Below are 72,089 nucleotides of genomic sequence, written 5' to 3' on the forward strand. Positions count from 1 at the left end.
CGAATAATCACATTCTGATCAATCATCTTTCAACTATTTTGTACTCATACTCCTGGCCAACAGGAGGGGGATTTATTTAATCCCCCAATAAAATTGGTGATTTCCTTCATGGCTGTTTTGTGAGACAGCGGTGCGTACAAACTAACTGCTGTTTTCCCCACAAAATACACTTTACACTATACCGTGAAGCACAATGAGATGTCTTGACAACGTGATAAGGCGCTATATCAAATGCAAGGATTATTATTACTATTATTATAATAGTCTCAGCCTGCTGAGGTCCCATTTATCTGACTGTTCAGGTGTGATGTAAGGAATGAATGACACTATTCGAAAAAGAGAGTAGTTTCTCCTGGTGTCCTGGTCAACAATCCCCCAAATACTTTGATCATTGCTTTATGTCTGTTTAAATGCAAATCAGCTGCCATGTTCAAAATAATCACAACACTTATCCTTTGAAGTGCTTTGAGATGTTTCAATGCAAGGATTGAATACAAGAAATACTATCCTTTAGCTCACTGCTACCTTCCTCCTGTATATTTTGTGAAGGATACTCACAGCCAAAACAATATTCCTCCCTGGCAGAATTCAATGTTAGCAGTAAACTCTCCCACTAACTGGCTCCACAACTATTTCCCACCATTCTTAATATGAATTTCCTTGTTGATGAGTGCACGTTTAACATAACAAATTGTCCATCAAACATGAAAGGTCATTCTTTATGAGTTGATTTTTTTAAACGAGTTCTGACCAGGACTAACCTCTGGCAGCTTGCAGAGGGCTTCAGGCTGAAATAATAAACAATGTTTTGGAAAAAATGCTTCTACTTTTACTGAAAAAACAGTCTTTGGGCAAATCTAACTTGAAGCCTGGTCAGTGTGGTGAGGCAGCCTTTTCCCAGGCAAAAACATCATCCAGTGTTGAGCAGCATCAACAGTTACTACAGTAAAATAAACTCGGTCTGACTTTCAGGAGTGGAGGGCTTTGTGTCAAGTATAGAGTGAAGGACTGATCTGTGGCATTGGATATGGAGTTTAATGACTGGACCATAGGATAAAGGTTGTTTCAAATCTATATTTGATAACCATGAGAACAGAATAATATTTTTAAGAGGAGGGAGTTCTCCGTCTCCTGGCCAGTACCTCCTTACTCATCCAAAATCACCCCCAGGGAAAAAGACGAAAGGACCCGTCACTGGTACTCTAAACAAGATTCAGACTTGGGGGTAGCTCAATCCAGGCTCAAGTCAGTGCAAGCCTACAGCACAAAACTGCTCAGAATTGTGCATTATAATGGCACTGAATTAGCCCTCAGTCTCTCTCGCTCTCTGGTAATGGTGGCTGTTGTGTGATGGGAAATCATTTTCAGGACACTAACACTTCACTTGTATCTCACCTATGTTGTAATCAGGGGAAAGGAAGGTGAGAAATGTTCAACTCAAGAGTGCAAGAAGTAGAACATTTCCTGTCCTCATCATCAACTCTGCACCAAATATCCAACTTAAAAAAAAATAGAAAGATAGAAAATCAAGCATTGATTCCTCAGGATATTTCCACTTACACGCATAGAGCGTCCTTCTAATAGGAGAGGTATCTGGAAGCTTTGTACAGAATTAGATCAATTTGAAATGAGGTGAACATTGATATGGAGGCAAAACACCAGCACTGATTTCTGCCAGCACTGACCCACACGACAATGATAGCCTCAAGCAAATGTTTTGCTGATGGTTTGTTTGAAATCATTTACAACAGCACACCACGGCGAGGCACATCTACATGACCAATTGCCCATAAGCAATGCCCTGAGATCTCCATGGGTCTCCCCAAGAGGGAATGAATAGTCTGCTTGGGAACAAGTTACACTGGGAGATGGTGCACAAGTCAGTGCAAGGCTATAGCATAAAATTGCTCAGGATTGTGCATTGTCATAGCACTAAAAAATTAGTGCTCGGTCTCTGGTAATGGTAATTGTTTTACAGTAAAAAGGGGTAGAGAAAAAAAGGGGAGTGTGGAGTACGGGCTCTTTCATTAAGCAAAAACAAAAGAAAATAAGTTGAAACATTGTCCTTTGCTTCACAATGAAAAAGGCTTGATGGGTTTGAATTCAAAGCATTTTTCATGTAAATTTATTTTTTTTGGAACCAAATCGAAAATGGTATATTCTAGTATTCAACTACTTTCAAGTTTCTATTGTACACACAATCTGCAAGTGATGAGTAGTGTGTTACTCGGTTAATGCAGAGATAAAAGGTACTTTCTCTCGCGCGCACGCACACACACACACGCACGCCCATTTACTAACAATGCAAACTGTATTATATAACAGAAAGTACATTTTTTTTCTATAAATGTAATGAGTTTGCAGGATGCAAAGTCTGAACAGGCTTCACACGTGCACTTATTTTTATACACAGTAAAGATACAAATGTAATTAAAATGTATGTACAAAAACATGTCAGAAAGAATCCTAAACTTACAACAATCCTTTATAGCTGCCCCATCACCTTCCAAATATACAAATTTATATTCATGTGCACATCTACACCTAACGCAAAGCACACGGTTCTCCTAAATGAAATGCGAGCACAGGACATTTTTAACAAGGGATTGATTAGTAGATGTGGTTCAGTGTGATTTTTTTTAAAAAAAGATTTTTTTTCTTAAAGTTAACAGTAATCTAGGAACTAACCATTATGTTTTCATTCACAGGTGTTAACATTAAAACATCCGAACACCCTCTCACTAAGCGCTCTGTCCATCTGTGCCCACCAAGCCCAGCTTGTAACAACTGAAAATGGTAAAATGCCATTTAAATACTTCTTGCTGTGGGTACCCCCCACCCCCCAATTCCATCTATTTCTTCCTCCATTATGAAAAATGAATTACTACATCTTACTTATTTTGTATTTTTTTTTAAAAATCAGGTTTCACATTGGAATTTTTTCAATAAATGACCCTGGAAAGGAAAACAAGTCCACATTGCTTGTCCTTATCTTTTTTTTTTAAAAAATCTTTTTAATAAATTTTAATTATTTCAAAGCACCAAAGGTTTCTTCTCAATTTAATTTCCTTTTTTCCGTTGACCAGTGGTTTGTTTTTGTCTACCCTCCCACCCCACGTCCTTCCAACCCTACAAAGACCCCGCAGGCATTAGACCCTATTGATTTTACGTCTGTAGCTGTACGCAGTTACGTGCGATTCGGAAATTCAGTGCTTAAAAGTGAATAAACGTTGAGTTTATTCAGAGATGTCCTCCTCTGCGGTGGCTCCCTGAGCGACCTTTGCCAACTCCTCGTGAACCTCCCTGACCATGAGAATGCGGGTCAGCATGGCATCCAGAATGGCGTGGTCCGTGGGCAGTGGGGAGTACCACATTGGGCTGTCAGGCACACATGATCGTTCAGGCTGAAGATAGAAAATATCACTCCTTGCCCTCACGCTCTCGGAGCTATGGGAAGGAACCAGAATGTAAAATCAGTTATAAATACAACTTGCACTTCTATCATGCCAGTCACGTAGAATGGGGTCTCAGAGCCCTGCAAAGTTTGTGTCTGCGGAGACCGAGGAAAATGGGGAGGGGAGAGGTGACCATAGGAAAGTTGAACAATGGGATTTATAGATAGAAAAGCTGGGAGGGAATGAAGGGATTGAGGAGGGGAGTTCCACAGGTTAGGGGATTTGCAGCAGGTGTATGTTAGCTGAGGGAGGGGGTGAGCAGAGGTGTGGACGACAAGCAGGTCAGAGGTAGGGAGATGCGAGGGAACACTTCACTTCTGCATTCAACAGCTTTATGGAGAACGCAGCTTCTTAGCGTTTAACAACAATTTGGAAAAATAGGTTATTTAATTTTATTTGACCTCATAAATCTGATCAGTGTCAGTGACCTGGCAACAATCCCCTAGATACACTCCATGTGTTTGTGGGACACTGCTGTGTGCAAAATGTTCAACAACAACAACACAATTGCATTTATAGAGCGCCTTTCATGTCGGGAGGACGTTCCAAGGTGCTGGATAGTCAGGGGTCAGGACCCGAGCATGGGGGAGGGGTGGGGTAGGGTTGAGGAAAAGCAGAGAGATGAGAGGGCGACTGAAGGCACGATCAAAAAGGAGGATCTTAAGACCGGCCTTAAAGGAGGTGAGGGAGGAAGCGAGGCGAAGGGACCGTGGGATGGAGTTCCAGAGTGTGGGGCAGAGAGGCTGAAGGCCCGGCCACCGATGGTAGGGCAGGTCGGGCGGGAGACATGGAGCAGACCAGAGCCCGCTGAACGGAGGGAGCGGGCAGGTTGGTAGGGAGTCAGCAGGTCAGAGAGGTAGGAGGGGGCGAGGCCATGGATGGCCTTAAAGGTGAGAACGAGGATCTTGAACTCAATCTTCTGAGGGATGCGGAGCCGGTGGAGTCGGGCGAGGGTGGGAGTGATGGAGTCACGGAGCCTGGTGCGCGAGAGTACACGAGCTGCAGAGTTTTGGATGATCTGCAGCTTGTGAAGGGAAGAGTTGGGAAGGCTGATGTTCATCTACAAGTGGAGTCCTGTAGCTCAGTGGTTAGAGCACTCGCCTCGCAAGCAAGAGACCTGGGTTCCATTCCCGGCAGGGCGAAACCTTGGGCAAGTTTCCTTACTCCATACGCCTGATAATAATCCCTCAAGAAAAAAAATTGGTCGCTTCAATCCACGACTGTGTGTGGGACACTGCTACGTGCAATTGGCTGCCATGTTTCACCCACAAATATACAGTCAATTCACTTTACGGTATATTCTGTGAAGAGCTTTGACACGTCTCAAAAACTTGATAAGGTGCTATATCAAATGCGATAATTATTATTACTATAAGTGCTCTGAGACGTCATTCCGACATGAAAGGCACTATAGCTATGTCAAACGCAAGGACCATTAATTGATTTTACTTAGTCATTTTAATAACAATGCTTGCACACCGTCTGCAGGCGTGTTCCTTTCCCTCCACTCTTAGTTTCATCTTTCAAAACAGAATGAACTTGATGCTGTGATAAACACAATGATTACAGCGTACGTACCATTTAGACAGGTAGAATTCAAAGAGACGCACTGGACATCGGACTGGGTTATCTGTGTTCTCAGACATTCCTATGTCCTCTTCCTCCTCTTCGTCACTGCGTTTCCTCTTTCCAAACTGTAATTTATCTGTGTAAGGAACAGAACAATAATAAATCCAACCGGTCGGTCCCTGAGCCCCCGAACCCGACCTACTGTTCACTGTTTGCACCCTCTATTTTTCATGAATCATAGAATATCACAGTGCAGAAGGAGGCCATTCAGCCCATCGTGCCGTTGCCTTTGAAAGAGCTACCCAATCAGCCCCATTCCCATGCTCTTTCCCCATAAATCTGTAAACAAGTTAGACGTCAACACCACATCCATTGGTTGTCACAGCAACAGGTAATAACCCTTTGCATTTGATACCCAATGCTCTTGAGACGCTACCCCATGTGAAGGGCGCTATAGAAATGCAAGCTGTTGTAATTAGTGCATCGAACTCTACAGAAAACAAAAGACAAAACACTGCAGAAGCTGGAAATCTGAAATAAAAACAGAAGTCGCTGGGAACGCTCAGCAGGTCAGGCAGCACCTTTGGTCATCGACCTGAAATATTAACTCACTTTCCTCTTTCCACAAGTGCTACCTGACTTGCTGAGTGTTTCCAACGATTTCTGTTTTCCCATGAAAACAAACCCAGGCTTACTCAGCTGAAGCTAAACCTTAGAGCCGTAGTGGCCAATCTGTAGCCCATGGGACCGTCAAGAAGGGGCCACCTCGGACATCCGCACGAGTCTAGGTTCATCCATGTTCAACCAGTAGTTTGTTTCAGGTTTTTCTTGACTGAATGCTTCTTCATTTATGGCATAGATCAAGAAATATTCAATCAGAAAAATGAATCTTTTGGGGCCCAAAAATGTGCAAATTCCATGTTTTACAGCTCTCAGCAACTGGCAGCAAAAGTTTTGCATTAAATCTTGCCCCGCCCCCAACCCCCCCCTCACACACACATCCACACGTGCCTCCAGCTAGGCTCCTGTGACTGAATGTGACTGTACGCACCTATGTCTTTATCTTTTCTACACATGGGTCGGATAAATCGAAGGTAGGTCAGCTTTGTATTATGCTTGAGAGACTTTGTACATCTCATGATGTGGGTGAAGGAGAGGTTCATGTGGTCACTGACACTTTTCAGTTGGAAGTACTTGGTGTTAAAGAACAGCAGTGTGTTGAGGAGAACAGTTGGAGAATATGCTCCGAGTTGTTTACATTCCCATAAATGTTCCTCTTCAATCCGACAAAATAACTGACCTAAAGACAAAGAAGAGAATGAATAAATTGAGTGTGTGGGGAGAGTAGCAAGGTCAATGGATGACCGACCACTCACGCACAACATCCTTACTTTGTTCTCTCAAAGACACTATCAATATTAAAACGGGTAAAAAGATCCTGAGACTCTATAAACCATCCTTACAGCTGTATTAAATCTCATTGAGAGCTCACTAAATTTACTCACTGAGACACTGACCAGGAAGGCTCAAGTTCAGCTGCCAGTCTGTGCTGAGTAATACTGCATTCTGCCAGGCTACACTGGAGATGCCAAAGTTCCCTGCAACAGACTGGGTTAGGGTAAGGAACAATTAGTCAGGGCTCTTGTCATGAAAGCTATCTGAAGTCCTTGCTTTAAGTGCACTGAACAGCGAAAAGGGACACAACATGGTAAGCGACTGGAAGGAAAACTAGATGAACTTTGGTTGCCTATAAAATTCTTATGTTCGTAACATATCAGGTCTGACTAAGGCATTCTATGGTTGAGTACTGGGCTGACGCTCACTGTCAAACTGAGAACAGCTACGAGGTATTGGAGGTTGACTGGCACCCTGAGGAACAAAGTCAAAGACTTTCAGAAGAGGAGTCTGAAGAAAATTAAGGAAAGAAGAGAAAACTTATGTACATTGTGAACTATATTTGAATAGGAATCATATTTATACCTGAGCTGCCTTCACTGCCCATGACCAAGGTTAATGAGGTTGTGAGGAGCTGTGGAATTTGGAACACAAGTACAACTCACAGCAGCAAAGGAGCATTTAAAAGAGTCCACACAGATCTTTGTGCTGCTACATCAAAGACTAAGAAGTGATATCATTGGGGGGGTGAATGATCTAGATACACTGCTAAATTCTTTTTAAATGTAGTAAAAATCTGGTAGTCAGGCCTCACGCAGTTGATGTGTGCTATACTTGCCACTAGGCAGGAGCTGTGGTTCCCACATTTTCAGAGCTTTCGTCAGCTCCGCTGTGAACTTCATGTAGTAAAGATCAGTGAAGATGTTATCAATCCGACTGTTCTCAAAGATGTACTGAAAGAAAACAGAATGTCTGAAATGAAGGGATCTGATAGTTTAATCTCAGTGGCCATCTCAGTTACGAAGGACACATCTGTTGAAAGAAACCTTGTAAACATTCTGAAGCGGCTCCACTTCTACATTAGGACAGAATTTGCCGCCTCCCTTTCCTCGCGAGCTATCCTCAATACTTACCCACGTCAATGCTTGGCATTTGATTCCTCATTCAGGTTAGTTCCCTATCTCAGTCCACAACTCAAGTCTGACATCTCGCCAAGGAGGCATTCCCTCACTCAGAATTCTTGTTGAGTAATAATAATAATCCTTGATATAGCGCCTTATCACATCTTCGAGACGTCTCAAAGCGCTTCACAGGATGTACTATAAAGTGAATTGAATGTATATTTTCTGGGCGAAGTAACTAATAGACAGATAAGCACTGCTGAACAAACAGCGATGACTTCTTCAATAGTGGTTTATATGTATACAAAATATTTGATTATTTACACTAGGTGCCACTGTATCTTTTTCAAATAATTAATAAAGAGTGTCTGGCCAACATAACCCTCAGCGTACTGTTATCAGATGGTACCTGCTGGATTCCTAGGCACAAATAGAAGATGCTGTCCAAGTGATACTTTTCCCCATTTGGTCTCCGCACGTCCTGAATAAATTGACACAGCCCAAAACTGAGCTCAGCAGCAGTGCACGAGAGAATGTCTTCCTTCAACTTCACTAGTCGAGCTGCAAGGTGCAAAACATGCGTAAGTTACTCAATACTGTGCCTCTGAAAATAATCCCTGATAAAGCCGTGGATGGCAGTGTTATGATCTCATCCTGTGGTTCTCTAAGATCAGCACGCTGCCTTGGCTGTGACATTAATGCACAGAGAACAGGTTACCAGGTGTTGACACAGTTCTAGCTTGTGTTATTCTATTTACAGAGAAGCCCAAAGGTATGGAGGAGTTACTGTAAATAAATGAACCGACAACACGAGCATAGAATGGCAACAAGTGGCATGGGGCTTTCCTATAGGAATGTAGGGTAAAATAAACAATGGAAGAGAGTGGGTCTAACACCTTCAGGCAAGGAGGGAATGCCACTAAGGGAATGCTCTTAAAGGCATTGTCAAAGCTTCCCAGCTCCAAGTTACAGTGCCCAGCTCCCAGCACAGCTCCCAGTGCCCAGCCTCCCAGTAACATTTGGCAGCAGTATATAGCTGTGCTCCTGGAAAAGGGAAAAATAATAGAAATATGTTTCTTACAGAACTTAAACCTCAGAATAAATTGGCATCAGTAGTGCAGCTAAATCCACTAGAAAGGGTCAGAAAAGAACCAGAGTTTTGTAGACACACACACACAAAATCCAGGAAGGAGGGAACTTCACTAAAACATGGATCTTAAGAAGAAAAACTGCTTGGGATTTCCCTTCTTGTTGGCTTGGGCTACATTAAGGATAACAAATAAAGGAACATTGATTTTGTTGTAAATTTAAAAGGAGTTAATTATCTCTCATCACTCCACTTACATCCAAACCTCAGCTCCTCTGAATGGTTTCCCTGTGTGTTTTTACGCTGTACCCATCGTTTCCAGGCATTCACTCCATACATGTATTTCAGAAAGAGACCCACATGACTCTTTCCAGCTACAGGCTCTGGTAAAAAATCTCGCGTTAATCCAACAATAGATTTCTTCCTTCCCTGAATAATTCAAAGAAAACAGAGCTAAAAGGTCTGTTCAATACAATTAGAAGGTCAGCTTCAATTCATTCTTCACATTTTTGAAAAATAAAAGATGTACATTACATGTACATAAGTTATTATTATACCCTGAATGAGTTGACAAATGACAAGGCAGTCTTGCTCCATGGAATAGTCAAACTGGATTACAAAAATGCTTATGCAAAATAACATTGGTTCTCAGTATCTTTAACATTCATGGGTCTACCTGTTCCGGTGGATGTTAAAGATCCTTTGGCATTCAAAAAGAGAAATTATTTTTTCTCCTTGTCCTGGTGAACACCCCCCCGCCCCACCGCCCCCAAAATGTAAATGGTCACTCGCTTCAATCTGAGACATTGCTATGTGCAAACTGGATGCTGCGTTCAGCACAAACTAGTCACTAACAATAATAAAATCCTGTGAAGTGCTTGGAAATGTCTGAACAATGCGATAAGATGTCATATCAAGTGCAAGGATTATAATAACACTGTGCCCATAATAATAATCCTTGTATTTGATGTAGAGCCTTATCATGTGTTCGAGATGCCTCAAAGCACTTCACGGAATGTAGTGTAAAGTCCAGGAATCAAACCCAGGTCTCTCGCTTTGAGGCAAGTCCTCTGGCCACTAAGCTACAGGACTCCACAATTTATTATATATAAGCAAGTTTATTTGTCCACTCTCACCCTTTTCCTTGGTTGTGGTAAGCCAGCATTATTCTTAGCACGCTGCTTTGCTCTATTCTGTCGTGCCACAGCTATTTGGTTGCGACGTGATGATTCATAGGTATCTGTTGAAAGAATTAAGCAATAGAATAAGCTTCAACACCCAACATCATCTGTAGGCATCTTCATATTGCCCGGATGAATGTTCAAAACAAACACCCTACAAACTAAACGTTGATGGCGATCAGCTAATACAGCGCAGATCAGGGCCTGAAGATGAGACTTTTGTGATCCATCTGAAGAGGCAGTTGCACATCGCAACTCTGGGTGTCAAAATCTTCAGGGAAGGAAAGCTTGGAGATTTCCTTCATCCAGAGAAGGGACGGGAGGAAGGGAAGAACCTAAGGGCGGGGAGAGGATTAGATCATTGCATGGTGTGCTCATCATTACTGACCTATTGTTATGTCTGCTTCCAGGTCTACCTCAATCTCTGCAACAGGGAGCAGCTTGATATCTGGCTCAGGTGCAGATGCGAGAGAATGCTTCAGAGTAAAATTGGTCAGTTCATCCTCCCAGCTATGTGGCGTAGACACAGCCTCTGATTCCAGGTCCCCACTGTACGTGCTGCCCTGGTCTGAAAGAAGAGCCATCAGTTGCTCAGGATAACTTAGCAGTCGGTTCAGAAGTTAACATACCTAACTAATAAGGGTAACTACAGCGTAAGGGCAAAGTGCAGAAAATTGCAACTTTATATTCTTATAAAAGAATCTCATTTTTGTTTACAGTAGTATCTAATTTTTTTTTGATGCACTGATAGCAATAGTGACTATTAATCTACAGCTAAGTGGCATTCCATTTCCTCAAAAGGACTAAAGTTGTTTTTCTACAAAACTGATCTTGGCAACAACGGACATTGAAATCTCCTGGTGCAGTTTTCCACCAGGCATGATCAAAGAATTCCAGGATATCTAAAGTATTAACATTCCCATCAGGATTAGTCATGGCTATTTTTCCGATGTACTTTCACCTCTGTCCACTTTATCAGTAGGTTGCTTGACTGATCTGCATTTTATTTACTGTTTCTCTTTTGGCACTTCTCTCCTTGTGAAGACATGAACCCTTCCTGTGATATGGATCTCAAAGCTCTACAAGTACTCTTCACCATTCTTCAAACAAGAGCCAAAGCTGGGAATGTCTGCAGGCTATCCGGCTTAATCACTACTCAGCATGTTGACTGATGGTCTTCGAGACCAATCACTCTCCACTTCAGATAAACACACACAAACCAGTGCTCTAATACCCACCAGAACACTGCGCTAGGGAAGCTTTCATACCTACAATTCCAACAACATTACATTTGCATAGCGCCTTTCACGTGGGGAGGACGTCCCAAGGCGTTGGACAGTGTACAGCATTTCAGACCCACGCTGGGGTCGGTGGGGGGGGGGGGGGGGAGAAGAAGGGAGCTGACCGATGGCATGTCGAAGAGGAGGGTCTTGAGGCGGGATGTGAAGGAGGCTAATGAGGTGGCGAGGTGGAGTGAATTGGGGATGGAATTCCAGAGGTTGGGGGCAGAATGGCTGAAGGCTCTCCCGCCAATGGTCGGGCGGGTAGGTCGGGGGACGTGGAGCAGACCAGAACCAACTGAGCGGAGGGTGAGGACAGGTTAGTAGGGGTTTAGCAGGTCGCAGAGGTAGGGTAGGGCGAGGCCATGGAGGGTTTTGTAGGTGAGGACCAGGATCTTGAAATGAATTCCACGCTCAAAGGCAGAAATTTCACCCAACTCTAGACTGACTATTTATGCAGCATAGGCAGATTCTTAATTAGTTTTTAATTTAGAAGTCTGTTTACTGCAAGTTCTTTTAACGCGAACAAAACAGTTTCAAAGATGAGACTGAATTCAACCATTTTCCAAATTCTGGACACTTTGAAGACACTAAGAAAAGGAGAGTAAATCTACCTCTCCTGGATGGAATCCCTCCTCCTGCCCCCACTTGCTTCCTGATCTCAGATGCAACGTGAGAGTTTCCTCACGGAGGGAATAATGAATGATTACCATTATTAAGTTATTATTATAATAATAATCCTTGAATTTGATATAGCGCTTTTGACGTCTTCGAGGCGTCTCAAAGCGCTTCACAAAATATGCTGTAAAGTGAATTGACTGTATATTTGTGGGCGAACGCGGCAGCCAATTGCGCACAGCAGCGTCCCCACAAACAGTCATGGATTGAAAATGACCAATTTATTATTGCTTTGTTTTGTAGGGGTTATTATTAGGCTTGTGGAGTAAGGAAACTTGCCCAAGGTTTCGCTCTGCCTCGAATTGAACCCAGGTGTCTCGCTTGCAAGGCGAGTGCTCTAACCACTGAGCTACAGGACTTATTAATAATAGGAATAATACTTGCATTTGATATAGGGCTTGATCACATCATCAAGACACATCAAAACATTTTGCAAGATATACTGTGGACAGAGCTTCCAATGAAAACCCAGTTAATAACTTTGCATTGCATAAACAGCAGTAACTTATGTGGTTGAGGGACTCCACAACCACAGGTGGGCCCTCCCTCGTCATTCAGCTGAGAATTTTCTTTACTGTTTTTGGTTCCAGTTGCATTAACCTTGAAGATAAAGCTCATCATTACTGACCTATTGTTATGTCTGCTTCCAGGTCTACCTCAACCTCTGCAACAGGGAGCAGCTTGATCTCTGGCTCAGGGCATAGCCTGGCTGCATGCTCACACCACTGACTGATCTTTATGCAGAGTCCCTCAGTCCTGTCTGTGCAACTGTCAGGAACCCATAGGAATAGCCACTTATCAGTGGTGTAAAGTAAGTAATTCATGAAAACTGGCCACTGACAAGAAAACTTGGGATATCTCCAAGTGCAGCTGGGAAGTCTTTATATAATCTTATTTAAAATAACTTATTCAACGGTTATTAACAATTTGAACAAAGTAGTTGCAACAAGCTGGCATATGGCAATTCAGTGGGTGACGTAACTCACGATTCACAACTTAATTCCTGAGCAGGTGGATTAGGCACAATGGTGAGATTTCTACTCTGTACTCACCACCGTGTGTAACTGTCTTATCTTTCTCCTCCTCTTCTGCGATCATGGCAGCCATTGTTAGCAGATCTGCTTCAAAGGGATTCAAGGGAATTTTCTCCTTTATATCCTGGATTGTTTCAATGATTCTGTCTGCGCCATCGAGCGTTGTGGGAATGAACATTGGTACTGGCAGCTGGAATGTAATGAACAATAGTCTTAGGACACGAGGGCTAGCGCATATTGGCAGCTACAAGACAGTCACAACTTAGAAACTACAAAATCCGTGTAGGATTATAAAGATTTAAGACACTGCTTAAGTATAACTTACAGGCACAGGCATCCCTAGAGGTAATGGTGTGAACTGAGAGTAAAGATGCAGAGGCACGGGGATGTAAATTGGCACAGGAATGGGCACCACTATTAGCTTTGGCTTCCATTCCTCTTCTGGAAAATAAAAACAAAACATGTCACTCCTAGTAAAAGCAACATTCAATCCATCTTCGTGCAAATAAGTACAAGACATTTGATAAGAATCAAGTCCAACCTTTCTGTAACAGGCTGACTGTATCTAGACATATATGCAGATAATTACTCTACAGATTGCAGGACAAAGTCATCCAAAAAGCATTTTCTTCTTTCTGGTTGTAAATTCTTCCCTGTTATTTGAACTATCAAGCATATTAAATGGGATATTGTCCATCTGTCCAACCACAGTTGAAAAAAAATACAATACTTGTTGCCAATCTAGTAAGTAACGGTGAGACATACATCTACATAACACACACATATCTATTACCTGTCTGACAAGACTTGGTCTGTGTATGTGGCTTACAGGACGTGGCTTTGGTCTGTGTGATCGGTTTACACAATAGAGCTTTGTTCTTGAGAACCTTGGGTGGCACAGAAGGTGGGAGTCGAGCAGTTTCCGTCTGCGTGCTGGTCTAATTATCAACAGATTGAAGAAACCTGATGTAAAGAAACCATTCACTACAAACAATTCATTGTTTGTTCTCCATTGAGAACACCAACCGAATCTCTTCCTTACCTCGACACAAACTTGAGTTCCTGAAGTGATACGAGTTCCTCCTGCTAAAATAGAAATAAATCTCAGAGCGCAGTCATGAAGGGTTTTACTTTGCTGACTGCACAGTGGTGTAAAAAGCCACTGTTCTACCTAATTACTGGTGAATAGAGAGATTATAACTGCACACTTAACATTGCAATTTATAACACATTAATAATAATAATCCTTGCATTTGGTATAGTGCTTTTTTCACGTCTTCTAGACATCTCAAAACGCTTCACAGAATAGACTGTAAAGTGAATTGACTGTATATTTGTGGGCATAATATACCTCTTAATATACTTGATATTCTCTTTCCCATTCTAACACTCCACTCTCATTTCTCATGGACGCTAGCCTCTAGATTGGAAATTAATCTCAGTGCTAACCTCATATTTCTACTGAATGGTGCAGCTCATCAGCACACTCTGCTGTGGTGTTCTTTATAACCTGCAGTTATGGCATTGCTCAAACAATCTGAAGAGGTTATGCTCAGAGGGCACGTGCTTCATAGCTGTGTGTAATATTACAGTAATGTAAAAAATGGAGACTAGGAAAGCTCCAGATTTACCCTCGTGGGCTAAGGAGTAAATAAACTGTCCTAATAGTAACTATAGCTTCAATCTTGCGAATATCAGAACACAAGATTCACAAATCACCAACCACCATCTGAACAGACAGTGCCCACTTAGGTCATGCCAATTCACAAACCTTGCCACTCATCTCACAATCACAAACAAAATTTGGTTTGCAACTATCACAATTTCAAACAATATTTCAGGTTAAGATGAGAATCCCTGTCCCTCCACTGACAACCAACACATCTGTTAAATCTCTGACAATTTGACTTTAGATGATATTAAATGTGAGCTGTGTGTCGCCTGCAGCACATTCCATACCATTTACAGCTGTGGTTGAACTAGCAGCATTCTGGACTGGTGGTGTGTTCGTCAAGGATAAAACATTTGCAATGATAGGAGCAGCTTCTTTCCGCTGGCCACTGGCAACATTTGATACAGTTACTGTCAAAAGAAGGCAGCATTTATTAAACAAAACGTTCAACAGCTAGGCAAACGTTTCCAAATCATCTAGTTCACCTGATTTATCAAATGATATTTGTCAGTCTTTTTTATTACTCCAATCAGCTCAGTTTAAGGACTGATTTATGGTTTTGTACCAAATTGAAATGCAACAAGTTATCATTTTAGCTTGCATAGGAGGATGCAATGACTTTTACAAATCTAGTTCTGTAAATGTTACCGCATAATTACAGTACAATTTACATCAGGAAGTACGCCTCAAAGCATTTCACACAGGTAACTGGACACCTCGGAGTTCTCAAAATGTGGAAAAAAACAAATTTGGGACAGGGGTATCAATGCACTGCTCTCTCCCAGTTCTTTGCTGCAGAGGCATGTGTGATTCCAAGTGATTCCAACCTTAGCATAGTGGACAAGGCCATCTCGGACCATTTCCTCATCTCCTTCTCCTCTCACATCCCTCTCTCCTCCACCAAGTCCTCAACCATTCTCTACCGCCCCTGGAAAAGGCTACCCCCTGAGACCCTCACAAAGGCCCTCACATCCTCAAATATCCTATCCCCCTGACCTTCCACTCGCAGAGATCCTGAAGAGGCCGTCCAGCTGCTCCATGATCGCTTCTCCTCCACCTTCAACTCTCTCGTCCTCCTGAAATCCAGGACCATCTCCAAACCCACCCGATCCCCCGGTACAACAGTCATCTCCACTCCCTAAAAACCCAAACCCGGCTGCTCGAGCGCAGATGGCAGAAAACTGGCCTGACAGTTCACCACCAACTGTGGCTCGAGCATCTCCACAGCGACCGCTGTTCTTTGACGCGTGCAAAAACGGCCTTCTACTCCAACATCATCTGGAGGCAAAAAAGAACCCTAAAGTCTTTTTTCCCCCACGACCCACTACCTCCTCCATGCGCCCCCTCAGGCCACCTCAATCTTCACATCAAATGCCACGTGCGAGGAGGTCATGGACTTCTTTTCATCCAAAATACATAACATCCACCAGGCAGCCTCATCCTCCTGCGTCTTGTCACCCACCACCACACCCTCTCCGTCCCCCTCACCCGCCCCATCATCAGCTCCTACCATGACCCCTATCCTACATTCCTTCCTCCCCATCTCTCCCTCCTCTCTCTCACCCACCATCACTTCAATGAAACCCACCACCTGCTGCCTCAACCTCCTCCCCACCAACTTGCTGGTCAACCAGCTCCCCCTCCTCTGTCCACAACTGGCTGATGTCATCAACCAGTCCCTCTCCTCTGGATCAGTCCCTGCCTCCCTCAAAACTTTTGTCATCACCCCCCTATTCAAAAAACCCTCCCTAGAACCCTCAAACCCCAGCCCCTACCACCCCATTTCAAACCTGCCCTTCCTTGCCAAAGTCCCAGAACGCGTTGTTGCCAATCAACTCCGCGCACACCTCTCCTCCCACTCCCTCTTCGAACCCCTCCAGTCCGGTTTCCACCCACAGTAGAGAGACTGCGCTTGTGAAAGTCACAAATGACATCCTCTCTATCTGTGACCAGGGCTCCCTCTGCCTCCTGGACCTCTCCGCTGCATTCGACACAGTCAATCACATCATCCTCCTCCGCCGCCTTTCCTCCGTCATCCACCTCAGTGGGACCGCACTCGCCTGTTTCGAATCCTACCTCACGAACCGCCAGCAGTACATCTGCACAAACGGCTTCTCCTCCCGCTCTCACCCGGTCACCTGCGGGTACCCCAAGGATCCATCCTTGGCCCCCTCCTCTTTCTGATCTACATGCTCCCTCTAGAGGATGTCATCCGCAGACATGGGGTACCCTTCCACATGTATGCAGACGACACCCAACTCTATTTTTCCACCTCACTTTGCGACCCCCAGTCCCCTGATGTTCTGTCAGCTGCCTGTCAGACCTCAGGAGCTGGATGAGCATGAATTTCCTTCAGCTAAATGTTGACATGACGGAAGCCATACTCTTTGACTCTTGTCAGCATCTAAAATCACATGGTTTTCACCTCCTCCACACACCTGACCTCCCCTTAAAACTCTCCGAACCCGTACGCAACCTAGGCGTCAGGTTCGACCCCCAATTATCCTTCCTCCCCCACATCTGGTCCCTCACTTTCACCTCCGACGCATCGCCCGTCTCCGCCAATACTTCATTCCAAAACCCGCTGAAACCCTGGTCCATGCCTTTGTCACCTCTCGGCTGGATTGTTCAAATGCCCTCCTCATCGGTCTCCCCTCCACTACCATTCACAAAATCCAGGTCATCCAAAACTCTGCCGCCTGCATTTTTACCTGCAACAAACTCCGCTACCCAATTACCCCAGTCATTGCCAACTGCACTGGCTGCCTGTTCCAGAGAGGATCGACTTCAAGATCCTCCCTCTTGTCTTCAAATCCCTCCACTCCTCTGCACCCCCCGACCTCTCTGACCTCCTCTCTACTCACAACAATGCCCATTGCCTTCGCTCCACCGGGTCTGGCCTCCTCCTTGTCCCCCGAGTCCTCCGCTCTATCATCGGTGGCTGTGCTTTCAGCCACTATGCCCTGAGGCTCTGGAACTTCCTTACTCACTACCTTCGCCTCTCCCCCTCTCTCCCTATTTTCAGGTCTCGGCTGAAGACCTTTCTTTTTGACTGTGCCTTTGATCACCTTCCCCCGCCCTCCCCCTGGCTCGGCTCCGGGATCCATTACTGTGAAGCCCTCTGAGACGCCGTCCGGTGTGGAGGGCACTATATAAATCCAAGTTGTTGGTACAATAGAAGTGATCGAATTGCGAATTGCGCAGTGGAGGGCAACATTCCTCATTGTTAAATGGGATTTTCCGTAAACAAGCTGCTGGCAGGCTGCTTTTGACAGTACATTTAAAGCATCGCAAGTAGAAACAATGGACATGTTACAGGTGCTCATTAGGACATTTAGGACTAAGTGGCGATTCACAGGAACAGAGGAGGTTATTCATTCATTCATTGAATCATCCTGTTTCACAAGTTTATTAGATCTTGTCAGATCTTTTAATCCCAGTGCTCCGCCCTTTCACCATAACACTTAATAGCATGACAGATGAACAGTCAGATAAATGCTCTTTACCTTTAATCACTCCCACTTATTTATTTTAACACAGTTTGAGCTTTCTGTGGGTTTTGTCATTCAGATTTTGTGCCAATCTAGATATATCTAGATCTAGCCAGCTTCTTTATTATTTTCTGCCAAAGTGAATTACTTTGCATTGCATCCACCTATGGACAGCTGTTGTATGGTAATCAGAAAACCATCACGAAATAATTTACTTTGTTGGGCAGTGTTTCTGTACTGAGGTGCTATACCTTTTCCATCTGGAGATGTTGATTCTGTGAGGTTCTGTTGATTGCAGAATGTTAGTACACAGTGCAGATTACAGAAATTTTTGGTTTCTCCATGCCATTTAATTGAATCACTTAGCATACCCTGGCGTTTGCAACAGTCACACTTGGCCATCTGTAAGAAAACACAGAATGTCAATTTCCAGTCACAATAAATGAAATGGATCATTGACAGGGGTCTGCATGACACAAATGACTAGATTTCTATCACGTGTCTGTAAAAAAAAAACTTACAATTCCATGTTAGAGACTGATATGAGGAACAACGAGTCTTGAACTAATCTCAAGGCACAAATTTGAGAGCAAACAATTCTTAAACTAGATAACCTGTCTTTTTCGGAGCAATGTTTTACTGAAAAATATCTTCACAAATTGCATGCTTGTATAAAACAAATATATTTGTTGATTTCATTTTCCTGTTCCTACAAAATTAACGTCCTCCTAATGTCTCACAAAAGCCAACAGTAAGTCAAAAAACAATGTTAAATTCAAAAATACTCAAAAGCTTAATATAGTGAAAAGCTTTTTAATGGCTTTTGTCAGAAGATAACATTTAGTGCAGCTTCGCCCTCCAGTGGCTGGTACACGGTAACTGTCTCTGTAGTCGATTATTTAATGAGATTTAAAGATTATACAGTAAACTCTTGATATTGTATATATTGTCACTCCAAGGGAAAAGAGCTCAGCAACTCTATATCCGGGGTGACCATGTAGGCACGAATCCTTCGGGGGCCATGAGTGTGCGCTGTAGCCGGCAGGAGCTACACCAACACACACAGAGCGAGCAGCTGTCAGTTTACTTGTTAAAACTCATTTACGTTAAATACAGTATAAGTTTGCGTGCAGGCATATGGGTCTATATATGCACTTATTTTCTATTTCCTATCGCCTATTCCTGTTACTGTATTGGAAATTGTGCACTTCTTGGGAGATGTATTAAAGCGTATTAAAGAGGATACTGTATTTCCAGGTTCTAGGTGAACACCAAACATCTTTATGTAAAACAATTTATATAAAACAAAATACACTGAACTGTATTTTCAACATGATTTTCAACATGACAACACATGGCACAGTCAGATATCACATATCCATCCTACCAATGCACAACTTTCCCTCTCCAATGGGCAAGATACTGTATTTCACAAAAGAGCTCAGGTGAGTTTAACCATCTTGCCACTCTGTCATTCTAGTAATATAATTAAGAGCAATATTGCTGAGAGCCACAAGACAACTCAAATCAGAAAGTAAAAAAAGCTCACAAGATGCTGTAAATGATCTGTTTTCTTGGGAAAAATAGTCCATGATAGTCAAAGTCAGACTATCGATATTTTCCCACAATATCAGGCTGCTCATTGCAAGTTCACTGATCGCATGACTGGCTGAGCGGCAAGGGTAAGTGATATATCTGATATTTTACTTCCTGGGATGTATAAAATGACTTTATACATTATAAGCAAGTGATGTAATTTTGCACGGGAAGCAGCCACGATATTAACAGCATGATGATCTACAAGTCATAACGATATAAGCCAGGGTCTTATTATCAGAAGTTCGCTTAATACATCTGAAACTCTTGTCCAAATCCAGCCCTCCAACAAGTCTGAAACACATAATACCTCAACTTTTGTCTGTTTCAGGAACTCTCTTTCAGTTTATGTGCATATTCAATTTAGCTTACACAAGCTTAAAATGAGATATGGACGTTAGACAACTCTTACAGCAAAAGTCCCCTGCTGAGAGGAAATGCTTTCATTTCCTTTAAGAAAAAAAAATCAGTTTGAAGAGTTTTGCTCTGCATCCAGATCTTGTACATGATCTGGGAGTGCTTGGGAAAAGTTTCATTTCAGTGTGAAAATTCCCCAAACAGTTACATTAATATTAATTGTTATATTAATACTGAGAGCCACTTGAATAGAACAGTTTTGTTACCTGATAGAACAGCACCGCGAACTTAGATAAGCATTCCTCGCTGCAGAACTCTTCCTTTTTCCCTCCAAACTGCTGAGTGAGCAATCGTCTTGAGGATTGTGAACAGGAACTACATGATTTACAGTGAGGTCCCCAACGTTTTGCCAAGTCATGCTTGTAAAGTAGCTTGCAACCTGCCGATGCAACAACGAAAGAGATGGATTAACATCCTGCTTAACGCCTGGTGTTAATGTACAGTGCTGATCTGCAGGATCAGATACCTTAATCTAATCAAATCATTTCGACCAGTTCAGTGGAACCTGTACCACCTGGTATACACACCAGGAAGAGCACAGGCTTGTTCAGATAGGTTGAGTTTGTCAATCTTAACCAGGAAAGCACGAGAGGATGACAATCTATTCCCCTGCTGATCACTACATATCACAGTCATTGAAAATGACCATTTGTGAACACTGAGTGAGAATAGATTGATTGAATACGTTATAATACTTCAATTTGAAATAGCAGCTTACCACGTCATGGAGACGTTTCAAAGGACTTCATAGGATACACTGTAAAGTGGTTTTGACTGTATTTTGTGAGCAAAACACAGCAGTGGAGTGTCAGCTTAGACTATGTGATTCCAAGTAACGATGTGGGGGCTTGAACCCACAACCTTTTGACTCAGAGGTGAGAGTGCTAACACTGCATCAAGTATTCACATTGGTTAATCAAATCGCCCATCGTTCACATACAGATAGTGGTCACTTGGCCTTGGGCACTGGAAGGATGCCAGCACCCATAGTGTCAGTGCTCTTGCCTTGGAGTCAAAAGCTTGTGGGTTCAAGTCTCATGTCAGGACTTGGAATCACATATTCTCCAATGTGGTGCTGGGTGATGCCATCCTCCGGATGAGACATTAAAATGAGATCCAGTCTACCTGTTCAGGTGGATGCTAAAGATCCCATGGCATTATTTGAAAAGAGAAGGGAGTTTCTCCCGGTGATCTGGCCAATAAATTCCACAAATAAAACTGAACACTAACATGGTTGTTAGTGGGACAATTGCTGGGCGCAACATACTGCCGCATTTCACTCACAAAATACAGTCAATTCACTTGACAGATATCCTGTGAAGTGCTTTGAAATATCTCAATGACGTGGTAAACAATCCTTCCATTTGATATAAAGCCTTATTATCTCAGGGTAGAACATTAGAGAAGATGGATAACAAATAAAACATTGATTGTGTTGCATGGACACAGTTTGAATAAAAAAAACTGTCTTATAAAATACAGTGCATAATTATCTACCAGATAATTATCTACCAGGCTTGTCTTAATAAAACATGTGTCTAAAATGACAAGCTACTGTACTCTTCTGTGTAATAAAATCAAACCACACTCCTCCACCTTTCCCTGACCGTATGCCTCCAGATTCCATCTGGGAGACCCGTGTTTAAATTCCAATGACTAATGAGTTTATTTAAGTTTCCTCCAGAGGGCAGACTAAGCTAGCCTTGGCTTGTGTGCAGAGAAGAGAAAATGAAGGAAAGCAAGTTTGGCATGGCATCAGGTCTATATCTCGCAAGTGCACTACCAAAGGAAAAGCATTGTATTCATTCAGCATTCTCCAACAGGGAGATTAAAAAGTTAGATACATTTCAAACCCTTAACTGGCTAGTACTGATGGCCACTGATACTTTTGAACAGTGTTAGCTGGTTAGAATCCAACAGTATCCTATTGAAAATTGAAAAGCAATTTCCAATCTGTTTGGCACAAACAACAATGTAGTGTAAGGGAGATTGTGCAGAAGACTGATGCAGCATTAATTTTACTGATGATACAAATTTAATTTAGGTCAGGTCACTATATTTAGGTTTGTTGCAATATTTTGCTTCTTCCTTCTTCACCTGCTTAAAAGTTGTCCATTACCTTCACTACAAAATGACCTGTCAACGCCTGAAAACTTTAGGGTCTCCTTGACAATCTTTTCGGATCTACAGTATTCGCACACCGCAACCACAGAGTTAATCCGCTTGTATTCATCACAGCAAGCCCTGCCACAGAACGGAACCATTTTACTCTGTATGGGAGGGGGGAGAGAAAATACAACAAAAGTGAATGTGGTGCCCTGGGGAAAAAAGCCAATTTAACCTTTCATTTGAGAAAATACTTTTTTTAAAGAAGTGACGAAACTAAATTCAAACAACCCGGAGAAAGAAATGGTTAATTTATGATCGATCGCATCTTTTAACAACTTTCACTACAATAAATCTGTTATATTATTCACGTTAAAAATCTATTCCCACACCAAATGTTGAAGCTTAGCAAAATTCTTCACTTGTTTGCTGAACGTACAACCAATTACATAGAGGTAAGTTATTTAAATTTGCAGCCAACATAGACTCACTGCACAGTCACCACACTTTACAGTAATCCTGTGAAGCGCTTTGAGACCTTCACAACGTGAAAGGCGCTGTGTCAAATGTATGGATTATTATTGTTAGTGTAATTTGGCCATGTAAAATTTAAGATGTTGAGTTTGGATACTGTGATTTTTTTGAATATTGGGTTTTATTGTATGAGAATGACAAAATGTTTTGTAAATCAGGCATTTACTTTAAGAGGGAAGTTTCACTGCCGGAATCAACTTTTCACGCTTTCAGCCACTAGACCCCAACACTTTGGAACACTCTCCCTCAATCCCTCTGCCTTGCCCCCTCTCTCCACTTTTTCAACCTTCCTTTACGAACGTGCTTACGGCCACCTCTCCGCCCAGCTCAGAATCAGGCTCCTCCACTTGTAAGCGCTCTGAAATGCTACCCTGTGTGGAGGGCGCTGTATAAGAGCAAGTTGTTGTTGACATCAAGAACACTAACTTGTGCCATGTCAGTGCCCCCAATGAAGTCACTAGCAGTCAACAGGACGATTCAATAGAAATAAACAGATTGAAACAAATGATTAATCTTATTTTTGATCATGCTAATTAAGTAGGCAGTGAGCCAAAAAATGGCAGCAGTAAATGGTTTCATTGTAAACCCATTCATGATGATGTTTCTACAAACTTACAAGTGAATTAAACTGTTCAACAAAGCTAATTAGTTTACACAATGGAGTGGTGGTTATACATCTTATATCATTTTTTCAGCTTTGTTGGAATACTGCACTATGCGCTTATCAAACTGGTTTTTCAATGTAGCAAGTGCTATTGCATAACCGTCCACAACTGACTCCAAACATTTACATATGCTATCATTGGAATTGGCAAGGGGAACTTTCCCACAGGAAGAAAAAAACACAAAGAATGACTTAGGAACATAGGAATTAGGAGCAGGAGTAGGCCATTCGGCCCCTCGAGCCTGCCCGGCCATTCAATAAGATCATGGCTGATCTTCTAACCTAACCCCATCTGCGGACTTATCCCCATATCCCTTAATCCCTCTACCCTTTAGAAACCTATCAATTTCAGTCTTGAATATGTATATGACTTGAATATGACTGAACATGACTTGAGACGACCCTTTGAATTCTTTACCCTCAAAAAGCTTCACTGCTCTATCATCACACAGAGGATACAGTTCAAGATCCTGGTCTTCACCTTCAAAGCCCTGCATGGTCTTGCTGCCCCCTACCTCTGAGTCTTCCTAACCCTCTACTAACCTGTCCACTTCCTCCGCTCAGCGGGCTCCGGCCTGCTTCACGTCCCCCACTTCGCTCACCCCACCATTGGCGGGCAGGTCTTCAGCCACTCTGCCCCAATCCTCTAAAACTCCACCCCGCAATCCCTCCACCTCACCCCCTCTCTTGCCTCCTTCAAGACCCGTCTCAAGGCACCTCCTCTTCAACAGTGCCTTCGATCACGCTCCTTTTCCCCACCTTCCCTCCACCCTCCCCGATCCCCAGCTCGGGTCTAAAACACTGATTGTCCTGTGCCTTGGGACGTCCTCCTGACGTGAAAGGCACTACAAATGTAATTTTTTGTTGTTGTTGCCCTGAACCACGTAGACGTGTTGAACATTACAGCACAGAAACAGGCCATGCAGCACATTAAGTCTTGGCTGCCGTTTTCCTCCGCATGAGCCATCCAGTCTAATCCCAGTGTCCTGCTCGCTCTCTCCAGACATTTAATATTGTGTTTATCGTCCATAATGTCACTGGTCATTTTATTCCAAACAAAGGCATGCAAACTTTGAATCAGATGCTCTTACCTTGTACTCGAGAAGTTCTGGCTTCAAGGATAATACTCTCTGGCAATACTGGCATTTCAACCGTATAACTGGCCGAGGCACGGTCACCTTCTGGGACTGCGCGAGCCTCTGCAGCCCCGCTGCCGCCGAAGAGGTGACAGAAGTTGTAGTTATGACAGGAGAACCGGTCACAACTGACGTGCCTGGAGGAATGTTTACCGTTACCTGTCCTGGGGACAGAGGGACCACAGTCTGCGAGCCTGGAGCTGCCTGGTTAAATAAACCCTACGGGTAACAGACAATGAAAAAGATTTTAAAAAAACAAGACTTTTAGAAACTTTACACGACACAACTTCCTTGATCCTAAAGGATGATATTCTGATGAGTATCCGGTAACTGCAGGTTACAAGAAGCCATCAATCACAAAACTCAGAAGCAAAACCAGTCAGACTGCAGAGCACACAACAAGAACATTGGCATTTTGTTTACTTGTCACTTGGACAAAATCTATTATACTGTATGTGTGAAATTTGTGCAGCTTTGCAACACTATGGTCACATGTACTGACCATTGTTACAACTATACTCAAAAATACTTTGCAGGTTTTAGAGATGTGAGCATACCATAAACACTTGGTTAACACTATTGTCACTCAGCTGAGAGGCAACTGAGACAAAAGCACAGGACCACTGGAACATTTAAAACTTTGATCTTGTACTTTACATGAAACTGGCTTTCATAAACAATTGCAACAACATTGAGTGGTATCGATTGGGAATAATTTAACAATACATTTGAATAAACTGATCACTTTATTTTAGAGCAATGCTTTTGGGTGAAGAATTAAATCGACGCCCTGTCTACTTCTTCTGGTGAATGTTAAAGAGCCCATGTACTATTCGAAAAGAGAAAGGAGTTTCTCCCGAACGACCTCACTATGGATCTTTTATGTGAGACCTTCCTAGCTGTTAAGTTTGCTCAACTACACCTGGTTGATTACAGAACACCAGAGCACCCCATCTTTTCCCTGTCTCTTCCTTAATCTCCCATACAATAACTGCATGTGGAATACAATTAGAAAATAAACAGCTATATGAATTAGTGCTTATACCAGTCTCTCTGCTCTCCTCCCCCACCTTCCTCCCACGCAAGTTCCCAATTGCAGTATCAAGGTGATAAGTGAGTTCAGGAGTTTGCAAAACTGTACCTGAAATGAAGCCACACAATTATAAGTGCAGAAATTCCGGATACTGCCATCAGACATCGCAAGATGGTACTGAGGAGTTGTGGTGACTTTACAGTAATGGCACTGAACACTGGTTCCTAATCAAGCAAATAAAGGAGACATTCTCACAATACACTCGATAACCTTACATCAGCCTAATACCAGGCCTGAACACCAGGCCAGTGTGTAAAACAAGAACCATCCTGCTAGCTATCTTACACTGAACCTGTTTTCATCAAGATGTTCAACTGTGCTCCTAGCAGCACAACAGTTTGCACAAATGGTTTTCAGAAAGGTTAATAAATAACTGGTGCATTATTCACAACCTTTGCAATTTGTTTTTGGTTCAACCTATTTTTCTCCCTTTTTTCTCTCATGAAAGCACCAACACCAAGGTACTGGTTCCATGCATGGCCTCCCACCAATGTCTTCCTCAAATGACAAAGGCCTTCCTACATACATGAGGCTAGACAGTGAGCAATGCAGGGAGGCCAATCATGCAGGTAAAACAGCTGACCTTGATTCTGCCCTCAACCAATTCCAGGACTCAGCTTTCCGGTAGCAATCAATGGATAATAATCAGGAGCAGAAACCATGGCTGATTTTACCTCTCCTCACACCTAGAAAATGAACCCAATTATACTGCCCCAAATTGCTCCCTAGGATGAGATTAGCCTGCTCAGCAGATTGGAAAACTAATGTCAACTTTTTTGTCTGTATGAGTTAGTACAACAGTGGGCTAAGGTTTTGCCCACTGGGCCACCAGAGGAGTTGACTATTGTTTAAAAGTAATTAAAGTATCACTGCTCATGTCCAAAACAGAAGAATTTAAATCTACTTTGGATAGGGCTAACCATCTCAAACTGAAGAAAAGCAAATCCATTTCCTTTCAACCAGCACATAAAAAAGTATTGAATTAACCATCAACTGTTCAAAGAGAGGCCTTTACAAATGCAACACTTAACGTTTGAAGAAATTAGATTACTACCTTGTGTAGTTACCATTTGCACTCGGTAAGCTGAGAGGCAGTGCACTGAGCAAAATAGTTCAACTTTTCCAAAAGAGTTGGTGTTTTCAATCATCTCCAAGGACGACCGCAGAGATTTACACCAAGTGCAGGGAGTAATCTTTACCATTTTCTGTTGAAGAAACCAGACAGCGTCAGAAAAAACTAGAGAAGAATTTAGATGACAACATTATCACCAGTGAATTAAACCGCAAGGGCTATTGATAATGATAACAATGATGGTTGGTGAAGGGAGGTGGAATTTTTGCCCTTTTCTTTTATGCCTAGAAATGTTAGTGACTGAAAGTTCAGGGTAATGGGCTTGGTGCTTCAATAAATTAATTAAAAATAAATAAAATGTCCGACATCATACAGGGAGTTTGATGCAGAGGTGGGATTCAATCTTGTTACCCTCTTTTCTGATTGGCTTAGTTCTGCACTATATTACCTTTAAGAAACAGTAATCAACATCCAGAACACATTACCAAGGATAGTCAAATAGAACTGGACTGGTTTAAAAAGAGCTGTAAGGGGCAGACAGTTGGGCTCTTATTGTGGAATAATGAGACTTAATGGACCAAAGAATATTCTTGATCAAAATCTTTGTTGGGCTCAGATTCAATGACCTCAACAGTCAAAACTGTCAACACTCACTGTCTCAACCTCATATATAAACAATGGCCTCATAGGTGATGTAACAAAGGATACCTGGCAATCGTGGAGCCATATGGCGGCACAGGTCATTTTCAGATGCATAGGGGAGAAAATTGGAAGTGAAAATTATTGGAAGTAAAAAAAAATGACTGGGACATGGTACCAAAATAATTCATATCACTAAGCTGAATATCAAGTTTGAGACTGAGGAGAGGGAGAGAATTGGATTCTAGTTTTGCTACATTCCACTTCAATAAAAAAAGTGTAACAAACCTGTTTGAATGTAGACAAGCAAGATGAACTGCAGAACTTCTTACACTGCCCTTCAGACTGCAGCACATGGCACTGTGCAGATCCACTGTAACAGTAGGCTCCACAGTTATCGCAACAATTCATGGTGAGATTGTTAGCCATTCGGAAATTGGAGAAACATGCATCACTACAAAGTTTGTGTACCACATTCTGGTAGTTAACTTCATGGCGAACCTGAAGCAGTAAAACATTACAATATCAGACCATTATAATGATTCCACAGTAACATTAATCAGAAACATGTGGCTATAATAATGATAGGAGTGTTCACACACACAGTTTTGCAGACCTGCAGTTTTCCACATGGAGAAACCTCTATTCCCATCTAGACTAACACTCCAGGATAGTACTAAGGGAACAATACATTGTCATACATTTTTTCAGATAAAATGTGAAATCGAGGTCCTGCCTCCCTAAATGTTAAAAGATCCCATGGCACTACTCAAATATATCAATGTTTTGGCCACCAATCCTCCATATAATAATAATAATCCTTGTGTTTGACATACTACGTCTTTGAGATGTCTCAAAGCGCTTCACAGAATATACTGTAAACTGAAATTACTGTATATTTTGTGGGGGAAAGATAAATATATGGTTTGTAAGATCTTGCTGTGCACACATTGGCTGCCATGTTTGCCCCCAAAATATAGTTACTGCACTTGCCATCAATTGCCTATGTCAAAGTAAACTATTAATGAACTGATGGGGAACTAAACTGATGCAGATTGCAGTACGTCCACTGGTAACAATTGGAAAATTAACCCCTATAATGACACCCATTCTCATCCATGTCTCCTCCAAAAAGCAAACAAGGAAGATGTCACTCACTATGTTACACTTCAAACCAATTCCTCACCAAAAAGAAAGCAAAACAACACTTCTATGTTTCACAAAACCTTCTGTTACAATTAGAAAAATGAGAGCTCTCACAATAAACTTTGATTGATTGATAATGAATTGAAGTTTGCAGAGCAAAAGTTACACACTGTACAAGAAAGGGCAGCTAAGATTGACAGCACAGAAGAGATCTGGAACTTACAACAGAGACTTTCTGACAGATGCTGCACTTAGTAGTAATATTATTCGTTGTTGATGCAGATTTTCTTTTCATCTCAAACAAGCAGGCCTGGTTACAGAACTCTTTGTACGGGCGTCTGCCATCGACCTGACCCATCACCATCTCCTTTGAGTTTAAAATTTCACTGAAAAACAGTAAAATTGAATAAATATTCCTTCTCTCTGTGGTTTTTTTTTTGCACGGCTCCCATCTTTTTCTCCCTTTTTGTCCGGAATGTCAAGATTACGTCCTTCTTTGTGGCTGCTGCTGATGCCACTCTGTGTGCAAGTGAGAAGGGCAACAGCTGATCACTGTATGTACTTAGGAGGTCCACCTGATGTGAAAGGCGCTATAGAAATGTAATTTTGTATTGTATAAACTGCAGCAGGTTTAGCTCTTGTAAAAATCAAGAGATAAAAAGAACAGCACTGAAGTTAACGAGAGGTAGACTACAGATATACTACTAAAGGAGATAATAATAATCCTAGATATATACTTAAGCAAAACAAATTTGCAGGGCTATGGGGAGAGCAGGGGAGTGGGATTAATTTGGACAGCTCTTTCAAAGAGCCGGCATGGACACGATGGGCTGAATGGCCTCTTTTTGTGCAGTATAATTCTATGATTTGATACAGCACCTTATCACGTCTTCGAGAGGTCACAAAGTGCTTCACAGAATATACTGGAAAGTGAATTGACTGTGTATTTTGCTAGGAGACTAAAGGCAGGTCTTACTTGTTGCAGTGATAGCAGGATTTCTTTGCGGTGGGCAGAGGTCGAGTCGATGCTGAGAACCCAGTAAGACAGACAGTGGAACAGAAGAGCTGCGCCGAACCTTTCCTCTGATAAGCAGTCTGCCCCTTCTGTAGGATCTTCTTGCACCCTGAACACGTTACCCGTACACTTACAGGAGGGGCTGAAGGGGGTGCATTGCCCCCAGTGGGTTTCGCTGTGCTGGGAGCACTGGGTGTGCTCTGCTGCACCAGCTGTGATGCTGCAATAAGAGGGAACAATCACAACAAAATCAACACGCAGAAGAATAAACTGCGACACACACGTTTTTCAGTGCCTGACCCTCTTTTTCTCAGTTATTTTCTGCCCTACTTTTAATTTTACACGCTCTCCCTGGTCCCCTCAAGTGCGGCTGATAAGGCAGATGGGCGATCCATTTCCAGGTCCTCACTAATGTTACGTTCAACCATTGAAAGGGAAGTGCGAGCTTTGGAGAAATAAATCTTTAATTTCTTTGATATTCTCTCTCGCTCTCTACAGGAAAGTATTTTTAATGATGTTTCTCTATTTTTAGATTATCATTAGCTTAATGGAAGGGTGGTGGGGGGGTGGGGGGCTGTTGTAAATATAAATCCCTCTAATCTGCAGCATTGTGTATTTGTGCCCCAGACAATGTACTGCCACATTGGTGCATCCTTTTTATAACACATCATTGCGTTATAAAACATGTTAAACGTATACTCACGGGGTTATAGGGGCTGTAAACTGTTCAGTTTAATGTAAATACAATATTGTAAAGTGAGTGAATTGCATTTTGCTGAGCTCCAAAGCCAATAAAAATCTGGCTCTGCTCCACATCTAGCTCACTGTCATGGCTGTACTTTTAACAAGCTCCTTGAATCATTGCAATAGCTTATCTATAGTTTATTAAAATACATTCTGTGTGATTTGGCATGTGTACAGAATTGTTTTTATGCATCAAAGAGAATTCAGCACAAGCTATAAAATTTAAAAGCCTACATAGGCACAAAACTATCATTCGCCATTCCTCAGTAATGAAAATAAATACTTTGTTAATAACCATGTTTGCATGGTTCTGTAACTGTTACAAGAGCTCAGAGGAGACATTATTTTGTTCACTCAGTAAAATCCCACTGTAAATAATGCAAACACTAAAGTCATGATGAAATAAGATGTAAAATTACATCAAATTCTGACCAATGTGCAGAGAGACCAATGTCATGGGCCATGTGTTGTTAAAAGTGCTGATCTTTCTTCTGTGCCCTGGTATTCTGATTCTGTAATTAAACAGTTACACACAGAAACAGGGTGCAAAGCAGCTTAAATATACAAACTGTCTGCTCCTGTTACAAAATTCGGTCACAAAAAACTTGAATCCATTTTCAAAACAATGAAAGAAAATTAATAGCCTAGTTTCCTTTTTCTTACAGATACAGCTAGAAATCTTTTTAGTTACAAAAGACCTGAAATGCTTCATTGTAAAGAACCAAACAAAAGAAAATGTTGGAGGAAATCCACTTAGGAGACTGATCCTGTCGCATAATATTGTAGATTTTTTTGAAGCATTAATAATACTTACATTTAATATTGGGCCTTATTAAGTCTTCGAGATGTCTCAAAGCGCTTCACAGAATACACTGTAAAGTGTAGTGGCTGTGTTTTGTGGGCGAAACGCAACAGCCAATTGAATACAGCAGTGTCCCACAGTTGTGGATTGAGTGACCACATTATTATTATTATTTTGAAGGGATTATTATCCCTTGAAAGCGATCCGGAAATTGACTAACAATCGGGTTCTTACTTACTGCTTGGTGAACAGAGTCATGTGTTTGGAGTAAGGAAACTTGCCCAACGTTTTACCCTGCCCGGGAATCAAACCCAGATCCTCTCGCTTTTTACATTGTTTTTACATGGCATACTTGGGGACAACCTAATTTATATTGAGCAACATTGGTCTCAGATTTCACAAAGTGTAGCCTTACCAAGGGGGCTGCTACTCACTGAAAACACCGCACTGATGCGAATATCAGAATCGTTAGGCTTTGGATGCTGAAACAAAAAGTAAACAGAGATTTTCATTCCTTTGTGAGCATATGTGTCACCTGTGTTAACTTTTACATTATATTACTATAAAATGACGCTGGCAGAAAATGGAAGTGTACAATAGTATATGAGAGGCATGTTGGTTCATAAGAACAAATCTTGTCAGAGTGGGCCTGGCAGGCTTCAATACGGCGAAGGGAATGGAGGAACTATGGAGCTCCTTCAAGAAGGTGATTATGAAAGCAATGGAACAATGTATACCCACGTCAAGCAACTCATCAAGGGGAAAAAAAAGGCATTTAAGACCATGAAAGAAAGAGCGCAGAATTAAGTCAGGTTCGATACCAAAAGGCAAGTCATGACTGTAAAAAAATGCATGAGAATGGCAAAGAAAAACTTTGAACTGAACATGGCAAGAGATGTGAAGGATAATAACAAAATGGTTATCAATTACATTGAAAGAAAAACAACAGCAAGAAAGTGAATGACCATTTTCATTTGGGGGATTGTTGGCCAGGACACCGGGAGAGAGAAACTCCCTTCTTTTCACGATTAGCGCCATGGGAATTTTAACAGGAACCTTAACATCTCATCGTAAGGACGGCACCTCTTGCAATGCAGTGCTCCTCCAAGACAGTATTGGATGGTCAGTCTAAGTTCTGAGTGCAAAATCCTGACATGGGCTTGAACCCACAATCTTCTGATTTTGAGATGAGAGTGCTGTCATCTGACTCGGGCTTACTTTTAATCCTGAATTCACTATATTTTGTGCAGTAAAAACAAACCTGATCTTACCTGTAAACAATCCGGTTCATCCTTGACCCTCAAACTTGATTGGGGAGCCAAGGCCTTCTCATACTCTTCATCCAAAGGTTCGTCCTTTATTTTCATAGTTGACATGCTTTTGGGACCCTCGCTATTCCTGCGTAAATCTGATTTCTTTTCCTAAAATCAAAATGTGAAACAAAACCATTTTCCTCTGAAGGATTTTTCTTTCAAAAAGAACTGAACAACATACAGCGCACCAAACATCCCTGGAAACTTAGGCTGGGTGAGATCATAATTCATTAACAGGCTGTGCATTTAACTCACATCTGCTGTTTCAAGCTTCCTTGTTTTACTTCCAGTTGGGATCACTGGCTAGAGGAGCACAAGGAAAGAACCAAAGGAAATCATGTCTCACTGATCTACAGGTTAGGTTAAAGGATTCCATTCAACTGAGTTGAAGGATCGGAGACAAATCCTCCGTCACAAAAATTAAATCCATACTCATGGAAAATTCACTCAGAACCAGTTACACAGTTCTAAAGAGAAACATGGCTTTTTAAAAAAAATTCCAATTCAATAAAATCATCATTGTCCCTACAGATAACAAACCCGGGACTTTCCTTTCTGTGTTGCTCAATGCCATGCTGGAGCGCATATATCTAATGTCCAGGCGATGAAAAATATTAAAGCCTCTTCTTAAAGGTCCTAAATGATGCAAATCATTGAACTGTTTGAGCAGATTTACCACAGCATCCCAAATTTGTTTTCCTCCCACAGTTTCAGCTTATATTGTTCAACACCATCGATTTCATTCTTATTCTGACAGTATGATAGTTATTTAATAATCATTCATCTTCCCCCACTCCCACCATCACTTACCACTGCTGCCCCAGGAGACGCTGCTTCTGCTATCACAGTTGTTTCCTGCTCAATAATATCAATGTCTGATGTTTCATCTATAAATCAGAAAACTTGTTAAAAGTGCAATTTGCAACAAAAAGAGATAATCCTTGCATTTGATATAGCGACTTATCACGTCATTGATATGTCTCAGAGCACTTCGCAGAACATACTGTAAAGTGAATTGACTGTGTATTTTGTGGGCGAAACACGCACAGAATGGAGAGAATAGCATCCAAATAGTTGGAAGTAATGTCACATTTCACAAAGATATTTTGTGGGAGAAACGTGGTAGCCAATTGCGCCCAGCAATGCCCCACAAACAGAGTAGATTGAGTGACCAGCATTATTACCTCCTGGAAAACAATCCACTAATCGACTAACAAATGGGTTCTTACTTAATGCTAGGTAAACAGGTAAACAAATGAAGTAAGGAAACTTGCCTGCCCAGGAATCGCACCCACTTGCTTGCAAGGCGAGTGTTCTAACCAATACGCTACAGAACTCCTATGTAAAATAATAAATCTTAAAAACACCCCAGGCACCAACTAATAGTTTCAGAATTATACCTTCCACCTGCCTGTATTTGGCTACTGTAAAGTGGCTGTCTTGGATTAGGCACTCAAACAACCTTTCCTCCCCTCACAGAACTAATTCCATCCATTACTAAGCTGCTGCCAAATCTTTAGAATTGTTAAGAGAGCATTTTTAGGACTTCCATTTACGTCATTTTTGGACATCTTTTTCTGTTAATCCTTCATAATTTTTCACGTTTTCTCCTATGGGGGTGTGGGTCACGCCCAGAAAACACAATGGTTTTAATAATAAAAAAGGTTTATTTGGAAAAGGAAGCTCTGCCTTTTTACATCCAGACTCCCCTTAACGCTCACTCGCTCCCAGTTTTATACTGGTGCTTAATTATCACTTAGGGCTAGTAGCCAATTATCACATAGGGTTGGAACTTGTTAGCTCCCTTGATTGTGGCACCCTTTTACGATGTCACACATGAAAAACAATACACTCCTTTACATTAGGTTGAGCACCAATAACCATAAAAAGCAGTGACAGCCCCCACTCGTGCCAATTGTCTCCTATTCCCTCATGAAGGTTTATGTTGATGTAAATGCATGGTTACTATTTCTGGACATTCTTCTACATGTGAAAATATTGGCTCCAGCAGTGCTAACAGGGTATTTGACGATAAAGGCATCATAGCTGAGCACCATCCGATCCAAAACATCTACACAGGCACATAGATGTACGCATAGATACAGCAGATATAATTTTTTCGTTTGGATGTTTGCTCCTCCAAGTAGCCATCCAAGCTAAACTCAATTCACCTGCTATTTCCCTATCCTCTTCAATATCCTTCCTCGAAGGATAGTCACGAATTACTGCATTAGTCACTGCATAATGATTAAGAAAGGATATCCAGTTGATTTTTTTCAATCACACAGAGCTGAATTTTACTTAGTGTCCCAACCAGAGTCACAGGAGAAATCAGCAAACTCGGCACAGAAAAGAACTGAACCGTAGATCTCCCTGATCTATATCGACCCGTCTCAATGGGTGGAACATTTACCACAGATCTTTTCGAGAGCCCTATTTATCTCAGCCCTAATAATGAATGAGATGTGTTTAGAGCTGCTACAATATTTAACATTACCCACAAATTGGAAAGTTTCAAACCCAATCTCTGTCAGAATTTGCTCTATTTTTTTGCCTGGTTAGACATTTTGACAGTCCTGATGGAGTTACAAACAGAATAGAGTCAAAGCCAGATTTGGAAGGAGTTGTTATTTCCCATATCAGTTTTGCACATTTCCTTAAAAGGTTGACCAACAAGCTGCCTTAATACTGACCATTATGATATATTCGCTAATAGGGCAGAGTATAACACAGGCAAAGAGGCAAGAGAAACAGGTACCTTTTGAATCCTAAATCAAAATGTATTGTAAATTATAATATCTTCATCAGGCTCAAATTGGTAACTAATCATTTTCTTTTGGTCAGCCAGGTGTCTGACACAAGCAGAAACCCATCACAGTGCTTAAGAGTATCCAAACCAAGCTGAGATTTTCATGCATCCCAACTACACATGGAAATCCCAGAGATAGATTGCTGGAATGGAATGCACTCTTTCTCCCTGGAGGGATGCATCCTGGGTGTCCTTGTACACTAGTCACAAAAAGTTAGTATGCAACTAGGAAGGCTAATGCCATGTTGGCGTTCGTTGCAAAACAGTTAAAGTACAAGAGTAGGAAGTTTTGCTGCAGTTGTGTAAAGCCTTGATGAGACCACATCTGAATATTATGTGCAGTTTTGGTCTTCTTATTTAAGAAAGGACATATTCGAGGGGGTGCAGCGTAGATTCACTGGGTTGGTTCCTGGGATGAGGTTGGTTCTGTGGAGTCCTGTAACTCAGTGGTTAGACCACTCGCTTTGCAAGCGAGACACCTGGGTTCAATTCCAGGCAGAGGGTGAAACCTTGGGCAATTTTCCTTACTCCACACAGAGCCTAATAATAATCCCTCCAAAAACAAAACAATAATAAATTGGTCATTTTCAATCCACGACTATTTGGGGGACATTGCTGTGCGCAATTGGCTGCCGCGTTTCGCCCACAAATATACAGTCAATTCACTTTACAGCATATTCTGTTAAGCGCTTTGGGACGTCGAGAAGACGTGAAAAGCGCTATATCAAATGCAAGGATTATTATTATCATTATTAATATTATGAGGGGGTTGACCTACAAGGAGAGGTTGAGTAAATTACGCCTATATTCTCTAGAATATAGAAGAATTAGAGGTGATCTTATAGAAACCTATAAGATTCTTAAGGATCTTGACAGGGTAGTTATTGTGAGATTGTTTCCCGATTGGAGAATCTAAAACTAGGGGTCATAGTCTCAAGATTAAGGTCAGCCTTTTCGAACTGAGTTGAGCAAACATTTCTTTACTCTGAGGGTAGTGAATTTGTGGAATTCTACAACAACAACAATATTTGAATAGCGCTTTTCACATCAGGAGGACGTCCCAAGGCACTGGACAGAGTACAGCATTTCAGAAGGCTGTGGATGCTCAGTCCCTGAACATATTGAAGACTGAAGTTGATAGATTTCTAAAGGATAGAAGGATTAAGGGATATGGGGAAAGGGCGGGTAAGTGGAATTAGGTTAGAAGATCAGCCAGGATCTTATTAAATGGCAGGGCAAGCTTGAGGGGCCAAATGGCCTACTCCTGCTCCTACGTCTTATGGTCTTACCCAATTTCGGAAAGTATTAGGCACAGGTTAGCAAGAGCCAAGGCTTGGGAACCACAGAGTGTGGTTGGGGTAACTGCTGGTCTAACCAGCTAAACCGCATAGCTTGGTGTCCCCCGTGCCCTCCATTGCACCATGGGTTGCCGTGCCTTCAGTCACTGTGCCCTGAAACTCTGACCCTCAGCCTTGCCCCCTCCCTCCCCATCTTCAAATCCCACTTAAAGACCTTCCTTTTTGATTGTGCTTATGGTCACCTCCCCCCTCCCTCTCCCCTTGGCTCGTTGTCAAGACTCTGCCACAGTAAAACGCTCCGGGAGCTACCCCGGGTAAAGGGCACTATATAAATACAAGTTGTTGTTGTCAATGATACTGCTGTCCAGCAAGCTTTCTCGTTACTTGTCCTGTTAGGACCACCCTAGATGTGAGGGCTTTGGCATTGAGGGTTAACAGGAGTTAAGTGGGATAACTCCCTGCCCATAATGACTGGTCTGCCCTTCCAGGTCCTGCTGATGTTTTACTCCTTTTTAACTTGTTTGTCTCTGCGCTGTCATCAGCAGTGCCCTGAAATACTACGGACCCTAATACTTCTGGCTTGGCAAGTTGTCCATTCATCCATCTTCTAAATATACAGTCTAAATATCATAAGACCCACACTGGAACAGATAATGCACTAACACTAATAATAATAATCCTTGCATTTGATATAGCGCTTTTCACGTCGGGAGGACGTCCCAAAGCGCTTCACAGAACACACTGTAAAGTGAATTGACTGTATATTTGTGGGCGAACGCGGCAGCCAATTGCGCACAGCAATGTCCCACAAACAGTCGTAGATTGAAAATGACCAATTTTATTATTGTTTTTGGTTTTTGGAGGGATTATTATTAGGCTCTGTGTGGAGTAAGGAAACTTGCCCAAGGTTTCGCCCTCTGCCTGGAATTGAACTCAGGTCTCTCACTTGCAAAGCGAGTGCTCTAACCACTGAGCTACAGGACTCCTACCTTCGATTTGAAAGCATATTGGCAGATGTTAGAGGAGTGAGCACAAGAGTGGCAGTAATATGTTATAATCAAGTAGCTTGCCAATACTTTCTGTCTTGGCTCAAACTTGAATAGGCACTTGGATGAGGTATCAAAGAATGACGCACCCAACACGAGTCACAGCCCTCAGGAACCTTTTTTAAAAAAGAATATGCATCTCCCACAATGCTTCCTGCATTCTAATGCACAGAGATTATAGGAAGAAGCCCATGTAGATTTCGCCCGCAAAATATACAGTCAATTCACTACAGTGTATTCTGTGAAGAGCTTTGAGATGTCTCAAAGACGTGATAAGGCGCTATATCAAATGCAAGGATTACTATTATTTTTGTGACTTTTCAGAGGCTCATATCCACTGGACATCAAATTAAAATAAAAATGCCAGCCCCAAAAGCATCTATAGGACTATAAAACCTCAGCTTTGCAAGCACAACGCAAGCTTGAAGAACAGCACTTAATGTACCTCCTAGGCACCTCTGGAACTCAACACTGATTTTAACTTCTTCAGATCTTAAACATAGCACCCATCTTCTTTCAGACCCCCTCCCTCTCTTCTATAACCATTCACACATCCGCTGAGTCTCAAGACACATTTTTGCTTTCTATAATTTCCCAATTTTGCCTTCTTTCGACTTGGACAATCAACACCTTTGATCTCGTCATCTTCTGTCCTCCATCTAAATGTTTCCTTTGTCTTTTTTTCCCCACCCCCTTCTTTGCTTGTCGGTATAATCTGCTCCCTTCTAAAATCCCCCAGTTCTGACAAAAGGTCATTAACCTGAAACGTTAACTCATTTGCCTCTCTCCACAGATGTTGCCTGAACCTGCTGCATGTTCCCAGCGACTTATGTTTTTACTCCTTTTTAACTTGCTTGTCTCTTTGCCCTCCCGTCCCCTAATCCAAACAAAGGAAATTGGAAGCAGCTTATTCACATCACCCAGCAGACCTGGCTGATAACGTTCCAAGTTAAATAGCGGCAGCCCTGGTTGTTACTATTCTTAAACCTTTTTGGTTTCGCACTTAGAGAAAAGCAGAACTGAAGACTGTCAGAGGAGAGATAATAGGAAAGAGATTTTCTTAGTTACTGGGAGTTTTCTTCAACAAAAACAAAATAAACCAAGACAGGACATTCAGTCATGGAACACTTAGGATGCTGGTGTAACTGACTCAATAAACACTAAACGTGTAAACTTCAAAAAATAGTAGTAAAAGTAGTAAAAGATGAGGAGGATAGTAACAGACTGCAAGAGGACATAGACAGACTGGTAACATGGGCAGACACGTGAAGTGATTCATTTTGTGAGGAAGAATGAGGAGAGGCAATATAAGCTGATGGTACAATCCTAAAGGCGGTGAAGGGACAGAGAGACCTGGGGTCACATAAGGAAATCTTTGCAGGTGGCAGGACAGGGAGATAAAGCTGTTAAAAAAGCATCCGGGATACTGGGCTTTATAAATAGGGGCACAGAGTACACAAGTCAGGAAGTTATGATGAACCTTTATATAAAACACTGGTTAGGCCTCAGCTCGAGACTGGGTTCAGTTCTGGGCCCCACACTTTAGGAAGGATGTCAAGGCATTGGAGAGGATGCAAAGGAGATTGACCAGAATGGCACCAGGAATGAGGGGCTTCAGTTATCAGGAGAGGTAGAAAAGTGAGGATTATTCTCCTTGGAGCAGAGAAGGTTAAGCGCTTTGGGACGTCCTCCCGATGTGAAAGACACTCTATTAATATAATTTTGTTCCTGTTGTTAAGAGGAGACTTAATAGAAGTTTTCAAAATTATGAGGAGATTCGATAGGGTGAACAAGGAGAAACCATTTCCACTGGCAGGTGGGTCGGTAACCCGAGGACACCAATTTAAAATAGTTGTTAAAAGAATTAGTGGAGGTGAGAATTTTTTTCACACAGCGAGTTGTTGGGATCTGGAATGCATTGCCTGAAAGGGTGGTGGAAGCCAATTCGATAGCAACTTATAAACTTACTCACGTTGGTCCCTAAAGACCATATGTAGAATTAGTGTTTGAGTAGCTTAATTACTGTAATATGTTCTGTTTCAGTGACAGTTTAAAATATTCACAGCCACTTGGCACACAGGGATAGTTTCTCGAGCTTGCTAGCATCCCGAGGGTTCTCTTTGGATAGCTTTGCAGCAGGTGACCTTAAAAATATTTGAAATGCAGAAAGACACATGTTATTTTGAACTAACCAATACACATCTCCTCGTGATCATCCACTTTCTGATTTTTTTCAGATTTTTTCTGATGCAGGCCATCAGCTCTGGGAGATCCCCTTCCTTCCTCCACAGTCCTTCCAGATAAAGAAGCAAGCACTCTTGTCAAATTACCCTCAAAGGTTGACCCACTTTTTAACACAACATCCTTCTTTTCTGCCCAATTTACAGAGTTCTTTATGCGATCACCTTTCCCCGATAGTATGGGAGACTCCAGGTCTTCACCCAGAACAGCAGGAGCTCCCGCTCTCCCCAGATCATCACCGTTTTGAGCAACGTCGTCGATCAGTTCACTTTTACGAAATTTGGAACCATCTTCATCCACGTTGGATATCCCTGTTGTTTCATCAGCAGCCTGATTTTCATCTTCATAACCAAAGTCCTTGTTACCATTGTTCTCCATTAGAAAGCTTTTCTTGGCATCGGCAGCACAACATGGTGCAGATACGGCAGCTTTGCTTCCAGCAACCATCTTTGTATATTTTAGCTTATTATCTTCCGAGTTGCCTTCCATTTCCTCAGTTCCTTTAAGCATGTCTTGCTCAATCCCGTTTTCCTCTTCAATATCATCATTGAGAGCAGCAATTCGTTTAGGAGCAGCATTTTGAGCCAGGGGACCATCAGTTGGATGAAATTCATAATTTTCTTCCCCTAATGGCACAGCAGCAAGTTCACTTGAGCTCACACAATCATTTTCCACTTCATCTGATACTGACTCTTCTCGGTCTAACAAAGTTTGCTCTTTATTGTTAATTGTTTCACTCCGTCCTCCAAAAGTGTCCCTTGCATCAAAACCGCTTTTATTCACAGTTACAGATAGTTCAAGTCTTCTCTCAGTTTTAGCTGGATTTGTTATACTAAAGTCTAATGCCTTAGGAGAGGATTCTCTGCATTCAGCTTGATGCCAATCCACTTCAGTGTCCATCTCAATCTCACCTGAGAAAAAAAACACAGGGCAGCTTTATTTATTTACCTGTGGAACATATTTATTATACTGGAGGAGCATCGCACAGGATTTCTCTGCAACCTTCAACTATGAAATGACAAGATTCCTATGAATGCCAAAAACAACAACAACTTGGATGTATATAGTGCCCTCCACGCCGGACGGTGTCTCAGAGCGCTTTACAGTAACGGATCCCGGGGCCGAGCCAGGGGGAGGGGCCGGGGAGGGGGAGAAGCCGGGGGAGGGGGAAGGGGAGGAGCCATGGGGAATGTGACCAAAGGCGCGGTCGAAGAGAAAGGTCTTCAACATGGACCTGAAACAAGAAGAGAAGGAGCGAGGCGAAGGGAGTGAGGAAGGGAATTCCAGAGCCTCGGGGCATAGTGGCTGAAGGCACGGCCGCCGAGGGTGGAGCAGAGGACTCGGGGGACGAGGAGGAGGCCATACCCGGAGGAACGAAGGCAACAGGTACTGTTTTGAGGAGAAATGAGGTTAGAGAGGTCGGGAGGTGCAGAGGAGTGCAGGGCCTTGAATACAAGGGTGAGGATCTTGAAGTCGATCCTCTCTGGGGGACAGGCAGCCAGTGCAGTCTGGCCAGGACTGGGGGATCGGGGAGTGGGGTTTGGGTGTGGGGAGGGGGGGAGGGCCAGGACTGGGGGGATCGGGGAGCGGAGTTTGGTGCGGGAGAGAATGTGGGCGGCAGAGTTCTGAATGATCTGGATTTTATGGATAATAATAATAATAATAATAATCCTTGCATTTGATATAGCGCTTTTCACGTCGGGAGGACGTCCCAAAGCGCTTCACAGAATATACTGTAAAGTGAATTGACTGTATATTTGTGGGCGAACGCGGCAGCCAATTGCGCACAGCAATGTCCCACAAACAGTCGTAGATTGAAAATGACCAATTTATTATTGTTTGGGGATTTGGAGGGATGGTAGTGGAGGGGATGCCGGCGAGGAGGGCGTTAGAGTAGTCCAGCCGAGAGGTGACAAAGGCATGGACCAGGGTTTCAGCGGATTTTGGGGAGAGGTATTGACAGAGACGGGCGATGCATCGGAGGTGGAAGAAGGCGGTGCTGGTGAGGGACCGGATGTGGGGGAGGAAGGATAATTGGGGGCCATGCTGTCTGTCTTGTTACCCAGACAGTGGGTAACACTCCTCCACCCCAACCTTCATTAGAAGTGCAGAATACAGCTATATATGACAGAAGATATTAGCCACATTACAGTATTTCCCAGTAATGTTAGGGTTTTTTTGTGGGGAGGAGAGCGAAGAGGGGAAGTTCATCTACAACTAATACAAAGTTCACAATACATAACATTAAAACAAAAGATTTGAGTTGTAGGGACTTCAAAAGCAAAAATTCATGCTCTCACACTTTCTGGTACCATTTGAAATTTGCATTCAGATTAACGCCTTGAATTGCCCCCAGCTATCCATATGCAATCACTCCTCATTCTCATGAGTCCTATAGCAGTTAGAGGACACGCCTCGCAAGCAAGAGGATCTGGGTTTGATTTCCGGGCGGACAAAACCTTAGGCAAGTTTCCTTACTCCACATGCCTGTTTACCTAGCAGTAAGTAGGGACTTGGTTGTGATTGGCAGATCACTTTCTGGGGGTAATAATCCCTTCAAAAAAAAGATTAATAATTTGGTCACTCAATCCACAACTGTTTACTGACTGCCCTTCCATCTACTTTACAGTGTGTTCTGTGAAGCGCTTTGGGACGTCCTCCTGACGTGAAAAGCGCTATATCAAATGCAAGAATTATTATTATTATAATGCAGATCTGAACAACTCCCAGTTGCCCACTGCTCTCCCAGGATAGGTAAATGATCGATACCTTATTCTCTGATAACCTGGTTGCTACCATTTTTGTGTCTTGTGTTAGTGGGTTATTGCTCTTTGCATAATCATTGACTGTGTAACAACAATAAAGGAAACAACTGTTTAACATCCAAATCGTGCACACACTATTTCATCATAATTGAATAACAAAGTTTGCTTACAATCTGAATAGCACACAATATCTCAATTTCACATCCCATCCAAAAGCGAGCACCTCTGACAATGCTGCACTCCAGCACTGCACTAGCGAATCAGCCTGGTCTATGTTTAACCAGAGCTTGAGAACAGAAAAAATATAATACCAAGATCATAAAACACTGGTTAGGCCTCAGCTCGAGACTGGGTTCAGTTCTGGGCCCCACACTTTAGGAAGGATGTCAAGGCATTGGAGAGGATGCAAAGAAGATTTCCCAGGATGGTACCAGGAATGAGGGACTTCAGTTATCAGGAGAGACAGAGAAGTGAGGATTATTCTCCTTGGAGCAGAGAAGGTTAAGAGGAGACTTCATAGAAGTTTTCAAAATGATGAGGGGATTCAATAGGGTGAACAGGAGAAACTATTCCCACTGGCGGGTGGGTCGGTGACCCAAGGACACTGATTTAAAATAGTTGTTAAAGGAAACAACAAGATTCCATTTATAGAGCGCCTTTCACGTCGGGAGGACGTCCCAAGGCGCTGTACAGTTGGGTCAGGACCTGAGCATTGGGGGGAAATGGTCAGGGTGAGGGGAGGGAAGGGAGGGAGCGAGGAGGGGGTGGAGAGTTGAGAGGGGAGCTGAAGGCACGGTCAAAGAGAAAGGTCTCGAGACCGACCTTGAAGGAGGAAAGGGAGGAGGCAGCGAAGGTACTGGGGATGGAGTTCCAGAGCCTCGGGGCTGAGAGGCTGAAGGCCACCGATGGTAGGGCGGTTGGGGCGGGGGATGTGGAGCAGACTGGAGCCAGAGGAACGGAGGGTACGGGCAGGTAAGTAGGGGGATAGTAGGTCGGAGAGGTAGGAGGGAGCGAGGCCGTGAATGGCCTTGTAGGTGAGGATGAGGATCTTGAATTCGATCCTCTGGGGGATGGGGAGCCAGTGGAGGGGAGCGAGGGCGAGGGCGAGGGCGGGAGTGATGTGGGCACCATGTCTGGTGCGGGACAGTACACGAGCTGCAGAGTTCTGAATGACCTGCAGTGTGGAGGGAGGGCCGGGAAGGCCGGCGAGGAGAGAGTTCCCATAGTCCAGCCTTGAGGTGATAAAGGCGTGGACCAGAGTTTCAGCCGCGTGAGAGGTGAGGTAGTGCCGTAGTCTGGCGATGTTTCGGAGGTGATGGAAGACGGTGCCAGTTGTGGCGCAGATATGAGGGAGAAAGGACAGCTCAGGGTCGAACAGAACCCTGAGGTTCCTGATGGCTTTGAGAGGTGGAGAGTGCAGCCTTGGATGCTGATGCTGTCAGCGCCTGAGGTGCGGAGGCGCTGACGTGAGCCAATCAGGAGGGCCTCAGTTTTGTGTACGTTGAGCTAAAGAAAGTTGTCTCTCGTCCAGGACTCGATGTCGGACAGACAGCTGTCAGGACATCGGGGGTCGTGGAGTTGAGGGTAGAGGAGGAAAGGTAGAGCCAGGAAGGTAACCCCATGTCTGCAGATGACGTTACCAAGGGGGAGCGTATAGAGGGTGAAGAGGAGGGGACCGAGGACAGAGCCCTGAGGGACACTGCACGAGACAGTGCGGGGGGTGGAGGAAAAGCCGTTTGTGGAAACAAAATGAAGACGGTGGGAGAGGTACGACCTAAACCACTCAAGGACAGGGCCTTGAAGGTTGAGGTGGGAGGACAAGTGGTGGAGGAGGATAGCATGGGCGACCGTATCGAATGCTGCCGATAGGCCGAGGAGGCAGAGGGAGCCCTGGTCACAGATGGTCACTCCCACCCTCGCTCGCCTCCACTGGCTCCCCATCCCCCAGAGGATCGAATTCAAGATCCTCATCCTCACCTACAAGGCCATTCACGGCCTCACTCCCTCCTACCTCTCCGACCTACTATCCCCCTACTTACCTGCCCGTACCCTCCGTTCCTCCGGCTCCGGTCTGCTCCACATCCCCCACCCCAACCGCCCTACCATCGGTGGCCGGGCCTTCAGCCTCTCAGCCCCGAGGCTCTGGAACTCTATCCCCCAGTGCCTTCGCCGCCTCCTCCCTTTCCTCCTTAAAGGCCGGTCTCAAGACCTTTCTCTTTGACCGGCCTTCAGCTCTCCTCTCGACTCTCTACACCCTCCTCGCTCCCTCCCTTCCCTCCCCTCACCCTGACCATTTCCCCCTGCTCGGGTCCTGACCCAACTGTACAGCGCCTTGGGACGTCCTCCCGACGTGAAATGGAATCTTGTTGTTGTTGTCAAGATGTCATTGGTGACCTTGACAAGGGCGGTTTCTGTGCTATGGGCATCACGGAAACCTGACTGAAGGGTTTCAACCAGTGAGTGGGTGGAGAGGAAAGAGCGCAGCTGGGAGGCGACAACTCTTTCAAGGACCTTGGACAGGAAGGGGAGGTTGGAGATGGGCCGGTAGCTTGATAGCTGCGACGCATCAAGGGAGGGTTTTTGGCAAGGGAGTGATGATGGCAGCTTTTAGGAGAATGGGAACAGAGCCAGAGGAGAGGGACAGGTTGATGATGTCTGTGATATGTGGGGCAAGGAGGTGGAGCTGAGAGATGAGGAGTGGAGTGGGGATGGGGTCAAGGGAGCAGGTGGTGGGTTTCAGGGACAGGATGAGTTTGGTGACAGAGGGTGGGGAAATGGGTACGAAGGTGTGTAGGGGAGGATGGGTAGGAGTCGGAGTGTGGGAGGGAAGGGGTGGGGGGTGGGTGGAAGTTGGAGGGGGAGTGACCGCGGAGCGGAATCCCTTGATTTTGGATTCAAGGAAATCCAGCATCCAAGGTTGGAGGAGATGACCTGCGCGGGGTGGCGGGGGGGGGGGACGGAGGAGTTGGGATGTGGTAGAGAACAGTAGCCCGGGGTTGTTCTTCGCTTCCAGGATTATCCTGGAGTAGAAGGACGACTTGGCCGAGGCTAGAGTGGAGCGGTAGATTTTGAGGAGGTCCAGCCAGATTTGTCGGTGGACCGTTAGGCCAGATTTGACCCAGGTGCATTCAGCGGCCCGCACCTGGCTCTTCAGTGAGCGGAGGTGGGAGGTGAACCAGGGGGAGGAGCGAGAGTAGGAGACAGTGCGGGGAGGTGATGGGGGCAAGAGTGTTGAGTGTGGAGGAGAGGGTGTTGTGGAGGAGGGTGAGAGGAGAAAAGGGGTCAGTGAGGGTTGAGGGCCAGAGGGAGAGGAATTCAGAGGACTCCAGGGTAGCGGTTAGGGATTGTGGGGGTAACTTCTTCCAGGGGCAGTAGAAGATGATGGTGGGTCTGGTGGAGGTGGGGAGGGGGGTGGAGGTGGTGAAGGAGATGAAGCGGTGATCGGAGATGGAGGGGAGGTGAGGAGAAATGTTTTCACACAGCGAGTTGTTCAGATCTAGAATGCATTGCCTGAAAGGATGGTGGAAGCCGATTCAGTTAACAACTTTTTAAGAGAAAAGTAGATAATTATTTGGAGAGGACAAGTTTGCAGGGCTATGGGGAGAGAGCGGGGGAATGGGATTGATTTGGAAGCTCTTTTCAGAGAGCCGACACAGACACGATGGGCCGAATGGCCTCCTTCTGTGCTGTAAAATTCTATGATTCTACATTCAGGGTAACAACTCAATCTGAAAATTATAATTTGAAAATAATGAGGTGAACGACTGATAGCCCCATGTTATTCACATCTCATCACATAAAGTTTGATTATCCCACTAATTACATTCATAAAGGATCAGCTCCTTCTCACTACTTGTTTACATAGAACAACAGAACCAGAGGACATGGCCTATGATTGAAGGGCAGTAAATTCAGAACAAATCTGCGGAAGCAGGACTTCAGTGAGAGTCGTAAACTTATGGGACAGGTTCCCTCGGGAGACAGTGGAAGCAGAAAACATCATTTGTTTCAAGAACAAATTAGATAGACTTCTGCTAGAAAATAATATCTCAGGATACAGTGTACAGTTTGGGACATAACATGTCAAGCACCTGCCAAGATGGAGGAAGGCGAACTAGATGAACATTGGTCTTCTTGGGACGTCCTCCCAACATCCAAATGTAATCTTGCTGTTGTTCTTTCACCTAGCAAATTCTTATGTTCTTATGTTCTAATAGAAATGCACCCGGTAGGAAACCATTTGGCCAAATCTCATGTTGGTGTTTGCTCCTCCAAGAAGGCACCCATCTCAATCCAAATCCTCTGCTTTTCTCCCTCCCCCTCCAATACTCTGCATTTGTTAGTCTAATTCTTTTTTAAATGACCCCAATAAACTCGGCTCTCACAGCTTCTCCTAACAAATCATTCGATAGGCTGACAATACCCAGGGATTTCTTTCTTACTGCCCTAGTTACAATCTTTAATTCACGCCATCTTGTCCTCTAACCCACCACAGCGTAATTTTTCCATGATTAATTCTTTCAAACCTCTTCATTATCCTAAGCGCCTCGATCATATCACTCCTAAACTTCTGTGCTCCAGTGGGAAAAGTCCTGACCTCTCTAGCCTCTTCTTACAATTATATGTGTTCACCTCCAGTATCAACCTCAAGAATCTACACTACACCCTCCCCATTGCCTGAATATCCTTTCTATAATGTGGTAGGGTCTACAATATTGCAGCTGTGGAATATTAGATACTTTCAATTTCAGAAAATCCCCTGGAAAGTGTCTGCTCACAAACCATACTGACATTTCAGTCTGCTGGCCCTCTTCCTGAATTGATGCTAATACAGTAGAATCATCACTTATTACAGCTACTGACTGAATCTCATTAAATAATGCATTTAACTCAGAAGACATGAAACATTTGTTTTTAAAAACGAGTAAAAGTATTTACGATGGGCATTTTACCCAGGCTATGAAGACTTGGAGTAAGTGCAGTGTGCGCATGTAAATTCATATTTCTAAAATCAAATTGCTTTCAGCCTAAAAATTACCACATCAATAATATTGGGCACTGAAATCAACAAGGAAATCCATAGGATTTATAACAAGTGGCGTAAAACATCTCAGGAAAGCTACAAAAACAGACAGACATTCAAAGGGAATTACAAGTCCCCTTAATTATGTAATTGACAATCACTGAAAGAAATTCCAGATGATTTAATTGTTAATTGTCTGTCTTTCAGGTACTAATTGACGCAGAGGGTGTTTTCAGCTTCTGGTTTTAATTTCAGGTCTGCAGCATTCAGATTTTTTTTCAAACCTCGCAAACTAGTGTCTTCCTGCTTTTGAAATACTGGCAGTCACAAACCTGACAGTTTGAACAAAGGCTCAGGTAAGGGTTCATTACCAAACCTTTATCCGATATATCTATAACATTAGGAAGACGGCCACCCAGGACAGGCATCATCAGTGCTGGCGTAATGTGACAACAAACTATGACATGAGGTGGTGTATGTAGCATAAAATCAGAAGTGCATTTAGTGCAGTACAACCCAGTTATAATGTAATCATCTCAAGTCCAGTCTTTAGGCCCTTCTCAGGAATTAAAACAAAAGCACAAAAGAAAGTCACTTCCTGCACAGTGCGCACAGGAAGTGCCACTGACACTTTTTTTAGCAGATGGGAAGCCAGCCCAGGTCCACAGGGTACTGGCCTTATACCTAAACCAGAATTCTAATCATAGAAACAGACAGCACAGAAGGATACCATTCGGCCCATTGTGCCCGTGCCGGTTCTTGAAAGAATTATCCAAATTAATCCCACTACCCCGGTCTCTCCCCATAGCTCTGCAAACTTGTCCTCCCTAAATATCTATCCACTTCTCTCTTAAAAGTTGTTATCGAATCTGCTTCCACCACTCTTTCAGGCAGTGCATTCCAGATCCGAACAACTCGCTGTGTAAAAAACATTCTCATCTCCTCTCTGGTTCTTTTGACAACTATCTTAAATCTGTTTCCTCGGGTTATTGACCCACCCGGCAGTGGCAACAGTTTCTTCCTGTTCACTTTATCAAATCCTCTCATAATTTTGAACCTACTACATTTCCTAGCTTTGTATCATCTGCAAACTTGGAAACTGTGCTCTCTATTCCCAGGTCCAGGTCATTTATATAAATTAATAAGAGCAGTGGATCTAACACCGACGTCTGAGGGACACTACTGAATACTTCCCTTCAATAACAGTTGAAAGAATAAAAGGTTGGTGAAAGGTAGGGTGGGGCCAATTAGGGATCAAAGAGGAAATCTTATGGAACCAGAGGGCATGACTGACGTACTGAATGAGAACTTTACATCTGTCTTCACAAGAGGATGCAGCCAATGCCACAGTATCGGAGGAGAAGGTAGGGCAATTGGATAAGATAAGAATAAATCGAGAGGAGGTACTAAAAAGGTTGTCGGTGCTCAAGGTAAGATAGGTCATCCGGTCCACACAGGATGCATCCTAGGTTATTGAGGGAAATAAGGGTGGATGGAAATAGTGGAGGCTCTGGCCACAATCCTCCTTGGGTGGTGCCTGAGGGCTGGAGGGTTGCAAATGTTACTCCCTGTACAAAAAAGGGGCAGAAGGATAAACCGAGACTACAGGCCAGTCAGCCTAACGTCAGTAGTGGGGAAACTTCTGGAGACTATAATCCGGGACAAAATAAATTTTCACTTAGAAAAATATGGGTTAATAAAGGACAGCCAACATGGACTTGTTAAAGGCAAATCATGTCTAACAAACCTGATGGGAGTTTATGATGAAGTAACGGAGACGGTGGATGAAAGTAGTGCATTTGTTGTAGTTTATATGGATTTTCAAAATGTGTTTGATAAAGTTCCACATAAGAGACTTGTAAGAAAAATAGAAGCCCCGGTATTAAAGGGACAGTGGCAACGGATACAGAACTGTCTGGGAGACAGAACGCAGAGAGTGGTGGTGAATGATTGTTTTTCTGACTGGAGGGAAGTGTACAGTGGTGTCCCCCAGAGATCAGTATTGGGACCACTGCTGTTTGTGATCTATATAAATGACCTGAACTTGGGTATAGGGAGTACAATTTCCAAATTTGCAAATGATACTAAGCTGTAAAAGTAGTGAACAGTGAGGAGGATAGTAACAGACTGCAAGAGGACATAGACAGACTGGTAACGTGGGCAGACACGCGGCAGATGAAGTTTAATGTGGAGAACTATGAAGTGATGCATTTTGTGAGGAAGAATGAGGAGAGGCAATATAAGCTGATGGGACAATCTTAAAGGGGGTGAAGGGACAGAGAGACCTGGGGTCATATAAGGAAATCTTTGCAGGTGGCAGGACAGGGAGATAAAGCTGTTAAAAAAGCATCCGGGATACTGGGCTTTATAAATAGGGGCACAGAGTACACAAGTCAGGAAGTTATGATGAACCTTTATATAAAACACTGGTTAGGCCTCAGCTCGAGACTGGGTTCAGTTCTGGGCCCCACACTTTAGGAAGGATGTCAAGGCATTGGAGAGGATGCAAATGAGATTTCCCAGGATGGCACCAGGAATGAGGGGCTTCAGTTATCAGGAGAGGCTATAGAGACTAGGATTATTCTTCTTGGAGCAGAGAAGGTTAAATGGAGACTTAATAGAAGCTTTCAGGAGAAACTATTTCCGCGGGTGTGTCGTGGGGACACCGATTTAAAATAGTTGTTAAAAGAGAGGAGGTGAGGAGAAATTTTTTCACACAGCGAGTTGTTCAGATCTGGAATGCATTGCCTGAAAGGGCGGTGGAAGCCGATTCGATAACAACTTTTAAGAGAGAAGTAAATAATTATTTGGAGAGGACAAGTTTGCAGAGCTATGGGGAGAGCGCGGTGTGCAGGATTGATTTGGAAGCTCTTTTCCAAGAGCCGGCACAGACACGATGGGCTGAATGGCCTCCTTGTTTGCTGTATAATTTTACGATTCCGGGACTCATTGCCCTCTTATTTCCTTTTTCAGTTCTCCTCTGCACTTTCTATATTCTGTTCAGATTAGCTTCAGATTAGCTTCTGTATTTTGCACCTGACGATTATCATAAGCCTCCTTTTTCTGTTTCATTTGATTCCCAATTTCTTTAGTCATCCATTGATCTTTGGATGCCCTACCTTGCCCCTTCATGGGAATGTATTTGTTCTGTCTCCGAACTATCTCCCCTTAAGGCTTCCCATTGCTACCTACCAATCTTTCTTCCAGTCCACCTTAGCTAGATCCCTTTTCAACTCAGTGATATTAACCATCTTCCAGTTCACCTTTGATTGTTCATTGCCCCTTTCCATATATACTCTAAACTTAATGATGTTGTGATCACTGCTATCCAGATGGACTCCCACTAAAACACGCTCCAGTTGCCTCTCTTCATTCCCCAGAACTAGATCCAGCACTACTTCCTTTCTCATTGGGCTGGAAACATACTGATCAAGAAAGTTTTCCTCCTTGCCCTTTACACTGTTTTTTTCCCAGTCTAGGTTTGGATAATTGAAATCCCTCATTATCACTACTCTATTGGTTTTACATTTTTTTAATGAAGTGTGTTAGAACAGATTCTAATGTATTGAATTGTGAAAGTAATGCTTTAGTTGTGCCCGTTACAGTTTGTGGCTTAAAGTGTCTATTATTGGTAATATTATTCTGTTTGTGTCAGTGAGTAAGTACTGACTAAAAATAATATGAATAATATGATCCTTGCATTTGATATAGCGCTTTATCACATCTTGAAGACATCTCAAAGTGCTTCGCAGAATATATTGTAAAGTGAATGACTGTATAATGTGTGGGCGAAACGCAGCAGCAAATTGCGCAAATGCAGATATGTGTATACAAATGCAGATATATACAGATATGTGTATACAAATGCAGATATATACAGATGTGTATACAAATGCAGAAATATGCAGATATATGTGTATACAAATGCAGATATATACAGATATGGGTATACAAATGTATGTGTTGTAGTTGGAGGATTTGTCCTTGCAAGATTTGCAAAGGCTTCCAAAGATTTGGAGTGTATTCATTAACTAAAAAATGTTTCAATTGACAGAATTGATAAATATGAGTCATTTCACCAATAGAATGCATAGGAATATTACCCTGGGTAAGAATTAGCTGGCAACAACGAAGGGATGATGACACGTGTGTATTTTAACATTCCTTTTTATGTTCAATGATATTTCAGGTACAAAACGAGTTGTGGTCTCACTGGAAGAATGTCAACAGTGTGATTCACTCTCTGAGTTGCGGTACATTCTCTGTGCATTTTAGAGAAACTGGATGGTATTCCACACTTGTATACAGACTTTGTTATCTTTGAATATCAGGATTAAGTTTGACCATCACTTTCTGGCCTCCTGCTGCCAGTGAAAGGTGGACCTTTCCAGCTGCTGCACTGTGCAATATCATTGATATATGGACATCAGTGACTGATCGGACATCAGTGTTATTCTATTAGTTGGCATGAGGAATATGCTATCCAATGTTTCTCTTAGAATGTGACCAATTTTGAAAGAAGTAAACTTTGAATAAAGGCAGCACTTTTTTTCTATCTAATATCCTTTACACTGTTTGCAAGACAGTATGGTAAAAAAATCCCCTTAAAGTAAATCTGCATTGGCAATTCTAACGCTAAACTGAGATGAATTCATTAAAATGACAGCTTCAACCTTAATTTTTTTTAAGTACAAAATGTCGACCAAGTTCACAAAAAGAAAATAAGTTACAAACGATTGTGAGCACATCTTTATACGGGGCTAGCGTTGACAATTCCATTTAAAATTAGTCTTGTGTGTAAAACATTGTTTCTTATTTCCTAATCTTTTCCCCATTTTGTACCCAAAATAACATGAACATTTGTTTTCAACCTCTGCCTCTACATCAATCACTCTACATTTACTCAGGGCTTCAATACAGTCAATAGACTTTGGGTTGGGTGGATTATTCAGTAAAATTCTAAACTAAGCATCGGATAACAATGAAAACCAAATTGAAAAGTTTGTAAAAAAAAATTCAGAACTCAGCAACAGCTATTAATATCAGGTAAGCTCTCAATTTTTTTTTACTGAACATTTTAATGAAGAACATTGGCTCATGAAAAAATTTGGAAGAACAATATAGCTTTGTTTGAGATAGTGGCCATATCATTTTTGTCAATTTCTATCCTGACTTTGTAACCTTATTGTCTGACCCCAATGGCAAGTGAATTGTAGGATTGATAGAAATGTTTTTCTAAGATTGGTTTCCCAGGTTCTTCAATTGTAAGAAAATAAACACTTACAAGCTTCGCCATCTTCAGCCCAGGTGCCAGGAGAATGACTTGCTGCACTGACAAGAAAGGCTTCCTCACCCTGTTAGCAGAAACATTGCACTTGATTAAGAGAAAGAACAGATTCCAAAAAGCAACTTTCAATATGACAACAACTTGCATTTATACAGCATCCTTCACACAGGATAGCAATTCGGAGCACTGTACAGTGGCAGGGTTGGGATGTGACAGTGGATAACAGTACAACCTTCTATGTAATATCAGAGGGGATCACCTTGGGAGTGAGTGCAATACATCTCTACTCTAATAAGGGTATACATTTTACAGACTATTTTTAATAATCTGATATTAAAAATAGCAAAGAAAAATGTTTCAGTCTGCCTTTAACCAGCTCCTAAGTTTGTACAATTTATTTTTAGCTCAAGTTTCCAAGCTTTTATTATTCATTGCTTGATACAAAAGACCTGCTTTGAAAGGCCAAAGAGAACAGAATGACAGCATGATGAAGCAGAAGTTGGATCAGGAAATTAACAACACAATTTTATCCCATTAAAACTTACTGTGCAGAAAAGGCTGATGAAATAAAACCACTGCACAATTTGAATAAGATTAGGATCAGAATGCTTTGCCACCTCTTAGATTCATAGAAAAGTCAGTGTTCGATATAATTCTATGGTTAATGCCAAAACATATTTATCCTGACTTCCATTCCCACTAGTGAGCCACAGCAGTGAAGATTCCACAATCAGCCTCCACATTAAAGGGTCACACCCTTGATTTGTTTTTCACAAACCTCTCATTGAAGTAGATGTGTTTATACTGTTAGGTTTGATTGTGGCCACAACATCCTCACAGTCAAAACAAGCGATATTCAGTCAAGCTTCTTGCAAGAAATATCACTTCAGCAAAGTATAGTGACTGTATAAGTATAAAACTCACTGGCTTTAGGTGAGATAGGGTATGGGAGAAAACTAATAATCATAATAATAATCCTTGCATTTGATATAGAGCTTTATCACGTCATCGAGATGTCTCAAAGCACTTCACAGAAAATATTGTAAAGTGAATTGACTGTATATTTTTTCGGTGAAACGCTGCAGCCAATTACACACAAAAAGTCAGGGTTTGAGTGACCAGATTATTATTTATTTATTTATTGAAGGGATTATTACCCCTGGAAAGTAACCTGCCAATCGACTAATAACCAGGTATCTACTTATTGCTAGGTGAACAGAGGCGCTTGGAGTAAGGAAACTTGCCTAAGATTTCCCCCTGTCCAGGAACCAAACCCAGGTCCTCTCGCTTGCAAGGCGAGTGCTCTGATAACAATACACCACAGGACTCCACACCTCATACAGGTACAGTACAAAATACAAAATACAGCTTTGATTTTATACGCAAAGCAAATCTGCAGGCTACGCGAAACCATAAAGGGCCAAAGGCAAAGAAACAGAATGTAAATGTAGTATGGAACAGATGGATGTTGTTTCTGAGTCATTTTGTTTTGGAAAACAAGTCACACCAATGGAGTCAATGAATGAAATTTTACAGCCCCATTGCATTTTGATATCTCTTTTCACAACATCTACCAGTTGATTACGGAGCACCACAGACTGAGAGTCCTGGAATAGACCATGAAAAAATCAACCAAACTTCTCAGGTGGTTGATTTGTTTATGGCTGCAACAGGAATGGAAAGAATGTGGGTGAGAGGGGTAGAGGGCAAGAGATGGTGTGATGGTAGCACTGGGGCGAGTGAGGGGTACAGTGAAGTGAGTGGGGGAGAAGGTAGGGGAAAAGGTGGAATAGTGGGGGGTTGTGGTTGATGGGGGGATGGAGTGAGGTGGGCTGATTTGGCGGGGAGAATGGGGGAGGGGGGTGTTGGTGGGGAAGACTGGGGGAGGGTGGGGAATAATGGGGGAGGGGCTGTTGGGGGGAGCGAGAATGGGGGGTGTTGGGAGGAAGGTGTTGGAGAATGGGGAGGGCTGGTTGGAGGGGGTGGGGGGGGCTGTTGGTGGGGGAGGGGCTCTTGGTGGTGGGGGAGGGGCTCTTGGTGGTGGGGGAGGGGCCGTTGGTGGGGGGAGGGTCCGTTTGGGGGGAGGGCCGTTGGGGGGAAGCCTTTAGTGGGGGGGGGGGGGGAGGGAAGCCGTTGTGGGGGGGAAGCCGTTGGTAGGGATGGGAGGCTGGTGGGGAGGGGGTGGTGGGGGAGGGGGGTGGTGGGGGAGGGCTGTTGTTGGCGGGGGGCTGATGGTGGGCTGTTGGTGGGTGGGGGAGGAGAGCCTCCTGGCCCAGGCCTCGCCTCGCCTCCTGCATGTGTGAGGGGCTGAGGAGCCGCTGGGCTGTGACCGGGGGGGGTGTGGGGGGTGTGTGGGGGTGAGGTGGGGGGGGGGGAGGGGGTGAGGAGCGGCCGCGGCGGTTGGTTGAGTTTATTGGCTGCGGCGGGGGGGTGGGGGGAGGCGGGGGCGGGGCAGTGCTTACCGGGCGCGGAGAGCCGGGGCCGCCGGGGGCGCGGGGAACCTCCTCTCTCCGCTCCGCCATGTTGATGGCGCCAACGTCCGAGACTCACGCACGACGCACTCACTGACGTCACGCGCAAGGAACCGCACGACAACGTCAGAGAACAGAGCGGATGTGGGCGTGGCCCCAACAACAACAACCACCACCAAAAAACACAGTGGAATAGACGGGGCTGTGGGGTTGGGGTGGGAGGGGCCTGAGATGGGGGGGGTTGGGTGGGAGGGGCCTGAGATGGGGGTTGGGGTGGGAGGGGCCTGAGATGGGGGGTTGGGGTGGGCCTGAGATGGGGGTGTTGGGGTGGGAGGGGCCTGAGATGGGGGGTTGGGGTGGGAGGGGCCTGAGATGGGGGGTTGGGTGGGCCTGAGATGGGGGGGTTGGGGTGGGAGGGCCTGAGATGGGGGGGTTGGGGTGGGAGGGGCCTGAGATGGGGGGGTTGGGGTGGGCCTGAGATGGGGGTGTTGGGGTGGGAGGGGCCTGAGATGGGGGGTTGGGGTGGGAGGGGCCTGAGATGGGGGGTTGGGGTGGGAGGGCCTGAGATGGGGGGGGTTTGGGGTGGGGAGGGGCCTGAGATGGGGGGGTTGGGGTGGAGGGGCCTGAGATGGGGGGGGTGGGGGGGGGGGGGGGGTTGGGGTGGGAGGGGCCTGAGATGGGGGGGTTGGGGTGGGAGGGGCCTGAGATGGGGGGTTGGGGTGGGAGGGGCCTGAGATGGGGGGGTTGGGGTGGGAGGGGCCTGAGATGTGGGGGTTGGGATGGGAGGAGCCTGAGATGGCAGGAGGCACTGAGAAGTGGGAGGGGCTGGAACAGTGGGAGGGGCTGAGAGGGAGTGGGAGGGGCTGACACTCAGCAGGTCAGGCAGCATCTATGGAGAGAGGAAAGTGAGTCAACGTTTCAGAGCTGACGAAAGGTCGCGGACGCGACCTTTCGTCAGCTCTGAAACGTTGACTCACTTTCCTCTCTCCATAGATGCTGCCTGACCTGCGACGTCTGGCTTTGTTCCATAATAATCCTCACGTTGGACCCATCGTGTCGCCAGGTCTCGCACTATTTCACAGCAAGTTACGCGGAGGCGGTGTACTTTTGGGGCAAAGCGACACCCCGCACGCGCAGACAGAGCTATCGAGGGGAACGGCTCGCTTATCCGATCGACCGTTTGGCCGCGACACCAGGAGGACCTCCCTTCTCAACTCAAAAGGGACGGCAAGTGCAGAGGAAGCCGCTTCAGGAGACACATGGGGTGGGTGGGGGGGGGGGCGGACGATTTGTCCGGTTTAAGAGGCGTCCGGGGTTAACCAAGGTTCTCTTCGCTCTTCCTGCCGGCAGAGGGCCGGCGGCACCTCCTCCCTCCCATTGCCGTTCCCATTGAACGGGAAAGGGACCAATTGGCATGGGCTCCAACGGGATTGACAGCCTGGAAACACTTGTGAACGGGTGAGTACTCCATCCATTCACTGGTTGCTCCAACTGTCAATCCTCCCTTCTTGTTTCTGCCCCATTTCTCTGCCCCCCCCCCCACCCCCACCCCTTCACTGATTGACAGATGGAGCTTCTTGGGAATGTCTGGGGTCCGCTGTCAATCAATCACAATTTGACTTCTCCCATCTCCATCCCGGAGCCACTCGTGGCTGAATGGAGCAGCTCAAGTACAGAGTGAGTTGACGCAGCAGCGAGCGGCGCAGCATTTTGTCCAGATTAATCAGATTTTCTGCGTTATCCGGCATATTTAGAATAGCTGAGAATACAAATGAATCAGGCATTTTGTTTGATTTCCTGGGATTAACCGAGGTCAGGTTTAAGCAGCTTCCACTCTACTGCCAAACTATGTTTGTTTCCAATCAATAGTTATATTTTAAGAACAACAAAAACATATTTGCTCAAGGGAACAGGAGGAGGTCATTTAGCCTATGTTGTCAGTTTATTGGATCATGTCAGATCTTTTAATCCTATTTCTCCAAACCCCATAAGTACGCTTACTTAGTATCTACTGGTCTATCTCTCATTAAAGTCCTGGAGTCCTACAGCTCAATGGTTAGGACACTCACCTTGCAAGCAAGGGGAACTGGGTTCGATTCCTGGACAGGGTGAAACGTTAAGCAAGTTTCCTTACTCCACACGCCTCTGTTTATCTAGCAGTAAGTAGGAATCCGGTTGTTAGTCAATTGGCGGATCTCATTTCCGGGGGTAATAATCCCTTTAAAAAAATAATAATGTTTACTCAATCAAAGACTGTTGGTGGGACACTGCTGTGTGCAATCTCACAGTGAAGAAATGTTTTCAGATCTCACTTCTAACCAGCTTCATTCCTAAACAGCAATATAATAATAATAATCCCTGAATTTGATATAGTGCTTCATTGAGACATCTCAAAGCACTTCACAGAATATGCCTGCATTTTTTTTGCGGGGCAAGCGGCAGCCAATTGCGCACAGCAGTGTCCCACAAATGTTGTGGATTCAGTGACTACATTATTTATTTTTTGGAGGGATTTTTACCCCCCGGGTTCCTAGTTACTGCTAGGTAAACAGAGGCCCATGTGTGGAATAAGGAAACTTACCTAAGGTTTCACCTCGCTGAGGAATCAAATCAAACCCGAGTCCTCTCGCTTGCTTGCTTACTTGCGAGTGAGTGCACTAACCATTATGCTACAGGACTGCACTATTTTATACAACTACAGTTTTGTCTGAAAATACAATCCAGGTTTATTCGGAAAGCCCTTCTCCCCACTTTTTAAGGAAAAAAAAGCTTAAAAAATACGGCTCCATATTAAGAGCAGATTTAGGGTGCACCAAGTGCAAGTGACAGAGCTGATGATAAACATTGGGTTAATTTATTCTAAACAGCTAAACAATCAAATGATAAACTAGAAATAGATTATGCAGAATTTATAATTCTGTTAGAAGAAATCATACAGCTTTTTAATCAATTGCTTTCTACCCAGCAGATGGTTTAAATAATAATAATCCTTGCATTTGATCCAGCGCCTTTTCACATATTCATGACGTCTCAAAGCTCTTCACAGAATATACTGTGAAGTGAATTGACTGTGCATTTTGTGGGCGAAACACAGCAGCCAATTGTGCACAGAATGGAAAGAATAGCATCTTTACTGGTTGGAAGTAATATCACATTTCACAAGAGCTGTACAGACTTGCCCAAGAGTTTATAAAATAATAAGAGTACTGTATATTTTTAGATCTGCAGTGGTTGTCAAAATACTTCGGCTAATTTGTTCCCACAAGGAAATGTTCTCTTTCACTAGGATTATGGAGGAGCATTTTATTTTTAAAAGAATGAATGACCTTAAAATTGTAGGAGTTTAATAGGGCTGCAAATAATGGACTAGAAAGAAAGAGTAGGACTAAACATTAGACTGAATCTATTTCTGACACCACTCCGCCTCCGCTTCTAAGGGATAGCTGGTGTAACCATTTAAACGGCTTTCGACTTTGTGTTCAAATACAATCTCGTGGAGGAACTTTTCAGTGGTAATCAACAACAACAACAACAACAAGATTCCATTTATAGAGCGCCTTTCATGTCGGGAGGATGTCCCAAGGCACTGTACAGTTGAATCAGGACCCGAGCATTGGGGGGAAATGGTCAGGGTGAGGGGAGGGAAGGGAGGGAGCGAGGAGGGGCAAATGGTCAGGGTGAGGGGAGGAGGGAAGGGAGCGAGGAGGGGGAAGAGAGTCGAGAGGGGAGCTGAAGGCACGGTCAAAGGGAAATCAGTCATTTATAAGAGCCATTTATCCAAATGGCTTGAGTTCCATTCCCAGGATCAGGTAGCTGTGGTTACATCCAATTGCATGCAAAGATAATGTTTTTTATTTGCCAAGGTCCCTCACATGAGGTCCTGGATTAAGCAGCCCAAGGAACAATCAAAGGTGAAAATACTCAACTAGAAGAGGCTAATTTCAGTTAGTTAAAAAGGGATCTAGCCAAGGTGGCCTGGAAAGGAAGATTGGCAGGTAAAATAGTTAATGAGCAATGGGAAGCCTTCAAGGAGGAGATAGTTTGGGGACAGAACAAATACATTCCCACAAAGAGGAAAGGTAGGGCATCCAAACCTCCCTGGATGAATAAGGAAATTGGGATTAAAATGAAACAGAAAACGGAGGCTTATGATAAATGTCAGGTCCAAAATACAGAAGCTAATCAAATGGAATATAGACCGTAGAGGAGAACTGAATAAGGACATAAGAGGGGCAAAGAGATTTTATGATAAAAGATTAGCGGGTAACGTAAAAGGGAACCCTGAGGGATTTTTTAGCATATAAACAACAACAACAAGATTACATTTGTATAGCACCTTTCACATCGGGAAGACGTCCCAAGGCGCTGGACAGAGCTGGGGTCGGGGGGGAGAAGGGAGGGGAGGTGAAGGGAGGTGGCCGATGGCATGGTCGAAGAGGAGGGTCTTGAGGCGGGACTTGAAGGAGGCTAAGGAGGGGGTGAGGCGGAGTGATTGGGGAATGGAATTCCAGAAGTTGGGGGCAGAGTGGCTGAAGGCTCTCCCGCCAATGGTGGGGCGGGTGGTCGGGGGATGTGGAGCAGCCAGAGACGGCTGAGCGGAGGGACCGGGCGGGTTGGTAAGGGGTTAGGAGATCTCAGAGGTAGGGCGGGGCGAGGTCATGGAGGGCTTTGTAGGTGAGGACCAGAATCTTGAACTGGATCCTCTGAAGGATAGGGAGCCGGTGGAGTTTATTCTTTTATAAAGAATAAAAGGTTAGTCAAAGGTCGAGGGGTCCAATTAGGGACCAAAGAGGAAATCTTCTTGTGGAGGCAAACTGATGTACTGAATGAGTACTTTGCTCTGTCTTCACAAAAGATGAGGATGTAGCCACAGAGGAGAGGATAGAGAAATTAGATAAAATAAGAATAAACTGAGGAGGTACTAAAAAAGGTTGTCGGTGCTCAAGGTAGATAAGTCACCCGGTCCGGACGGGATGCATCCGAGGTTACTGAGGAAGTAAGGGTGGAAATAGCGGAGGCTTTGGCCACAATCTTTCAATCCTCCTTGGACACTGGAGTGGTGTCAGAGGACTGGAGGGTTTCAAATGTTACTTCCCTGTACAAAAAGGGGCAGAAGGATAAACCCGGATAGTGGTGGTGAACGGTTGTTTTCCTGACTGGAGGGTGCAGTGGTGTCCCCCAGGGGTCGGTATTGGGATCACTGCTGTTTGTGATCTATATAAACGACCTGGACTTGGGTATAGGGAGTACAATTTCCAAGTTTGCAGATGATACTAAGCTGGAAAAGTAGTAAACAGGGAGGAGGATAGCAACAGACTGCAAGAGGACACAGACAGACTGGTAACGTGGGCAGACACGTGGCAGATGAAGTTTAATGTGGAGAAATGTGAAGTGATGCATTTTGTGAGGAAGAATGAGGAGAGCCAATATACGCTGATGGTACAATCTTAAAGGGGGTGAAGGGACAGAGAGACCTGGGGGTCATATAAGGAAATCTTTGCAGGTGGCAGGACAGGGAGATAAAGCTGTTAAAAAAGCATCCGGGATACGAGGCTTTATAAATAGGGGCACAGAGTACACAAGTCAGGAAGTTATGATAATAATAATCCTTAATAATCCTTGCATTTGATATAGCGCTTTTCACGTCGGGAGGACGTCCCAAAGCGCTTCACAGAACACACTGTAAAGTGAATTGACTGTATATTTGTGGGAGAAACGCGGCAGCCAATTGCGCACAGCAATGTCCCACAAACAGTCATAGATTGAAAATGACCAATTTATTATTGTTTTGGGTTTTGGAGGATTATTATTAGGCTCTGTGTGGAGTAAGGAAACTTGCCCAAGGTTTCGCCCTCTGCCTGGAATTGAACTCAGGTCTCTCACTTGCAAAGCGAGTGCTCTAACCACTGAGCTACAGGACTCCACCTGATGAACCTTTATATAAAACACTGGTTAGGCCTCAGCTCGAGACTGGGTTCAGTTCTGGGCCCCACACTTTAGGAAGGATGTCAAGGCATTGGAGAGGATGCAAAGGAGATTGACCAGGATGGTACCAGGAATGAGGGGCTTCAGTTATCAGGAGAGGTAGAGAAGCGAGGATTATTGTCCTTGGAGCAGAGAAGGTTAAGAGAAGACTTATGAATTTTTCAAAATTATGAGGGGATTCGATAGGGTGAACAGGAGAAACTATTTCCATTGGAGGGTGGGTCGGTAATCTGAGGACACCAATTTAAAATAGTTGTTAAAAGAGGGGAGTTGAGGAGAAATTTTTTCACACAGCGAGTTGTTCGGATCTGGAATGCATTGCCTGAAAGGGTTGTGGAAGCCAATTCGATAACAACCTTTAAGAGAGTAGAGGCCGGTCTTGAGACCGGCCTCCTTCAAGGCCGGTCTCAAGATCTTTCTCTTTGACCGTGCCTTCAGCTCCCCTCTCGACTCTCTACCCCCTCCTCACTCCCTCCCTTCCCTCTCCTCACCCTGACCATTTCCCCCTGCTCGGGTCCCGACCCAACTGTCCAGCGCCTTGGGATGTCCTCCCGACGTGAAAGGCGCTCTATAAATGAAATCTTGTTGTTGTAGATAATTATTTGGGGAGGACAAGTTTGCAGGGCTATGGGGAGAGAGCGGGGGAGTGAGATTGAATTGGAAGCTCTATTCAAAGAGCCGACAGACACCATTGACCGAATTGCTTCCTTCTGTGCTGAATAATTCTATGATTCTATAAACAACAATATTTATATAGCTCCCTTCACATCTGGAGGACATCCCAAGATGCTGGACAGTGAAGGGGTTTCACCTGAGCTGGGGGTTGGAGTCAAGAGGGGTGGAGGGCAAGGGGGGTGGGGTTGGGAAGATGACCGAAGGCATGTTTGAAGGGGAAGGTCTTGATATGGGCCTTGAAGGAGACAGGGAAGTAACAGGGGAGATGGAGTGGCACTGTGATGCAGTTCCAGAGAGTGGGAACTGAAGGCCGAAGGCCTAACCACTAATAGTAGAATAGGCAGGGTGGGGGACATGAAAGTATGAGGTGGCAGAGGTGGGCGATGTTGCGGAGTTGGGGAAGGCAGTCATGGGTCATTTAAAAGTCAGTTCTGTACTGGGTCTATGAGACGTTGTGACAAGGGTGAGGAGAGGATAAACCCTGTCATTGTCTTTTATTGTTATTGACTATCGACCTACATATAAAGGGAGCTAACAAGGGCTGGACTCCAATGCGGCTTGAATGGAGTTCTAATGATAATTGGGCACCAGTATAAAGGTGAGAAGTGTAGAGAGTCTGGAGAAGATGACTGTACGTAGAGTTTATTTGTCAAAATAAACCTTTTTTTTTGCTAAAACTATTGTTCAAGTTTTGTTTTTTGAGCGTGGCCCAGGCTCTATTACATATGGTGTCAGATATAGGAGCGCCCTCGGCTGTAGACTAGCACCTTTGTCCTTTATGACCTGTGACTTACACATCGAAAGAAAATCCCTCATCACTCCTCCATATCAGTATCTACTTGGGAAAATTTTATCAAGGCCCAAAAAGCACAGGTAGATCGGTTGGTATCCTGATCCCGAGTGTATTTTCGGGGAGTCCAGGAAAGACTGACCTGGTGGAGCACATGGTGGGCGCCGAACCAGGTGTAATGGTGAAATCCCATCCGAACCGGATCCCGGAAGGATACGGTGAGGAAGGAGTTGTAAGCTACGTTGGAGCTGGGAACCATTGAGGAGGCCAAAAGTGAGTGGTGTAGCCCAATTCTCATGGTGCCCAGGGTGAATGGAACTTTCAATTTTGAATTTCGATGCATATGCAATGCCCCGGGTGACTGAGTTGTTGGACCAATTGGGAACCGCCAAATTTATTTCAACATTCGACTTCACGAAAGGGTTTTGGCAAATTCCTTTGTCCGAACAGTCAAAAGAAAAGACTGTTTGCCACCCCGTTTGGGCTATAACACTTCACTACAATGCCCTTCGGACTCCATGGAACACCGGCCACTTTCCAGCGCCATATGGAATGAGTGTTGTACCCTCACCAGGGATATGCAGCAGCCAATTTAGATGACAATGTGATCTGTAGCTCAACCTGGGATTGTCATCTGAGTCAGGTGGCTGCGGTTCTGGATTCCCTAAGGGTCGCCTACCTAACAGCAAGTGCATTCTTGGGAAATCCGAAACTAACTACTTGAGATATTCCTTGGGGAATGGGCAACTGAAGTGTCCTGTACCCTTTACAAAAATACAGGTCTCGTCTTTCATATGGCAGGCCAGCTGCTACCAAAGGATCATCCCCATTTTTCTACAATGTCTGCCCCGTTAACAGGTGGACAAAGAAATCCATTCCTAATAGGGAGACATGGTCTGAGGGGTGTCAGGTGGTCTTTGATGCCCTAAAATTAAGGTTGTGCAGTAACCCCATCTTGATAGCCAAATTTATTTTGCAAATGGACGCTTCACAGGTGGTTCTGGGTGTCGTGCTCTCCCAAACGTTCGATGGGGTGGAGCATCCGATATTATACCGGTGCGAGGAAACTCTACCCTAAGGAGACACGGTACTCAGTGATTGAAAAGGAGTGTTTGGCAGTGAAATGGGCCATAAAGAGCCTCCACTACTACCCAGCAGGGTTCAGATTTGTCCTGGTGACAGATCTTGTACCCCTGAGATGGCTATACACCATGATGGACACCAATAATATACAACAATATACAACAATAATAATCCTTGCATTTAAAAGTGCTTTTCATGTCGTTTTCACGTCTTCAAGACATCTCAAAGTTCTTCACAGGCTATACTGTAAAGTGACTGTATATTTGTGGGCTAAACACGGCAGTGAATTGCAAACAGCAGTGTCCCACAAACAGTCTTGGATTGAGTGACCAAATTATTATTGTTTTTTTCTTGAGGGATTACTGTCAGACGTATGTGACTTTATTATTTCCAATGCGAGGTGACCAAGTGATACTTGGCTCTCCAGCCCTTCACTTTCACCTGCGCCACCGCCCTGGGTAGGAACATGCCAACACTGACTTCCTGTCCTGCGAGGGTGTGGACAGTCAGGCTCCTGCCACGGGAACATCCTGCTACACTTGGGGGGGGGGGGGTGAATGTGGCTGGGGGATAAACCCCGTCACTGTCCTTTATTGTTATTAGCACTCAGCCTATGTATAAAGGGAGCTAATCAGGGCTGGATTGCAGTTCTAGTGATAATGGAGCATTAGTATAACTGGGGGCCAGTGAGAAGTGTGGAGAGTCTGGAGAAGACGGATGTACAGAGGTAGAGTTTCCTTATCAAAGTAAACCTTTTTTTTGCTAAAAATGTCCCTCCCTACCCTCCACCCCTCCTGATTCCAACCACCAGCTCAGGTGCCTACTTCTGACTGTCCAGCACCTTGGGATGTCCTCCTGATGTGAAAGGCGTTATACAAATGTAATTTGTTGTTGTGGTGCCAGTTTTGTTTTTCGGGCATGACCCATGCCCTCCTACAGGTGTAGAGTGCATCAGAAATAGTGATGCTGTCAGCATCTGAGGTGTGGCGTCGCTGACGGGAGCCAAGCAGGCCAAGCAGGCCTCGGTCTTGTCTGTCAACTGGAGAAAAGTTGGCTCTCATCCAGGACTTGATATCTGACAGGCAATCTGTCAGCACACAGTGGTCCTGGAGTTGAGGGTGTGTAACATCCATATAGATGTGGAAGTTAACCCAATGCCTATGGATGACATCAATCAGCAGGAGCATGTCAATGTTAAAGAGGAGAAGACCAAGGACAGAGCCCTGAGGAATGTAGCATGTGACAGTGATGAAAGTCTTTGGACACCTCTCAGATAGGGAATGGTTAATGGCACTGGAAATCTTAAACAGAGAAAAGGAGGAAATAAACTGCTGAGTACAAATATTCTCAGTGCCAAGTTAGCAAAAAACACTGAATATTGGCACTATTATTACTCAAAGCAGAGTGTGCCAGGCACACTTACTCCACAGCATCTGGCGTCTAGTTCAAATGTCTACAAACGGTCAACAATTACCACCTCATGCAATGGTTTGGGTATTAAAGTCCACTGGTGTGAGGACAGTGACAACAGTCTTTGGACGCCTCTCAGGTTTTGCTAACTCATCATTGAGAATATTTACCTCGGCTGTTTATTTCTTCCTTTTCCCTGTTTAAGATTTCCAATGCTGTTCTGCTGTCAAGTCAGCTTTCCTTTTAGTTGGCAGTGAATGGGAATAACAGCTGGTCTAATCTTCCGTGGCCCTTGCCCCATTTCTCATAACCAACCACAGCAAAGTCACCACAAGGGATGATATAATCAGGGATCTCTACACATGGTCTATCTCAGACCACTGGACATTTATACCAAAATGATTGCACAGGTGGCAATTATTAACCATTTGGACCAGAAGCCAGAAAGCCTGATGCTTGTACAAATTGTGTGAACATTCCCTTCTGGGTAATCCTGAGATAATCCCAGCCTTTGATTTACAGACATTGGTTCAGAGTAAACACAGCAACTTAATTGAACATTGACCATGTATCAAGCTGCTGGCTTCCATTCCAACCTAACGTCCTGTAGCTCAGTGGTTAGAGCACTCGCCTTGCAAGCGAGACACCTGGGTTCAATTCCAGGCAGAGGGCGAAACCTTGGGCAAGTTTCCTTACTCCACACAGAGCCTAATAATAATCCTCCAAAACAAAACAATAATAAATTGGTCATTTTCAATCCATGACTGTTTGTGGGACATTGCTGTGTACAATTGGCTGCCGCGTTTCTCCCACAAATATACAGTCAATTCACTTTACAGCATATCCTGTAAAGCGTTTTGAGACGTCGAGAAGACATGAAAAGCACTATATCAAATGCAAGGATTATTATATTATTAACTTACTTTCAATACGTTAAGGTAATCATACAACTCACCACTGCAAAGATACCCATTAGGGTTTGGCCTTGCTGGGTTTGAGGCATATCTCCATTTACAAATCTCATTGGTGAAATGCCAATGCTGGTCAAACACCAATAATGTTTTGGATTACTCTAGACCCAGCTAGCCATGGCAGAGTATTTCCCCCCGTGGAGACCCAGCTTACCCCATCATGCACTCCCCACCGCCCTCAAGATAACAAACGCTCTTTGTAATACTCGAGTGTGGAAATAATCTCCTGCGTTGGTGTCCTGTGGTCTCCCTTCCGCCCCTCCCCCCCATCACAAACTCCACTCACAGGTGAAACATGGTACAACACAGGGAGATACCTAAAGAGGAGGGCACAAAGAATATCATCATAATGGTAACCATGTTATGGGAAAACGCTGTGTTATACTCAACAAGCAAAGTTAAAAGACAAGTATTTTCTTTAGTAAAAAACGAAGTTGCTGGGAACGCTCATCAGGTCAGGCAGCATCTATGGAGAGAGGAAAGTGGGTTAACGTTTCAGGTCGATGACCTTTCGTCAGAACGCGTGCCTTTTGGTTTGAATTGGTGGTTAGTAGTTTGTCACTATGTGAGATCAAGAGTGTAATATTGTGCAGTTATATTTCTCTAGAAGCCTGTAGTACCTGGTTTCTTGTGTCCAGAGTTAGATGAGGATACAGGGTGTGTAGGTCAGTACCAGGGGGATCCATACCATCTTCATTCACACAGTGAGGTTGCCTCCGCCTTCAGTTTCTGCTCCAATGTGACCGGTCGGGGTTTCGACGAGGTTCATGTGCAGGTGAGGAACGTAATCTGGAGAACCCGGAACAAACGAGAGACGTCCAGAAAAGAAGTGCCGGCTACATATCTTGGAGCTGAAGGTCGGTGACCAGCCTGGGACAGCGAGCCGGAGCGCTCTCGTTAAAGCTGCCGTGTGAGCGTGCGATTTGCGAACAGCAGCAAACCACTGAACGTGTTTGTGCACACCGTGCCGGCTCGGACAGCCAGCCACACAGCAGGGTGTCCCGTGCTGCAATAGGCTGGGACCGGTCATCTTGTCGGCAGCAGTTCTTTTAGCGGGAATCACTGCCTTAGGATTGAGACCAAACTTTTGGCACAGGAGCCGCTGAAAGTAGTGCCTGGTCCCTGAGAGTGGGAGACCGTGGAGCTTGCACAACTCTCGTAGTTCACCTTTCGATCCTTCTTTAATCTGCTGGGCTGTCACTGGCACCACAGCGCACTCGCCAAGGCCAGCCAGCGAGTAGTGCTAAAGAAGAGAAACACATTCATTGCAATTTCTCTAAACAGGGAATCTCTCCAACAGGATGAATCATAATATAATGACGAAATGGAATGTATTCCAGTCAAGGTACAGAGGATGTCTCTCATCTACTATCTCAAATCATTTGGTAAGAGTATACAAAACCTGTAATCTGTAAAATCGTGTCATTCAGCACTAATTTATCTTCAAAGAAATTTAAATCAACTGCAGGCAACACTATTGCAGCGGCTGAGAATGAAACCCATCTCCTATGTCCCACCCTACACTGAAAGCAATGTAATCACAGCTCACCATTATAAAACACAGCTCACCATTATGTGGGATGTGGACGTTGTCAGGTAACACTCACCTTCCCCTGGAGACGGCCCGAGTGTCCCAGGCTCTATACCACTGTGACCTGCTTTTGTGCCTTCACAGTTTACCATGGTTTCTCCAATCACACCAACATGTTCATGTGACATGACATGCTCATCTTAAGACCTGTCTTAGCGTGAGCTGTACATGCACGTCACTGTGTATTCTCCAGCTCCACTTCAAAACACAGCCCATTACCTACACTGTTGACTCATTATGCATCCTAAAGGTCAGCACCATGATCTCACACACACTCACACACACACAGACAGACAGGCACACAGGTGGGTGTAATGATGCAGAGTGCACTTAATGAAACCCACCAGAGCCTTCGCTCATGACCAGGCTCTTTCCCATTTCTCTGCTTCATTCCCATGCTGCAAGGGTCTCCATAATTTGCCTTTTGCCAATGCAATCTGCTGGATTCCTCACATTGGGAATGCCCATGTTACTATTTAAACAAGTTAAATCTGCATTAATTGCTACCACGTAGGGAGTCAGCCCAGCCCCGGGAAGCTGTGCCTGACAAACAATGCAGAGTTCACAAAAACTTTGACATCAAAAAGTCTATTAAACTGGGTGCAGCCTCACACTAAAGGAACAGCAGTTTGTGATCCACACATTGGAATCTTTCAGCAGCTGAATCCATTCTGAAAGGAAACATCAGGATCACGACTTTTTAAAAAATGTATACCTTGCTTTATATATAAGAGCATTATATACGAAATGTATGGCAGAGTGCTTCAGTTCGGGGAGAGGGGAGCAAATAAAACATGGTAAGAACATCAAAAAATGTCAGAAGCACATAGCAGGTTAGGTCAAAGCATTTCACAGAATTTAGAGTAAGGTATAGTGGCTGTGTATTTGTAGATCAACTCAGCAGCCAATTTGCACTCAGCAAAGTCCCATAATTAGCCATTAAGTGAGTGACAATTTTATTTGAGGATTATTATCCAAGACACCGGGAGAGAGAAACTCGCACAAGTATCAATTTACTAAATATTGTGCAGTTTGAAATATGGCAGATTGCTCTTTTTAAGGTCTTATCAAGACTTAGGATAAACCAAACATAAACAGATGTCTCCACAGACATTACTGCCATGCTGAGTAGCATTTTGCCACCAATCTATTAACCTCATATGGTAAATTGTCTTCCAGTTCACTCAATACAGTAAAACTTGCATAAGTCTTATCTGTATCAATCGTATAATTGCCTTAATCATAAATCCAACCGAATCCCGTTCAATTTCCTATTAATTCCACTTAAATATATCTACTCTAGTCATATTAACTAGAGTGTGACTTGTAACACCGCTACTGTTTTTGTCTATACCGCACTTATCGGCTGCCTATCGGCTGAGAGAGGAAAGAGTGTTGCCTGATCACGTGGTGAGTGGGGGGGACTTGTCACCGCGAGCTCACTTACTGGCCTTGCAGTAGCATGGACACGGGCTCCATGTGAAACAATCCCAGGAAACAAGTCCCAACCCGTCATACAAAAAAAATTACAAAAATGACAGTTGTAAAGCACCTTTCACATCAGGAGAATGTCCCAAGGCATGTGCACTTACCAGCCGTAATGCTGAAGGTGCAGTACAGCACAGTGAACAAGTGAGACGAGGTAGATGGAAGACGAGGTATTGACCAGTCATCATGGCATCAGGCAATGTAGATACCCCAACTAAGTACTGTGCAGTACTGTATATAGAAAGAATGGGCTACCATACACATAGGTTAAATATAGTACAGAAACTTTGCCTTAATGTCACCAGCCACTACAGTACTTGTGTATTTGTTATGTGTTAGTCATCTAAAATCTGACTAATACATAACTTTACATAAGTCATATATGATATGACCTATACAAGTTTGCCCATAACTTATACTTTGCATAAGTCATATTGAATGTTGTAGTCCCAACTAAAATAACTTATGTGAGTTTTGCTGTACTGGAATAGACTTTCTGAAATGGAAAGCATTCACACTTTTATAACTTTCTTTTACAGCAATTTGTTGTAATAATAAAAGCCTTGTCGCACAATACGACTGTGCTGACGTGGTTGGGATTGGGGATGATGGAGGGCAGGGGTGGGAGGAGGGTGACTGAAGGCACAGTCCAAGAGGAGAATCTTGAGACGGGTCTTGAAGGAGGCAAGGGGGCAAGGTGGAGGGACTGTAGGATGGAGTTCCAGAGGGTTGGGGCAGAGAGGCCAATGGTCAGGCGGGCGAGGTGGGGGACGTGAAGCAGGCTGGAGCCAGCCGAGCAGAGGCAGCGGGCAGGTTGGTAGGGGTAGGGGGGGCCATAGAGGGCTTTGAATCTTGAACTGTATCCTCTGTGTGATGGGAAGCCAGTGGAGTCGGGCGAGGATGGGGGTGATAGGGTCGCAGAGCCTGATGCGGGAGAGGACACGGGCCGCAGAGTTCTGGATGATCTGCAGCCTATGGAGGGAGGAGTTGGGGCCCGACAAGCAGTGAGTTTGCATAGTCAAGCCTGGATGTAATGAAGGCATGTATGAGGGTTTTGGCGGCCTGCAGTGTGAGACAGTGATGGCGCCAGGCATTGTTACGGAGATAACAACTTTTAAGAGAGAAGTAGATCATTATTTGGGGAGGACAAGTTTGCAGAGCTATGGGGAGAGAGAGGGGGAGTGGGGTTGATTTGGAAGCTCTTTTCAAAGAGCCGGCACAGACACGATGGTCCGAATGGCCTCCTTCTGTGCTGTATGATTCTATGATTTCCAAAATCGCTATGTGCAAATAGCAAATGGTCTGCCTCGTTCGCCCACAAAATATGCGGTCACTGCACTTTACAATAAATCATGTGAGGCGCATTGAGACATCCTTCCAATGTCCTCTGTGAAAGGCGCTACATCAAATTCAAGAACATAAGAAATTGCTAGACAAAACAAGACCAAGGTCCATCTAGTTCGCCTTCCACCATCTTGGCATGTCGTGTCCCAAACAATCAACTGTATCTCCAGATATTATTTTCTGGCAGAAATCTATCTCATTTGTTCATGAAACAAACAACATTTGAGGCTTCACTGTCTCCCTAGGGAGCCTGTTTCATAAGTTTACTACTCGCCTCACTGAAGTAGTGTTTCCGCAGATTTGTTCTGAATTTATTCCCCTTCAATCGCAGGCCGTGTCCTCTGGTTCTACTGTTCAGTACAAGTTAAAACAGCTTATCATTTGAATTATATAGTCCCTTTAGAAGCTTAAAGACCGTAATCAAAATCGCCCTCAACCTTCTCTTCTCCAGTGTGAACATGCCCAGTTTATCTAATCACTCCTCATAGTCCAGTCGCTCCATTCCCTCAATTATTTTGATTGCCTTCCTTTGTATCCTCTCAATCACTGGAATATCCTTTTTGTATTGTGGTGACCAGAATGGCACAGGATTCTTATTATCCTTTATAAAATGTCTCAATACTAAATTTGGCAACTAAAGTTCTCTTTACTTAATGTCGCGTCCATTCCCCCTCCCCTAAACTTGAGTCTCTGGGCTGTACAAACACAGTGACCTCCAGGCAGGACTATTGGTCGTACCACTTGATCCATTCTTCCCTTTTCTGACTTACCCTCGAGAGAAAATTAGCAAACCTCCATGTCATTGTGAACAGCACATGGTGTACTGTATATCTAGTCACATTGTTCTATGATTTTATGTTACATTACCAACTAGCTATATAACAAGCAAAACTCCTTACAAAGATTCTCATTGCAGCACATAATGTGCTCCCTAGCCCAGGGACATTGAGACCAATTATAATTCCCCAAGCTAACAGCAAATAATAATAATAGATAATAATGCTTGCATTTGATATAGATCTTTATCATGTCGTCGAGACGTCTCAAAGTGACCCTGGGAGAAACTCCCTTCTGCTTTCCTTCCTTTTCAAGTAGTGTCACGAGGTCTTTAACATCTACCTGAACCAGCAGACAGGATCTCGGTTTAATGCCTCATCTAAAGGATGGCATCTTGAACAATGCTGCACACTCCTAGCACTCCATTGTAGTGTCAGCGCTCTGACACTACCCTGCGTAGAGGGCGCTATATAAGTGCAAGTTGTTGTTGTCAGCTTTTACTGTGAGTTCAATGTCCTGATGTGGGACTTCAACCCACAACATTCTGACTCAAGAGGCAACAGTGCTACTGACAAAGCCAGGCGGATACCAGAGAATAAATTCAGAGATCAAAGTAGCAAAGACCAGACATCAAGCTCAGGACCTTGTCTCTCTGTATACTCACAGCGCTTCACCCAATGAGCCATCTGCTCTGAGCTGTGAGAGTCACAGTTTACTCAGCTTATTCACATGCTGATGGTTTGCCTTTCCATTTTCAAGCCAACAGCAGCAGTGATCAACAAGAGATTTGAAAGG

At 44.0% G+C, this 72,089-nt stretch overlaps 1 protein-coding gene across 1 annotated transcript; it reads right to left on the reverse strand.

The window, feature by feature from the left end:
- Window positions 1-2,292: 2,292 nt before the first annotated feature.
- Window positions 2,293-55,257, reverse strand: zmym4.1 (zinc finger MYM-type containing 4, tandem duplicate 1). Its single transcript, XM_042338476.1, has 28 exons — window positions 55,172-55,257; window positions 52,707-52,776; window positions 39,586-40,545; window positions 33,051-33,127; window positions 32,199-32,348; window positions 31,343-31,409; window positions 29,343-29,601; window positions 28,590-28,752; window positions 27,509-27,721; window positions 26,564-26,714; window positions 25,558-25,673; window positions 24,372-24,635; window positions 22,096-22,246; window positions 20,183-20,355; window positions 18,215-18,365; window positions 14,760-14,882; window positions 13,843-13,886; window positions 13,594-13,738; window positions 13,126-13,241; window positions 12,819-12,990; window positions 10,197-10,376; window positions 9,764-9,867; window positions 8,885-9,056; window positions 7,950-8,101; window positions 7,258-7,372; window positions 6,076-6,324; window positions 5,034-5,160; window positions 2,293-3,447 (listed from the first exon to the last, which is right to left on the reverse strand). Exons 1-28 carry the CDS (start codon window positions 55,229-55,231, stop codon window positions 3,237-3,239), a joined length of 4,935 nt encoding a protein of 1,644 aa, XP_042194410.1. The 5' UTR covers window positions 55,232-55,257; the 3' UTR covers window positions 2,293-3,236.
- Between the last annotated feature and the right edge of the window lie 16,832 nt (window positions 55,258-72,089).

Source organism: Callorhinchus milii, unplaced genomic scaffold (assembly GCF_018977255.1).
Source record: "Callorhinchus milii isolate IMCB2004 unplaced genomic scaffold, IMCB_Cmil_1.0 Scaffold10, whole genome shotgun sequence".
In the NCBI taxonomy this organism is placed as follows: Eukaryota; Metazoa; Chordata; class Chondrichthyes; order Chimaeriformes; family Callorhinchidae; genus Callorhinchus; species Callorhinchus milii.

Bases quoted from the DNA above. Each gene is read 5' to 3' on its own strand.
- zmym4.1 (XM_042338476.1), bottom strand. From the start codon at position 55,231: ATGGCGGAGCGGAGAGAGGAGGTTCCCCGCGCCCCCGGCGGCCCCGGC. The intron at 12,991-13,125 runs GTAAGTTATACT...ATTACATTCCAG, and splicing joins CTCTAGGGATGCCTGTGCCT to CTGCCAGTACCAATGTTCAT. The intron at 8,102-8,884 runs GTAAGTGGAGTG...TGCACCTTGCAG, and splicing joins AGAGGAGCTGAGGTTTGGAT to CTCGACTAGTGAAGTTGAAG.